The following is a 72,089-nucleotide window of genomic DNA, read 5'->3' as shown; positions in this document are numbered from 1 at the left end:
TTGTCTGCACGAACTGTCAACCATAAGTTATTTTGTAATTAAAGTAAAATGTAAAAGTTAATTAGGCAGCTGTTGATAAGCAACATATATGTAATTAAAGCTGCCGATAGCGATCTCGGTATGAATAGTGATAGCGATGACAGCGATATTGATAATGATAGCTACTGATACTGATGGTGGTAATGATAGGTAGTGACAGTGATTGTGTTAGAGATAGTGTTAGTGATGATGGCAGTGGTTATTAAACCCATATTGATAGTTGGTTATAGTGGTGATGTTGATAGTGATGATTGCCGCTATACTGTTTGTATAGCAATGGTGATGGTAGTAGGGGTGAAAGAGCAATAAAGAAAACATAAATATAAGAAGAAATAGGTTTTATAAAATAAAAGGTAATAAAAACAAACGAACTAAAGACATAATACAATAAAAATAAAAAATAACAATATAAATATTCCTATTGTTAATAAATAAAAATTAGAAATGAAAAACCGAAAGAAAAGGAGGAAATGAAAAGGCTTTCGCATCTCTGCTCTTAAGCATACGTAAGTGCAATCCTCTACTTGTTTGGTGGGCGATTCATAATGAAAGAAACCACCTTACCCCAAGAACTGCTCAAAGTACCAGTAGATTCGATTCCTGCCACCTGCTTCTAATGGGCCACTGAAAACTGTGAAAAAAAACTATGTGACAGCTATCCATGATTAACACTTCACACGCCAGACACAAATAAGCACTTACTTCGAACTCTATACCTCGCTCCGCAAGCAATATAGAGCTAAGGGCATATGGTACACTGATGGAATATTGAATTTTTGGGAGTGCTGAGTCGGGCTGGTTGGTTCATGTTGATGGGTAATAAAAAAAACAGCGCTGACGAACGGGAATAAAGAGTCGCATATGTCAAGCTCATGTGTCTCTCTCCACTTCCGCCCCGTCCGTGAGCGCTGTTTTGTTTTACCGTTCGACATGAACCAACAAGCCTGAAAGAGAGAGCAAGCCTTTATTGAGGAAATAAAGAGGGTGAGCCGGCGCAGTTTGTGGATGCCGACACCTCGATCCGCGTCCCTATTTCGGGATGCCGTAAGATCCCGCCGCCTCGCGAGCCGGGCGTGTGAGGTCAGCTTGTGCCATCGCACTCAAGAGGCAGTGCCTTCCTCTTTGAAGCTAGGTCAGGGTGTTTTAGAACGCGCAGCTACAGAAAAAAATTTAACGAAGAAGATGACACATATCCTGTATGTGGTAAATCTGAAGAAACAATAGAACACCTCATTTTAAAAAGCGATGGTATCCATCCCGATGTTGATGCAGGCACAGTCAGTCTTCCTGAGGCCTTAGGGTTTAGAGATAACAATAGTCGTGTAATCAAATCTGCGGTGGAAATTAGCAAAAAGCGACTGGAGGAGTGGTGGCTGAAAAGCAGAGAGGTGAGATAATATTTAAAGTGTAGGAAGACGTATTTTTTAAAAAAGTGGCGAATTTTATTAACAACTTACAACAGAGTTAAACAAAAATAAAAGAAAAAACTGAGCATGGTGACAACTATCACTGCCCCGTTTCAGAGGGGACGCTCCTACCTTCCGTCGATACATCCTCGAGCTCTCGAGGACCAAGAGGAGCAAGGTCTCCCAAGCCTCTTTATTAGGGGTTGGCTGTGGAGGGCAAATCGAACTGTGTTAGCACGCCCACACTATGTGGGATAGAGACAAGAGCTCGTCACCGTGTGGGCACAAAGGATTGCCTTTCGGGTAAGAGCCAGCCGCCATGGCGGGATACCAGTAGGCGATCGTGTGTAGCTGTCGCAAAATGCGTTCGTTTGCCTTCGACAGCCCCTTTGCAGGTGGAGGGATGTGCCCATGCCTGTTCTAGTAATAGGCTATTTCTCGTGCATCGGGCACTTTTCTTTCCGCCTCTTGACTCCGCTCATCTCTTGTCTCTGTCAACCTACTGGCTACAGCTATGTGTCGGGCACGTCTTTCACGTTCTTATTGAAGAATTCGTTTCTACCTCCGGATATTCTTAGTTTATTAGGAGGTCTCTTCTCTTTGGAAGGCCATGCCAAGGGAACGTGCCGCATCTTGTGCTCCGAGATGTGGAAGCAAGCGAGGTTCTACACCGAGTGCCTGAGCATTGCGTGCAGAAGAAACGTTCCTCCGGAACTATGGAAGAGAAGCTTCCATCAAGGCCTTCGCGCAGCTTCGAAACCGGCAGAATTCATGTGGCCACAGGTTCTTCCCTGGCTCCCTCGCCGAAGAGCTCCTCCTGCCTCCCCGAACATTATGTTGTCGTGCTGGGGAACACAAGTGTCCCATCGAAGGTAAATAACCTGCTCGTGCTGAACCCAAAATACTGTAAGCATCCGCGACTCGACAAACGCAACTCCTCTCTCTTCTTAGGACCGCTTCCAGAAGAGCAGGAACAGAAGAAGCTGGCAGATACCTCAAGGAAGCCGTGGAATTCTTTCCCCAAGAAAGGAAGCACGCGCCGTTTCACTGCTGCAGTATCGGCCTTCAAAGACGCAGGCGTCAAGCTCCTTCAGTCAGACAAAAAGCGTTGTTTTGTCGTCGTGGCAAAGGACCTCCACAATGACAAGGCTGAAGCTGCGATAGCAGCCAACTTTAGACAAGCGAAAACCGTGAAGCCGTTCAAAAGTGCAAGAGCAGGCAGTACAGCTTTCTGAACGCGCTGCCCTTTCAAGACTAGCCTCATCTGCCAAGGCTGCTAAGGCATCTAGCCCAAACATATTTCTTCAGTGCCAAGACACATAAAGCAACCTACCCTTCCCGTGCTATTGTGTCCGAACGAGGAACATGGCATCGCGAGGTAGCGGCGATCTTGCAGAAGTGCCTGTTGTACCTCAAGGTTGAAGATCTTTTGCTCATCAGAGAGCCTGAGACCCATCGTATGTGTCTGTCGCCTCTTCGGTCCCATCTGTCAGCGCTGCTTTGTCTTACCGTTCAACAGATTAGTGCACAGTCTCAGAATTTTTGTGTTGTCAAATTAGTACTTCCAACACGAGTTTAAAGGTCTGATCGTTGAGTTACATAGGCAAAATTCGGAAAAGGTCTGTTACCACTTTTGTTCCGAAGTTCAAATTCAGTGTTCACGCATGGCAGTTCTTGTATTGATCAAGGTTTAATGTTCATATATGTGGAATTAGTCATTCTCTCCATTCTTAGATCCCAGGGTCTCTCCCTACGGCTCCTTGTGCAGTGGCGCGGCGGCTCATTGGTGGGCCACTGCTCTTCGATGGTAAGTGCAGTCACTGGTGCCAGTTGGGTTCGGTTGCGACCCATGTTGACCTTTCCGACCTGCCTCTCATGATTAAATGAGCTGCCGCCTGCGAAGGTAGACAGGTTGCTATAGGTATGTATGTAGTACATATTTCGTACATACCTAGGCAGGCTGCCCGGCACCCGGTGACAGGAGAGGACCCTACCGCAAAACCGGTTACATCCATACAGAGAGACAAAAACACAAAAGACACAAACGCAAACAAACAATGGCCAAATGCGGTAAACGGACACTGTGAATGCTAGCACATTAATTCGACAGGACAAACAAAATTAATCTGCCTAAACATGATTCTGTGTGACCATACAACCAGTAAATCAGCACAAGAATTTGTGAGAAAGCACCTGTAATATTGTTTTACATTTAATGTGCTGTTATTGCCTATATGTTTTCTTTTATTTCTGTACTCATGAATACTCTAGACCAAAATATAGTTCGAATTATAGACCCGTGCAAAATAAATCAAAATGTTGAATTATATAATATATTGCATGCTTTGTTGCTTTCAATAAGAGTAAAAGAAATAGAATATTTAGTGAAATAAATGCGTCACAGTTCGTCGTTCTCGGACACTAACTGGTACTTGGTAAATGGCACTGATCTAACGTAAACAGCAACAAAATTAGGCCTATTCGTTCACTCGCAACATGACTTAGGGCTGCTTTGGTGTGTATGTTGTCAACAATTTAAAATTTTTTCCCAATGTGAGCCACGCGCCGGAATCTGTTCACTAGGGTGGGAGCTTGATTTTGTTATGACACTTCAAAAAAGCTCTGCATGAAATTTGCCACATTCCGCCTGCCCATTTATAGGGCAGAAGTGGGGTGTAAACGGCTGAAAATTTCATAAATACGCAAAATCAGAAGACACGCCAGTAAATTATAGCAAGGAAACTTTCGATCTCAAACCTATTTATTTTCTTTGGCTTTCAGACGTTTTTATCTTAATGTAAGACAAGCAAGCAGTGCGTTGGAGTCAGTGAGCATAATTTACGTCCAGTGATCATCGATTTTTGTTGCTGGTGACAGTTTCTCATTTAAAATATTTACTCGATTGTAGTCAAGCTTGGTCCCGATACGACTTTTTCGTCGGTGCAGCATTAACACAATCTGGCGCCCTAATTATAATGCGCTTTACGTCACCTTTGTTCAAGAAAAAAACATACTGTTTGTTTCAATTACGAGATAGTTGCCATTACTGGCATGGCTCGCATCTAAACATATTACCAAAGTTGAAAAAGCTGTAAGCGCATTTGTTAGTGCGCATAACAAAGGCTCGCTTCTATACTAAGCCTTGAGCAGTGTATTTAGTATACGGCGAGCAGGATAACGAACATAAGAATTAGAATAAGCGCCTCTAGGCCCAGCGTCAGGAAGAGAAAAGACGACGCACGTATCCTTCGGAAACTTCGGGTCAGAACATCCTAAACACTATGGCGCCTTATTTCTCGCATGCATTAGTATCTTCCCATTTAGTCAAGGGACAGGCGAGCCGACCTTTATTTAAGTTTCTTTGCCAAATTAAGTCAACTGCCACTGAACTTTCCCAGGGTTCTATGAGTGGAACACTACACCTTTGTCTTTAATGTCCACAAAGTGACGCCGTTCGTTCACTAAATTTTTTGTTACCTATTATCACAGCTTGAGTGGAAACGTAAAAGAAATTTCAAAACGCTGGCGAGATTTGAGAAAAATGGAAATTCAGCGAAATGCGACATTTTGTTTATATGGGCCCCTGATTTTAACATGCTCACACATACCGTATTATGGGCAGGTATTATGGGCACACTGGCAATACGGCACTAAACACTACTTTTTTTTCAGGAACTACCTGAGGAAAGAACTGCTCCTCACGAATAAATAAGTATCCGTCTGAGAAGGTGGGCAGGTTGCATGGTATATGAAAGAGCAGAAAGTTGGGCTTGTTGGTCTACGTGCATACTGAACAAATTTGTGCAGAAATATGTGGGCTTAACTAACAACTTTGTGCGCAAACTTTTTCAGTATGCATATCAAACAACTAGCCCAACTATCTGTCCTTTTAAATATCAAGCAACCTGCCCACCGACTGGCCAGATACCATGACAGGCTGCCCACCACCGGGTGGCAGGCGAACAGTCTGCAACAAAACCGGTTTTAGACAAGCAGACACAACGGCTAAATGAGCAGATGGCCACTATAACTGTTAAAACACTATTAGAAGCAGTGGCAATTGCAAAAACCATTGTAAAGATTTGCACACCTCCCTTCGGTTACCTTTAAACCTGAAACTAGACTCCGCGAAGAAATTTATAAGATTATTTCGCGAGATGTCATTCCCGACAATGAGGTGTTCTTTTCCATTCGCCTATGCCGACAGAAAGAAAAGCGCCCGCAACTGGAGCCTTAGAGGACGTGCAACACATGCTTGAAAGGGTTTGACGTCAGTGCATTTGCGCATAATATAAGGTTGCTTAATACAAGCACCGTTTTCAGCTGTGCAAAGTTCTCAGAACCACTGTTGATTTTCGGCGAAGGCACATTTTATTTCTGCTAGGGTATTGTTATACGCTATATGGAGAGTTTTATTCCACTCTGAGCTGGGATCTCTTCTGAAAGTGACGCTGAGCGACCGCACATGTTTGGAAACGTGTTTTTGTACAAGTTTAAATGGTCCTTTGTTTCCGATAGACAGTCTTCGTGGAAAGGACCGCTAGGCTTACTGAGTCACTACGGCTCATATCTCAGCGAACACTTTTTTATTTTCTTCGACCCAGGTAGTAATTGATCGTCCTTGAACGGAAGCGGCTTTTTTGTCTCTGCTAATGTACGAGAACAATGGCAGTGCGCTGTGCAAGAAGGTTACAAGCATATTATTACAACGTCTTAGTGGGGAAACCAAATAAATAGTTTGTATGGTGGTGCTAAGCACTTCAAAAAGGAATTTATTAGATGCTCTCTGGCCCAGTCAAGAATCTTCATAATATCCCTATGCAGCACAATGCTGGACACTGAAAGTATATTGCGCTGAACGCTCGAATCGTTCTCTGTTCACCCACAATATCTACATTCTGGCACAGCGTTTGATGAACGCCCATGCAATAGTGCTTGAAAATATAACTGTACTTTTTAAAAAACATCGGGGATTCTGCAAATTAACTGGTTTCAAATACTAAGCCCATGGAATTCAGCCCTCTTGCCGTTGAATCTAATGCATCTGTTGACGTAAAAATTAATTTCCTCCGCTAGCAGCTATGATCAGGCACGCATTGTACTTCTATTTTTATGAAGATTTTGCGGAACAGTAATTTTACATTGATAAAGAAACCATTATGCCTATGCTAATCTATCAGACAACGCGTGGCTTTGACCCATTCTGGGCTTCCCCTCATGCGTTTGAAATGTGTAATGATGATTGAAAGGGTTGGTAAAAGTTTGGCTCAGTCTTAACGCTGCAGAATGAACTGTGGTTAAAACTCTCAGTATGGTGCTTTTATAAATGCTGCGAAAATCTTTTAAAACATTCTTAGGGTGAGTTCAAGGGGTAATGCTGTTAACGACATTGGTATCTTTAGGAAACATTTCACGAAGTGGATGTTCCTCACTGCCCAGGAACAACTCAAGATCTCACATCAGGCACGAAAATAAACTGCGTAAACAGCAAGTTTTATGAGGGCCGCACCACCACTATACAGGTGGCAAAATTTTATGACAAAGTGCCTGTGATATTGTATTACATTTATTATCTAAATGTTACCGCCGATACAATTTCTTTCATATATTTAGAATAGGATACTATAGACAGAACTATAGTTCTAACTATGGAGACACGTGTGAAATAAAGCAAAAGGATTCAGACATTAAAGTGCACGTTCTTTTGGTTATAATAAAAAAATTAAAAGAACATCCGACGAAATAAAGGAAAACATCTTATAGTTTTAGGAATCGAGCTAGCACTTGGTGACAGCCTCTGATGTTATGTACAGAGGATTAAAAGGCACCTTTTCTCGTTCACTCACAACGTGAGTAAATACTTCTTTGGTGGGTATGTTTCCAGGAATTCAAAATTCTGGCATATAGCTTACGTAACATAGTTGTAGTTATAGTTTAACTACATGGAGTTTGGCTGAACCACAAGATAGTCACAATAACTACCAATGCTCGCATCTGATCATATTATCAAAGTAAATACAAACGTTGTTAGCGCATTTATTAGCGCGCATAACAAAAAGTCTCTTATATACTAGTCCCTTGTGCAGTGTGTTTAGAGTACATCTAGCATGATGAAGGGCTTAGCACTAACTAAGCGCCTCTAGGGCCAGCGTCTCCTATGGTAAAGACGAAGTGTAGATCCTGCAAAATCTTTGGCTCAGAACCTAATAAATACAATGTCGTGATTTGCGCAGCATTCGTTAGTATCTCCTATGTAGTCAAGGATCAGGCGATCTGAGCTTTATTATAAATATTTTTCCACGTTAAGTCAACTGCCACAGAGCTTTCCTCAGGCTTCTATGAGTGTGACACAATGCCTTTGCCTCTAATGTCCACAAAGTGTCGTCGTTCATACATTACATTTTTTTCTTTTACCTACTATCATAGGTAGAGCGGAAACGAAAAAAAAATTCAGAACGTTAACGAGATTTGAGCAGAATAGAAGTTCGACGGAAAGCGAAATGTTTTTATGTGCCCCTGATTTTAAAAGGCTCATACATACAGTATAATGCGCAGGTGCGACATGTAAGGTAGTCTCAGAGAAGGACGCACTAGTAATACCGGACAAATAACTTGTTTGTTTTTCAGAAACTGCCTCAGGACCAAACTGTCCCTCACAATTAAATAAGCCTCCGTCTGAGACGGAATGCAGGTTACTTGGTGTATGGAAAACCAAAAATTTGGGCTTGTTGGTTTACGTGCATACAGAAAAAATGTGAGCAGAAATATGTGGGCTAAACCGACAGCTTTGCCCGCAAATTTTTTTAGTATGCATATCAACTAACTAGCCCAACTTTCTGCTCTTGCGTATACCAAGAAACCTGCCCATCATCTGCTCGCATACCTGGGCAGGCTGCTCACCACCGTGTGGCAGGTGAATAGTCTCCCACAAAACCGGCTTTACACACTTAGACACAATTGCTAAATTCGGGTAATGGCCACTTTAGGAATTAAACCAGAATTAAAAGCAGCGGTGTTTGAAATAACCATTGTAAAGATTTGCACAACTCCCTTCGGTCACCTTTAAACCTGAAACTAGACTCCGCGATGACATTTATATGAGTTCTTCACGAGGTGTCATTTCCAACAATGAGGTGTTATTTTCCCTTCGCCTAAGCCGACAGAGAGAAAAAGACCCGCAACTGGAGCCTTAGAGGACGTGCAACACATGCTTGAAAGGGTTTGACGTCAGTGCATTTGCGAATAATATAAGGTTGCTTAATACAAGCACCGTTTTCAGCTGTGCAAAGTTCTCAGAACCACTATTGATTTTCGGCGAAGGCACATTTTATTTCTGCTAGGGCATTGTTATGCGCTATATGGAGAGTTTATTCCACTCTGAGCTGGAATCGCTTCTGAAAGTGACGCTGAGCGACCGCACATGTTTGGAAACGTGTTTTTGTACAAGTTTAAATGGTCCTTTGTCTCCGATAGACAGGCTTCTTGGAAAGGACCGCTAGGCTTACTGAGTCACTACGTCTCATATCTCAGCGAACACTTTTTTTGTATTTTCTTCGACCCAGGCAGTATTTGGTCGTGCTTGTGCGGAAGCGGCTCCTTTGTCTCTGCTAATGTACGAGAACAACGGCAGTGCGCTGTGCAAGAAGATTTCAAGCATATTATTACAACGCCTAAGTTGTGAAACCAAATAAATAGTCTGTATGGTGGTGCTAGGTACTTCAAAAAGGAATTTATTACATGCTCTCTGGGCCAGTCGGCAATCTTCATAATATACCTATGGAGCAGAATGCTGGACACTGAAAATATATTAACCACGGTGCCAACGCTGCGGGTACTTATCCAGTGTGCGGAACGTACTCAACGTTACAGACGCCAAGCCGCTGCCACCTGTCACTGTGGCAGGGTAGTAGTAGTAAGTGGTTTTATTAAAACAATAATAAAAAGGAAGGAAAAAATTTTTGCTCGCCCCGGCATCTGCCATCGATACTGAAGCACCTGAGCTGGGGCAGCGGAAATAAATGATAGCAGGCATAATGGCGAAATTAAATGAAAGAGGTGAGCGGACAGAAAGAAAGGATAGAGAGAGAGGTAGTATACACAATCTATTTAGACAATAAGAAATGTGTACAGGTTGTGCGCGTGATTAGTTCAGGGTGGGCGCTCTGCCTATTCAGTTTGCGGAACTCGCTCTACAAAACACGCCAAGCCACGTCTACTTGCCCGATACCCTGCAGTTTTCCCTCTCTAACCAGGCCTAGCAGTATTTATCCGCAGCTAATATTTTCTATAGAATATAGCAAACGAACTGTCGCTTTCTTCGCTTTTTTTCGTGGCTTTCAGAGACTATATATCTGCGGTGCTTTAATCTTTGGGTATTTTTGGTAGTGGGAGTGTTTTATCTAGTATCTATGCATCATTTTTGTCACGCATGGTGCTCACACGACCTTATTGTAGGTTCAGCGATAACACAATCTGGCTGCCGACATACAATGCACTACACACAACGTTGGTTCGAGAACAACGTATAGTTTGGATAGCTTCAGCGACGAGACAGTAACCCTTACAGCCAAGACTCCTTAACGACTTTCCTAAAACCGTATTTCGCACCCTGCCATACTGATTACATCGAGAAAGCGCCTTAACCGTACTGTTACTGATACTGTTATGTCTTTTCCGATCCACTTTGTAAACGCGCTGGAACTTGTCTTGGTCGAAATTCACACGTGCTGTAGGAAATGATATTGGGAGTTTGCTACCGTTGGCCGTCTACTTCCCCCGCCTTTGTCTACGAACTTCATGATGTCATTCTTATGGTTACAGTATGCTATCCGAGAAGTCCCTTTATTTTAGTGAGCGATTTTAATTTCCCCAACATAATGTTGTCAAATGACAGTTCTTATTGTGATCCTTTTTTAAGTGAATGCGACTTGTTCTTGAATTTGTGCAGTGATTTTCATTTATTACAGCCTGTAATGCAGGCCATACTATGTGAACTTGGGGTGCCAATTCCTGGCAATTTATGCATGCCAGGTTATTCTTTCCGTTCGTACCAAATGATAACCTGTGGAGGCTTCGAACGGATCGAGTCAAGATCCTTCTGATCATCGTGATCTGCGCTTTTCGAAGGTCCGCATGCGGAGGCAGATGAATCCATCTTTTATCCTGATAAACTTCGTTTTGTCATTTACGTGGTCAGAGCTTCACCCAGGGGCTACGAATCTATGGGGCTGATCTCACGGTTCCTGAGAGGTCAGGCTGCACGATCTGCCTCCTCGTTCCCTGAATTCCCTGAATTAGCTTGGACTTATACCAATCCTATTAAATGTGGAGTGCAACCCCGCAAAATACGGGCGGCCGTCTTGCCTACCGCGCCCTTACAAAAATACGTAATGGCCCGACTCCAAGCGGAGAATCTGCCAAGGCATCCTCTTAGGCTTCTTCAACTGAGGCTGTTTTAAGCAGGGCCATATTATTTATTCTTCCTTTGCCGCTCACTGCATAGACTGTGAATTTCTGGTAGGTTTACTTTGATCCACCTACGTATATTGAGCTAGAGTCCAGAGAGGCGGTAGGCGCCGCGGCGGACGTGACTGCTAAGCGTTCAGCCATGGCGTCGATGAAGAAAATCGAGGCATCCGCCACGCACGATTTTGCGCATGCGCCGCGCATCCCGTTGGAGGTCAAATCCAAAACCCAGATCATCTTCAAGCTCTGCATGGGATGATTAGAGGTTTTCGCTGTAAGACAATTTTCGTTCTAATATTGCGACTCAGCCTTCCGTCGTGCACACTTGCGCGTAGTGTTATGCATTTTGTGCCTTCATAGAGCATACGCTTTTAAGTCAGATTCAGGGCTCAGATCGCCACAGGTATTAGAACCGAGTGTCCGAATTTTTACTCGGAGCTTTGTAGATTCAGTTTGTGGAATGATGAGCGTAGGGAAGCGTGTCTCCGGTTCAATTCTCTGTGCGAAACTGGCGTAGAGGTCGAACGCTTACATTGGCACTCCTAAGATTTTGTCTTCACAGCACGTGAGGCCTTAAAAGCTCAATAATTTTTTGTATTGTTTTTTGGGGCCTATGGTTAGGAAAAGAAAGGGAGATAATTTGCAAATTTGGGCAGCACTGGGTTATATCTCTCTTAAGTCTCGAGCGGCCGCTCCATCCGACAGTCATTGTTGGAGACACAAAGCCAGAGCCCCGTTCGCGCTCTCTGGAAAAAAGAATTGAAAGAAAACTCTAAACAACGCTAAAATTTGTCACCAACTTATATGTACGTAGCATTGACACGGGTGTTATAGCGGAAGCTTGCAATGTGTTTTCTATAGCCAGAAACTTCCATCACAAAAATTCTTATGCATTTGATATCGCCACATTGCCACATTTCTATACCGTGGGACTCTGAGATACCCGTAGTTTTTTTTAATTTCTTCTTATATTGGCTGTTCTATGTCTGAATCAACAATTGCGCGCATTTGCAAGCTGTCTTGGCGCACAGGCTTTCTGAAACTCAGAATCCATTTCGTAGCGTGTCTTAGTCTTCGGGCTGAAGAAAGATTCAAGCTTGAAGTTTTGGAAAGCGAAAACAAGTGGGCGTAGTGGCACTTTTGCGAAACCCACTTCTATACTGAAGAAATAGCAGCGTCAAAATATAAGAGTTCATGCGTCGATCGTCAAGCGTCTGGTTGAGCCTTGTCGCCACATGAGTCATGACAAAACACTTTCTTCTCACTTCATACAACGGCATCTTTTGTGTGTAGTGCACAGTGCTCGTAAAAAAAACCAACAAAATACGCATATTAACAAGACATCGTCGGAGATCTGCGCAGCCATGTTATACTTCTAGTCTGCCATTCGTAAGAAGTAGCGCTCCCAGATTAAAGAGAGTAGATTGCCACATCAGATATGAAATAGGAGTGGCAATTCGCTGTACGCAAGAAAGAAGTTGTTTTAAAACCAAGGTAAAAGGTTTCAATAAGAAATCCGTTTCGTAGTTTTGAGAACTGCAAAAAATGCATTCAGCGGAGGATGTAAGCCCCAGTGTCCGACGTCTGTAGCATACAATGCCATGTACGTATAGCACATTTGTACAGCCGATCGCGTTCCTCGTTTCGTGTGCGGCCAAAGTATGGAAACCCTGGAAACCCTGCTACAATGTTTATGTAAATCCATCGAGTAGGTTGCGCAATTGCTGAAAATGTGTACTTCTCTAGAAAGAGTTTGCTCTAAAATAATATGCTTCTTACGCACTACCTTGCTATCGCTGTAACTGAAATGAGCCTCACCATGCGAATCCTTGAATTGCGGGTAATAATTGATGGTAATAATTCAGGGAAATAATAGTTCTGTTCTCTCAGAGATAAAGTACTTTACAAAGCGGAGATTATGCCTCCGGCGCATTTCACTGAAAATGCGTAGAAGAAAGCTCCATCCTTCTCTCGAAGGCTATAGGGCACAGTATTTTTCAGAAAAAAACACACATTTGTATTGAGGGTAATAATTGAGGGTAATAATAATTCCGTTCTCTCAGAGATATAATACTTTGCGTAGCGGAGATTATGCCTAAGGCGAGTTTCACTGAAAATGCGTAGAAGCACCATCCTTCTCACAAAGACTATAGGGCGCGGCATTTATGAGAAAAAAACACATAGGACTTGCACAATACGCATACATCTGGGGCCGTATTCCGAGTCTGTGTCAAAATAAAAAGCGTCATATTCTGTCGCAGCAGCAACACCGGATTGATCGAAACACCAGCAGCGGATGTCGGTTGCGTTGCGACTTTGATCGGCGGCGGGGTTTCAATGCGTTGCGGTTGTCGCAGCCGAACGTCCACCGTCAATATTGCGCTTTGCCGAGAAATTGAATGCGACTAACGCGACAGAAGAAAATATCAGCACAACTTTAGTTTCGCATCACGTTCCACTGTAAAGAGGTGAAATCAAAGCTCCTTTATTTTCGCAATGGACTTCAATAGATAATGACCATAGCTCAGGTCCCCTTTACTACACCGCCAAGGCTAGAGGTGTAATTAAAGAATATAATACTGTATTCAAGTACGCATGGCTTTGCAGTGTCATAAGGCGGCCGCTGCAGCCATCGGTCATCTGTGGTAAATAAAAGCTTGTTCGCATAATGCGGTGTTTTACGTTTATCTTTAGGGTAAAATAGAACGGAAAGGAACATTTGCATCATGCACTCTCTCGCTGCACAACGTGATCTCCTTGCCGTGCTGAACCAAGACGCCGTGACCAATTGCCGTCTACAACATCGCTGAACGTAAGTAAGCGCTGTTATCGGGCGGTTTTGAAGACTATAATTTACGTTTTTTCATTCCTTTTACACAGGCACTGCAAGAACAGCGAGATGCGGCTGATGAGTTTTGAAGTATTATGCGTCAAATAAATAAAATGGATGAGCTGAAAAAACCTTGCTGTGTTTCTATTCGCAGACTTCGCAGACGAAGTTTTCGTAGGTTTGCCATGAAACGAAGCGCAGGAACGCCCACACAAATGCCTGAAGACTTACTTGCAAGCTAATTGGCGGGCTGAATGCACAGCCACACAACCGCTGCTACCAAGAACCGTAAGGGGCGTCGAGAAACCAGCTGTTGCATTTGAGACATCTCTAGTAGTAGCGCATCGCTGGCGACTGACCATCCGTTCACGAGACAGGTTTCATGCTGCCTCAGATACACACGATCATGGTGCAGGGAGCTTCAAAAGGTAACAGAGAGTTCTATAATAGGAAACGCTCGTTTGCGCGCAGTAAATTGAAGCAATTTGCAGGACTTTATGCTTTATGCTACATCATTCAGTGTATGCAGACGAGATAACTCCGCTGATAGTGGTGATCCGATTTGAATGAAGAGAAAAATTTCGAGAACAATGTGGCCTTCGCGATCGGTTCCGGCAGCGCCCCGGAGGCCACAACAAACCGGTACTCGTTAGTGCTAGGAGTGACGAAATCGTCCAATGAAATAAAAAAGAACAGGCCAAATTTACCATCCATCTAATCTGGTATAGGCAAGAAAAGACGAAACGAAAGCCCCTTACCCAGCTTATAGCTAGCTCACGTGTCCAAAAACGCAGTAGCTTCGACGAGTTCACTTCGATGCGAGAAGCTCCGCTTCCAAGCGCGCCGCCATGTTGGCTGCCCTTGAGCATCTGCCAGGTGTTTGACATTCACGACGTCAGTTCCTTCGACCCTTTTTGCTGCATCCGAACCACCACACCCGCTTCCGGCAATTCAACCAATCAGGTTTGGCCGGTGCGGCAAATTCTGACGCTTTTGATTACGACACAAACTCGGAATACGACTCCTGCTTTTTACGTATGCCTAGCTTCCTCTTCGCCGCATTTACGCTGCCTCCGATTTTTAGGGCATGCTCGATTTTCTCCATGTTAAACTTCGTTATGTCTGCTACCTTGAGCTTATTTGTTAACTTCGATAGCTCTGCTAGTTCTATTTTGCCTCTAGGGCTGGACGCCGTCATGCTTTGCCGTTTTTTAATCAGATTATTTGTCTCATGAGAGAGCTTGCCGGTATTCTGGCGAATCATCCCACCACTTACTTCTCCGACCAACTCCGTAATATTTACAGTGAGATTATCATTCACTGCTTGAGCACTAAAATCGTCTTCGTCGCTTAAAGCCGAATATCTATCCTGCAGCAAAATCGTGAATTCGTCGTCTCTCCGTCTTGCCGCTGACTCGCTAATGGGCTTCCGGTTCACTACTTTCTTCCGTTCCCTCTTCAAATTCATCGCCTTACAATTCTGTGGTTGCTACACCGCACATTTACCGGCTACCTCCACATCCTCCAGAATGCAGGGTGAACGAATAGTATGAAGACTATTTCATTTTTAGACTCACCTTTGGGGCTGTTTCAGGTCCACTTTCTGTCGTTTCGTTTGCGAAAGAAGGCATTTATGTTCCGTAAATTATTTCCACCTGCGAACTCTACTAATATCTCTCCCCTACTTTTCTTAGAGCCTATCCCATAGTCGCCTACCACCTTGTCGCCAGCTTGCTTCTTGCCCACCCTCGCATTGAAGTCGCCCATTAGTAGACTCTACAGTGATTTTACTTTCTTCATTGCCGATTCCACGTCACCATAGAAGCATTCAATGATCTGGTGATCATGGCTGCATGTAGGCGCGTAGGCCTGCATCACCTTCAGCTTTTATTTCCTATTTAGCGTAATTACAATAGCTGCCACCCTCTAGTAATAATATAGAGCCTCTCTATATTGCCAACTATATCCTAATTGATGACAAATCCCACACCTAATTGTCGTCTATCCGCTAATCCGATATAGCACAGTATGTGCCCGCCCTTTAGTACAATAAACGCCTCACCTGTCCTCGTAGCTTCACTGTGTCCTATGTCTTCCCATTTAATGTTCGCTAGTTGCTCGAGCGGCACTGCTAGGTTATCCTCACTGGATAAGTTTCTAGCGTTAAACGTTGCCTGGTTCAGATTTTAATGGCGTCCTGTGAGGAGCCAGTGATTCTTAACATCCTCCGCTACGTCGCAGATCTGTCCGCCGCCTTGATCAGTTGCTCCGCAGCCACTGGTGAGTGATGGGCGATGGTTAGGTGGTTTTCTGATAGAAAGTTGTGGCCAAGTACTATACCAGGGTGGCCAAATCCTGATCTGGTGAGGGAGTGCGCTGTCGGTTCTGGTCACCGAGATTACGCCGCACCCCAGCCCTGGAAATGCCACTCCATCGACACGCGGAGTTTTTTTTTCAAACCCGGTGTAGAATTGCCTGGCTCCAGGATTCGAACCCCGGTCATCTTGCACGTGAGGCAGATGCTCGACCACTTCGCCATCGCTGCATCCCCAATGCCTCTATGCTCTATGTAGGCCGCCTCTATATAGAAGAAAATGAACCAACAATTGAAATTAGAAGAACCGCTCTTACTTGAGCATAATATACTTAAAGTGACGCCTCTTATGTACACATCTACTTTTCAGAAGTGCCGAAGCGGCCTCCTAGAATATTTTCGAAAATGTAACCCTAAGTTGCCATGGCAAGGGTCTTGCAAGTTGAAAATATGTGCGAGAATCTCGACCTACTGGAAACATTACCTTCCAAGACAAGGTCCGCTACATCCATGGTACAGCCTTCCTGGAACCTGAGATTTAACTCATACACAGTTCTGCAGAAAACAAACTCTACATCATTTCATAAAAGAAGTTCTTGAGCTCAAGGAACAGTACAGGAACTGTACAGTAGCTTCACGAACTGTTATGCCGACGATTTAAAGCCAGACGTTTAGGTTGGAAGCGAATTGGTACGAGCGGATTGGGAAGAAACAGTAAGCCTTCCAAAGTGTGCTTCTGTCCTCACTGTATAATCTTACGGAGTGGGTGTGGCCGTAGACCAAATAAGCGAGAGCCTGACATTCAGTATTACATACACAAAATGGTTAATCCTACTTAGACCTCTTCGCTTTAGAAATGCAATTACTATTACTCCGCTATTTGGTGACATCACACAACGTGTAACAATGGCCGCACGTCAAGTAGAAAACATGAAACTGTGCCGGGTTGTGTGTCTGGTCCGAATAAACAGAGCGAGAGAGCAGAATTTTGCGATGCCCAAGCTCATATCGAGTAGCAGAATAATAAAATATTCCCTTTAAAGGAACTGAAGACTGATCAAAGCGAGTCATGAGATTATTACGGAACTTAAAAGATCACGGCTCAAACTGTAAGAATTGACGCTCCCATTTCAAAGAAACTACCACTTAAAATTTTGATTCGGCATTGAAAACTGCATTAAAAGCTATCTTAATTGGCGAAACTCGCTAGTATAAGTGACTCCACCAGATGACCAAGTCTTGGTGAAATATCACTTAGTTGTTTTGTGTGCAACGTGTTTTCTTCTTTAGGGTTGTTCATATTCCTTATTATACTTTACAATCCCTAGAATGCGCACTACGATGGATGAAATATGGAGCACCCTTCGCATCGTCCGCCATGCGCCATTAGCTTTTCTAACTCTATGGCACCACAGTGTCTTGACTAACAAGGGCAAAAAAAAAGCGCTAAATTTAACTCAAAGCACACAAAACGGCGGACAGGCTCTTTCCGTCTTTCTGTGTGGTTTGTATTAAATTTAGCTCTGCTTTTACGCTTGTTAGACAATGCTACATTAACCAGCACAGCAAGAGGTACTGTTAAAAAGCATTTTGAATTTCTTGGAGAGATCTGCAACTACAGCCTTCTAAAACTTTGGTCAAGAAGCCGTAAATTACTATTCCGCAATAGCTGTGGGTGTGGAGACTGCTATGGGCGGTACTCTATATCCTACAATTATCTTATTACTGTCTCGAGGGTAAAATTTGCATTAAGTTTAGCCACAGCTAGGAATTTCGTCAAAGTAAAATCGCCATCGCGTCCGCTCAAAACTGTTTCCAGCATCGGCATTCATAAAGACGGCCGCATGCACTTATTTTAAAATTCTTGGTAAAAATTTCAAACAGCGTTTTCTGGAAAAACCATTGCGGAATACAATACCTTGGACAGAACGCTTCCCGTTGTGCCCAAAAAAACCGCGGCCTGAAAAATCAGTGTGCTGGCCTTGCTGTCCAGTTGCTAGTCACCGCTTGTCCATATTTCTTGTCCGTCGTCGCGGCGCGGTTATTAGTTCCTCAATTATGAACCAGCTCGCCAACTTTTCGGTTCTCCTGGACTTAAGGATTTAATTTATTTAGTACAGCATAAAACAGGAAAAAACAATTGCAGCCTGCTTCAAACCAGAAAGTCAATGGAACAGTAAAGCTGGTAAAGCTTGTTTTAAGTCAATGGAACTTTTGCACACACTTGAACGTTTCAGGAAATGGATTTTCTGACTTTTTTGCATAGGTACACACACTTCAAACATACCTTCGTAATAAAAACAAGACAAGCCGTATTGTGAATCATGACGAGGTGGGCTAACAGTAATCCATGTTTTAATTTCGTGGTGCGAGAAACGGAACACTAAGAAAAAAAATTTTGCTGCGTTTTACAATGAACATATAACATTTCATCCAGCATTGCTCTTAGCGAAAATGGTCCTCTTGGTTTGTCATGTATTTTTAGGTTTTCAAAAGATGCAAACGTGATAAAGTATCAATAGAAATCTAAAAGTAAAGTAAATCAACAAAAAAAATTTTCAGCACATCTTTCGCGCTTGATAGCCTGAGTTATGTAGCGATTAACATCGCGGCACAGCATCTCTCACGCCAGCGAGCGCGAGCTTTGAACACTGCGCTCTGGCGAGCGCGACATCGAATGCCAGAGAGGTCTCGAGGTCGGCAAGCAGCTCGGACGCTTCGACCTTCAGCTGGCTAGGCCTCGCTTCATCGCTTCCTGTCGTCCAGCGAAATAAATGAGGCCGCTTCCGCGCCCACAAAGTGTCATGCTCGGAGGTGGCATTAGAAAAACCACTAATTAATGGCGAAGTGTGTGGGTGGCATATACGTTGGAAAACTCGTTGTAGATGTGTAGTCCGACGTGAGAGGCCACGGTGAAATGGGCGTCTGGGAGGACTGGGGACGCAGTCGAAGTGCCTTGGCTTGCAACAGACTGTGCGATGGCGGCCTCTGGAGGCGCGCTTGGCTCTAAGAAGCGCGGGTGAGTTGGCTCATATCAAGCGCAGGAGTGGTCGTGACAGGTAGCGGCACTGCGGAGGAAGTGCCTGAAAGGGGGGGGGGGGGGGCACAGGATCACAGCTGGCAAGGTGCGGCAAGAGGTCAGGGCAACAGGTGGGGAAAAGTCGATAGTTGCCGGAAATCCGACGACGTTGGACGAAGAAGTCGGCCCTTGGACAACTCGGGGCAGTTGCAGAAAGTTCAGCTTTGTGAGCTGATAAGGGTCGACGGGGGCTTTGGAGGGCGGTGCACCACAGTAACGGAGGACCACCTCTCGCAGCTGGTCGTACGGGCGATCACCGTGTATTGCACTGCAAAGCCGGTCCAGGCAGTCATGTGGCAGCGTTGCTTTTAAGAGAGTGTAGCGTTTGCCCTTGACGAACACGTTGTTTATGAAGAAACGAGCCTCGACTTTCGCAAGATGCGCGGGCATCGTAATGGGGAGGTGTCGGGCTGAGGTCAGTACCGGAAAACCTTGAGGCGGCGAGCGCAGGAGCTGTTCCGAGCAATGCGGCTCTGATGGCATGACTTCAGGGAACGGATGTGAGGGGAACACCAGCGTGACGCCGTAAAAGCGGAGTGCGGCACCTTTGAGAGCGTGGTAGTTGAGTTCCGCTGCTGGCGGAAGGGCTAGACGAGGGAATCCTCCCGGCGGTAAGGCCTCACGGATAAGGAGGGCCTGTGCTGCCGGTGATGCGACGCCGTCAAGGTTGAAAGTCGCTTCCGCTTGGTAGAACCAGACGGCTGGATGGGCTTCGTAGAACGGCGGAAGACCTACCATTGACTGGCTAGTTCATCATTCGCTGCCAAAGCTATGGTGTGGCGTACGTGCGGGAATCTAGGAGCGGCGAAAGGCTGGAATTTGGGAACGGTCGCCTGGGCCACTTGGGAGGATTCGGTGGCTGTCCGTGGCCACAAGAAATGTGGGCGCGGAGGCAGCCATATTTATTTCGCTGGGCGACGGGAACCGATGCAGCGAGGCCTAGCCAGCTGAGGAACGAAGCATCTGAGCTGCTTGCTGACCTCGAGAGCTCACGCCCGCCAGAGCCCAGCGTTCATAGCTCGCGCTCGCTGGCGCGAGAGGCGCGATGCCGCTGTAATGATCGCTACAGTTACTTGAGTGCCATAAAACTCAACACAACACAATTTCATGTCGAGCCATTTTGGACAAAAGTTTTGCAAATTGCAAAATTTTAAGATACTTTTACGATGATATTGAAGGTAATGGTCCATTCTTCTGATATGTCGCAAAATCTTTCTTTTAAACTGTTTCCATCGGTCGCATCGAACAATTAAGCGACGCCCGTTGTGAACAAAAAATCTGGATTGATCGATAAGGTGGCTACGTCACACGTGAAGCAGTGATCTTGAAAACTGATGAAAACTTTAGAAAACTGGTTATTAGAAGGCGGGCATCACAAAATTCCCATAGAAAACCAGGGGAACGTTTTTGACGATAGCAGAAACGTTAATATAAAAAGAAAATTCACGACTTCGATTGTGTTATCTCTACATATTTTATTGTTATAGGGAAATCATACATTACATAAAAATATTGTGTTCATAAATGGTTTACCGCTTAAAAGTGCTTTTGTCCAGAATTGGTCGGTATGGTAACAATTAAATACGCTCAACTTTATCTTTCGATCGTTGCCACACTTTCGATACGAGCTGATAACACTTCACATACGATCTCAATCATTGGCTACCTCGCTATTAGTGCCATATTAAACCACTAAATTTCTCTCATAACTGTAACGCCTCCTCTTTAACACCATATGCCAGCCTTTACTCACGCACGAGTCGCGACGTGACACCGAGCTGCTAAACCTTATAGACTATCCTGCATGCCTATGGCTCACGAGGAAGTTTTAGCCGCACAATTTCCAGAGATATCAAACAGTTCCACGTCTCTAGGTTCATTTGCGTAGCATTGTGGTGCTCGGCAAGCTGCGCAGCACATTACAAGTGTGCATGATGAAACAAGAATTGCAATGTGCTTAAGGGAACGGCACAGCATAGCCACCGGGACGCCGCATGGTGTGGAAGGAAACAAAACGCAAGCTCAGTGAACGGGCATAGCACTTGTTGACGAAGCACGCAAAATATTGCGTCGTCTTGGCAATAAAACGCTCAACTCTACGTACAATAACTGGAAGGAACCTGTGATACGGTGTAGCTAAGAGCAAGGCTGGCTTGAAATTCCATGCAACAGCCTGGTAGCTATAAGATGTTAGTGCGAAATTGGTTCGCGCCCCCGTTTTACTAGGTACTCGTTAAAAAATTGACATTGACAAAGCGTTACACCATGATGTCTTTTTCGCTAACTTAAACGATTGCTATTACGCTGTGCAACGTGTAACGGGCGTGAACTGAGTGTTACTTCGCTTCCATCCTCTTTTTGTGCTCAGATGGAATCATCCGAGATGAAGCGTCGGGCTCGAGACAGTGAACGTGGCGCTAAGGTACCGTAACGCAGGCTAGTATACCCAAACCAGTGTCGTATCGTTAAGCAGAAAAACCGGTTTGGAAGCCGGCAACTCGCCGATTCCACTAATTTATTGCTTTGCCCGACTATGATGAAACGCGAAGAAGGCAACTGAAATGGCACGAGAAGAACGACAGATTTGTGTAGGGGAAAAAAATAAGCAAAACAGATTTATTGTTCGACGGAGCAAAAATCGCTTCACAGAATTTTGAAGCGATTCCCCCTTATGTAATGCCCCATTTGGGCCTTTAAGGGAAAATAAATGATGATGATGATGATGATGATGATGATGATGATGATGATGATGATGATGATGATGATGAATTGTTCCACAGGCTTGAATTCTTCGCATAGGTCTCTATAGTTTTCTTCTGTTGTTTTTCCGTCGTAAGTTTCTGGTTGCGCTTCGCTTGAAGCTGACAGTGGATTCCACGTACGTGAAGGGTTAAGGGTGCAGCCGAGAGTTTCCTGCTCTGCATGAAGCCGACATTATCGTTGATATTTCCGATAGACTTGATAGGCTTCTTGGGATTTTTGTCCAACGTGGTTGCATATCAACACCCTTCTGGGGAAAAGTGTAACTCCGCACCTAACATGGATGTATAATGAATGTTGCAGGATATCCCGCCACGTAATATAAAGAAAGTTTTCGAGGTTAAATGCAGTATGCTTGGGACACACTAAAACCGGTCTGGGCCGACGTCTGAAAACAGGTAAAAAATATCAGCTGTTAAAGTTGTTGCCATATTTATAATATTCACACAGGAGTGCCTTTTGAAATTAGAGACATGTTTTGACAGGTAGTAAGCGCCATATCTGTTTTTAAAATTTAAAAGACACGGTAACCTTTGGCGCTGTGATCCTAATATTTTGGCCATTTTTCGCGCATTTAAAAAATAGTGCGCCTACTCTGCGCATACAGCGCTCCATAAAATCGCGCCCGGCCGCGGAGCACGTTACACGTGACCTTCACCTCAGTGCCTCGGTAGGAGAATTAAGAAAAATCGTGCGGCGTGGGTAGCGCGGGGAAAACAGAGAAGTCCACGTGGCATTACAGGAGCGATGTGGCACGATTTGCGGGACGTCGCTCTCCGTGCCGAGTCAGCGCGAGATTTTAAAGCTACAACGTTAAGGACCTCGTATCGCAGAAAAGCTGGTGTCGGCGTTGTAACACGGGAACTTCAAAAAATAAAATATTGTGGGGATACAGGAAATCGGACCGTTTTCTTTCAGATGGCGAGTTGAGCTTGCGCAGAACGCGCTACGAAGCCTCCTATTTTTCTCAATTGCATGAAAATTGTGCCGAAAAGAAATCTAAGCATGCTTACACCCCAAAAAACTAGGCCACAATACCCATCCAGGACCCCACCTTCCAAAACATCGAAAGTCAGGGAGACACATACATGCATTCAGACAGGGGAGCGACCTTGTATATACTTCCCGCAGCATATACTACCCGCACTAGTGCACATTGCTCACGAAACAAAGATTTCGGCGTCCGTGGGGTTTCGGCGTGGCGGCCATTTATGCGGCTTTTCGAGAGACTGAATAGTCCCAGCAACACAAAAAGGCCATATGGCAAAACGCAGTTTTTCTCCACTGGCTAGAAACGGACACTGTAGGGTGTGATGTCAATGAACTTCTTAATTGTTCATTGTAGTATGTCCCAGAAGATCATACCATCAGTGCACAGAATAAAACAATGGTCAATTGTCTCTGGTGTATATCACAGGCGGCAATTCATTGCCCATGGCGCAAGCATCTCCTTAGCATGAAGCCATGCCTTCACAGGCAGCGTGGATGTGTACACTTTAAAGCAGAACGTTTATGCACCAGAAGAAATGCACATTCGCCTAACACGTTTTTAAACACTGCTGTCAAGAAACTCGAGGAAAGGTTGCCGATACAACGGTACAGGAAACACCATGTATGTTCCTGAGTCATTTGTCTTCTGGAGAGGCTACGCTAGTAGTCTAAAGAAAAGTGCACAGTTAGGAACTTGAAAGTGTCAGCAACTTCCTTAAAAGGAATCTCCATAAAGGCCCTCACACGCACTGACACGCCTATTAAGCGCAGGTAATAAAAAAGGGTGTATTGCCGATTTAAAAAAAACGCGAAAGAACACGATGCACGAATAAGTAAACAAGGCCTATTACAAGACAGTAGAGAAAGACGCATGGTTTTCATTGGGAAAACCATACGAATGTTCCAGATATATTGTATATCTGCGGCACTTTGTTCTTTGCACAGTGGAGCACCTGCAGCACATAGGGAAGTTTTGGTAATAAAAAATGTTGCAGACTTGAGCTTGAGCAAACACTGACAAGTCCCTACCCATCCAAGCCTGGGTTTGTCGCAACATGGAGATTATGTGTGAATCCCAGCAGGCTCCACTGCTCCGAATTTCGCGAAGAGGAACCCCTAGGTACTGATGGGTCCCGCAGTTCAGCTCATGCCACCAAAATGACTTGGCGTTGTGCCCCAATGACCCAACCAAAAGCCTTTGAATTTTTCTAAATTAAGAGCCGCAATTAATACCTCAAGAAACCATTTAGCCAAATGTAATGCCCTAAGCACATTCTTGTTTGCCTAGGCTAAAATCATAAATTCACATTGTGCCAGGGAGAAGGCACGCATAGTTGCGTTGTTAATATTGCTTAGGCAAACGGGCTCAAGTATTAGGGCAAACAACAAAGGCAATAATGGAGAGCCTTGGCGAAAAACAATTTCAAAGGAATAGGTTTGGTTAGCTCTTCGTTAAAAATTATCCTTGTATAGAACTCCATATAGCACAGTCTGATGCCCCTAAGCAAAACATCTCCAACATTTGTATGGTCTAAGACCGCAAAAAAAATCGTGACGAAGTTTAATTAATACCTTTGCAAGGTCAGTCTGAATTAGAGCTATTTTCCTGGTCTCATCTCATCCTGTCTCCAATACTGAACGTGCGATGTGAATATTGATTTGGATGCTGCAGCCTCTGATACCACCGACCTGATGCGTGCCTATTAAGTCAGCGACAACAAGGTGCAGACGATTCAAAAGAGAGAGAGAGAGAGAAAGAAAGACGGAAAGGCAGGGAGGCTAACTAGGCAGCGCCCGGTGTTGCTAATGGGTTGCAAGCCCCAAGGGTAGCGTTGGCCTGGCGGCCTGGGGCAAAGCTGGAAACATCCGAAGGTCCCGGCAAAGGATGAGTCGACTGGCAACAGAACAACTTGTTTATTCTGGCATCGCAAAAGAGCAGCCGGTCAGGGCGACCACGTTACTCGCAGGAAGAAATCGAAGTCCCTCTTTGGCGTCCGGGGCAGCTCTCTTTATATACCCTCGGAGTCGAGGGCAAGAAGGAGCGGCTTGGGATGAGTCGCACAAGACGGCGACGCATGAACATGTTCAGGCGTGACGGGCGCGTCCGCCAGGCCGGCGCCGGTCAGACCTCCTCGCCTCCCAGTTGGGGAGCTCCTCTCCCCGGCTGCCGCGCTTTGACAAGCGTGGGCAAAACATGCACACACACACACACACACGCACGCACGACGACACGTGGCACTGAAACCTGCCTGGACGCGCTTGGCGGGAGGCGTTGCGGCCGCGATGAACGAAGCCGCGGCGTCCGTTGCATCCGCGCCGGCTATACCGCGCGTCGAAGGCGAGACGTAACAGACCGCCCCGCCGGGAGAAGGAGATCCCGATGGTCAGGGGACTGCATCCGCTGTCCAGAGGGATGTCGCTCGATGATGCTCGTAATCGAAACCGATCGTCCCTCGACGTTGCTTGAGCGCAGCGCACAGAGAAGGCCTCGTTCTCGGGTTCAGGATCACATAGGACACTGCAAAGTCACTTCGGGAGAGTTGCCATTTTTGTGCTCGTTCCCAGCAAGCGTTAGAACTACGCCGAAACGCAACCGCTCAGTCAGCAAGCACGAGACAACCCTCACTAAGCTCTGCCAGGCTCTTTCCCCTTTTATACTACTGCCTAGTTCCTTACAGTAGTCAAGCAGCACTCAGAACGCGTCCACAAATTGGAAAATTGCACTAGAAAGCACATAATCACTTTGAAACACTAAACAAAAGCAATATGTTAAAAATCCTGCCTCAGGAAGAAAACATCAGTAACCAACAACTTTGAGGCGGATTCCTACGTTAGGGGCTTCGACTTAAGCCATCGGCGTTACCGTTGAGACTCCCCTTTTTGTAACGCACCTCAAAGGAATATTGTTGCAAAGCGAGGCTCCAGCGCAGGAGGCGGCCATTTTTGGGAGATATGGTCTGCAGCCATTGGAGAGGGCAGTGATCCGTCTCAATGATAAACCTCGAGCCTGCTAGGTAGCATGACAATTTCTGAACGGCCCACACGAGACACGCACACTCTTTCTCGGTGGCGCTGTACGCCTGCTCACGACAGGTCAGCTTACGACTAGCATACAGGACGGGGTGTTCCACTTCTCCATTGTCCCTTTGGCACAGTACAACGCCCATGCCTCGCTCACTAGCATCGCACTGAACAACGAACCCTTTGGTATAGTCTGGCGATCGTAGCACAGGCTGGCTTGTTAGGGCGCTCTTTAGGGCGCTAAAAGCTCTCTCCTTTGTCTCGCTCCAGACGACTGTTTGGGGCTCTGTTTTTCTTAGAGCATCCGTCAGGGGAGCCGCGATATCGGAGTACCTGGGGATGTACCTCTGATAGTAACCGGCGACACCCAAGAACGACCGAATATCGGTCTTCGTGCGCGGTTGCGGGAAGTCTCGCACAGCGGCCACCTTTATTTCAGAGGGGCGGCGACGACCCTGTCCAATCACGTGACCGAGGTAGACAACCTCGGCCTGTGCTAATTGGCACTTGGGAGCCTTGACTGTCAAGCCCGCTTCGCGCAGGCGGGTTAGCACTGCCCGCAAGTGTGCCATATGCTCAGACCAGGATGCGGAGAATATCGCTACGTCGTCTAAATACGGTAAAGCAAATTCTTCCTGTCCCCGCAACACTTTGTCCATGAGGCTTGAAAAGCAGTATGGCGCGTTCTTCAAACCAAAACTCAAAACTTTAGGACGGAATGTTCCCATTGGTGAAATGAACGCCGCATACCTACTAGCCTCCTCTGTAAGTGGAACCTGCCAATAACCCCTGACAAGATCTAGGGTGGAAATAAACTGAGCGCTACTAACTTTCTCAAGGCGCTCCTCGATGTTAGGGATCGGATAAATTTGATCCTTAGTGATAGAATTAAGCCTGCGGTAGTCGACGCAAGGACGAGGTTCCTTGCCCGGTACCTCAACTAAAGCCAAAGGGGAGGTATAATCACTCTCACCCGCCTCAATAACACCGAGCTGTAGCATTTTCTTTACCTCAGCCTCCATAATATCGCGCTGGCGGGGTGACACCCGGTACGCCTTGGATCGTACTGGCTCTGGGGAGGTAAGTTCTATATTATGAGTAAGGACAGAAGTCCTACCAGGCCTCTCAGAGAACTGACGTTGAAACTCTTGTAAGAGTTGGTGTAGTTCGGTTTTCTGCTCAGGCGACAGCGGTGCTTTACTGAGTAAGTCACTAATGACCTGATCAGTGTCTTCCCTGTTCGTCACTGAGCTTAGTCCCGGAAGCTCGACCGGAAGCTCTTCTAACTTTCCCTTGTCGGGCATTTCCTCTCCAGTACCTGGTGCCTTCAACGCTACAGGCTCAATTTTATTCAGTTCGGACGTGCTCTGAATATCAGCTTGCTGCGCCTCCGACCCTTTCTCATTGTTCGACAACGTCGGCCCCGCAACTACCGCCTTTGCAGCGAGCTCCCGAACTCTCGGTCTGGTTAAGGCCTGAACGCTAGCCTCACCAAACAAAAGCCCCTTCTCGCGCAGGAGGTGATCGGACCTGTTCGAAAATAGGTACGGGTACTGGGGGGGCAGCCTAGATGACACTACGGCCTCAGTCTCAAGTGCTCCGAAAGGTCCTTCAATAAGCACTTTTGCTACGGGCAGACACACGCTATGAGCTTCCACGGCTTGCTTGATCCATGCGCACTCGCCCGTGAACATATCGGGTTCTACGTAAGAGGGGTGAACTACATCCATTGTAGCTGCGGAATCACGAAGCACTCGGCACTCTTTCCCGTTCACGAGGAAGTCTCGCATGTAAGGCTCGAGAAGCTTCATGTTCTCGTCAGTGCTACATAATGACAAACACACGACTTCTCTTTTTGTTTCTGGACACTGCGCCGAAAAGTGACCCGGCTTCTGGCACGTATAACACACGCGCGCTTGCCTCGCCTCGAACCGCTTTCTGCGTTCGGCTTCGGCTGCCGCCGTCTCCTTACGTTCGGTCGGACTGCTTTCACTCGCATCCGCACTACGCGTGTCCCCCCTTGCTCTCATGGGTGTGAACTTCGGCCTGTCAGACTTGGAGCCAAATTCACCCTTTTGACCGTCCTTAGCTCCGCGAGCCCGACGCGTCACAAACTCCTCGGCTAGCTCGGCGGCTTTAGCCACTGTACTAACGTCTGGCCTATCCAAGACCCAATACCGCACGTTCTCAGGTAACCGACTATAAAACTGTTCCAGCCCGAAACACTGCAGAATTTTCTCGTGGTCACCAAACGCTTTCTCTTCTTTGAGCCACTCCTGCATGTTTGACATAAGCCTATAGGCAAACTCTGTATATGACTCATTTCTGCCTTTTTCATTTTCCCGAAACTTCCGACGGAACGCCTCCGCTGACAGCCTGTACTTTTTTAGCAGACTCGATTTCACTTGGTCGAAATCCTCTGCCTCCTCTCTCTTCAAGCGAGCGACTACGTCGGCCGCCTCGGCGGGTAACAAAGTGAGCAAGCGCTGTGGCCACGTTTCCCGAGAGAACCCCTGCTTCTCGCACGTTCGCTCAAAGTTAACCAGGAACAAACCAATGTCCTCTCCAAGCTTAAACGGCCGCATCAGGTCAGTCATTTTGAACGACACCCGTTCTCCTGCACCGTGTGCCTGACTTCCATTACGAGCGCGTTCCATCTCTACCTCGAGACGCTTCATTTCCAAAGCGCGCTCATCTTTCTCTTTATCTTTTTGATCTTTACGTTCGCGCTCGTCTTTCTCTTTTTGCTCTTTACGCTCGCGCTCCTCTTTTTGCTCTTTACGTTCGCGCTCGTCTTTCTCTTTTTGCTCCCTCTCCTCAATGGTCTCAAGGCATTCCGACAGCTCGTCATCCTCAGCCTCCAACTCAAGAATAGCCCTTAGCAGTTCTGGTTTTCTGAGTTTGTCTGAGACATCCAGACCCAACTCTCTTGCAAGCTCCAGCAATTTCGGTTTGCGCAACGACTTCAAATCCATGGCTGCTCCGAATGCTGCTTTCTCTACTGCCTACTATTGTCTTGCCGCAAACTAACCCGGCAGCAACGACAACACAATTACCAGCTCTGTTTCTGACACTAACAAAAGCCTGGCAAAACTCAGAAGAAGAAAGTCCCGCACTCACCAAACCTCGCAGCCAAGAATTCAGCGCAGTCGTTCCGCTGCAGGCAACCAGTCATCACACAGGGCTCGTTGCACTGCTCCCGGATGGTCGTTGTGCTGCTCAGCATACAGTTGACCGCATATCTTCGCTGCTGGCCTCCGTTGTCGGGATCTCACCGCTGGCAACCAGTTGTTGCATTTGGGTTGCAAGCCCCAAGGGTAGCGTTGGCCTGGCGGCCTGGGGCAAAGCTGGAAACATCCGAAGGTCCCGGCAAAGGATGAGTCGACTGGCAACAGAACAACTTGTTTATTCTGGCATCGCAAAAGAGCAGCCGGTCAGGGCGACCACGTTACTCGCAGGAAGAAATCGAAGTCCCTCTTTGGCGTCCGGGGCAGCTCTCTTTATATACCCTCGGAGTCGAGGGCAAGAAGGAGCGGCTTGGGATGAGTCGCACAAGTCGGCGACGCATGAACATGTTCAGGCGTGACGGGCGCGTCCGCCAGGCCGGCGCCGGTCAGACCTCCTCGCCTCCCAGTTGGGGAGCTCCTCTCCCCGGCTGCCGCGCTTTGACAAGCGTGGGCAAAACATGCACACACACACACACGCACGCACGACGACACGTGGCACTGAAACCTGCCTGGACGCGCTTGGCGGGAGGCGTTGCGGCCGCGATGAACGAAGCCGCGGCGTCCGTTGCATCCGCGCCGGCTATACCGCGCGTCGAAGGCGAGACGTAACACCGGTGTACTACCCTCCACGTGGGAAGGGGAACGGAGGGAGAGATAGAAAAGGAAGAGAACCTTCGCAAAAATTCTATAATGTACATTGTAGAGGGAAACTGGACGATATCCCTCGACTTTTTTCATCCGATTTTTATCTGTGCTTTTTGGAATAATATAGTATGTCCAGAATAGGAAGTGGGAGGCAAAAAACCACCATCATAAGAAGCCTGTAAAACCACAATCAAAACAGGCGCTAGGAAATTAGGAAATGTTTTCTAGAACTCTCTAGTGACACCATCTGGCCCAGGAGATTTCTGCACCGTCAGGTCACAAATGGCAGATTTTATTCCTTTCAAAGTGATAGACCCCTCCGCTACATCATGCTGCCCAACGTCATGTCGAGAAAAGGCTCTGAGTAAGCGACTGTAATTTGATCTCACATTTATGCCCGCACAACCCTCAAACAGCTTCCGATAAACATCAAAGAAAGCACCAATAATACGCTACGAGGGCTCGTTGTTTCGAACTGAATAAAAAGTGGCCTATAGTGAATGCGTTTGGTCTTCGACTTCATGATGTGTGTTAGTGTGCTGATGTACTCTTAAAGACGAAGTTTAAGCGTCCTCTAAATTTTAGATTACCGCTAGAAATCGCCAAAAATTATTTAGCCACACTGCCGCCGGTAATCGTGCTGTAGACATTTAAAGAAAACGATAACAAATAAGGCTATCACTATTTCTCAGCTGAAAATCTCCAATTACTACCAGCTGCCAATCAGTCAGGAATTACGTCAATGAGCTTCTACTTAGTATGGCCTACTTTACCTCTTTTCTTTGGTCCTGCTACACTCGTATTACTTACCGAAACATCCACCTGTTTACCTCAAAGAGCCTTTTTATTTAAACATAATTGTGTGCTTTCCTGCCAAACGTAGTACACGCTACTTGTGTCCACCGGCATCCCCACAGACTCTGCGCATGCCAATTGAACCCAACGGATCGCTAGTTATCTTGGAATTAAATTCATGTTGCCCAGTATTTAAGACGCGCTTTCCTTACAAATAGGGCACACGGATTCACATACCATATCATGATGTGCCTAGATTTCTGGAGACAACAATTTTTTTTGACCGGAGCGACAGGAGTTTGAGCTCTTTAGCACTGCCAGCCAGCTTTTTCAACAGACTGAATGATATGTACATAGATTGCTTTCTACGTCAGCTTAATTATTTAAACAAATGAATTATCGTCGCAACAACGTAACTCATTAAGCTGAAGCACAATTCCTGTCGCACAGTAGGCGAAGTCACGATTTTTCATCCAACATATCTAGTCCTGGCATAAGGCCTCTGAAATATTGCTCTCAAATATAATAATGGCGTTTTAAGCAGATAAAATTCAAGCCATTTTGCACTGTAGTAACTCCAGAAACAGTACAACTGTCACAACCTGTATACTGATAGCCTTTTTTGCGGAGGCATGAGTCGCACAATTGGACAGGAGGTGTTCATCTATATTATATTAGAGAACAAGAGATGGCACAACATCGTGGCGCACGTGCCAACGCTTACAATACCTATTTGCAAAGAGAAGCAGGAGAAACTCATTTAACTTATCGAGAGAATATAGCGCAGAGTACGAAAGGACACAAGAAAAACTTATGTATGGCGGTGAACCAGCCATCTCAAGAGGTGCAACTTCACACTGCCAACCAAGAAAGCTTTGCTGTTAACGTTTGCGTGCCACACGCAAAAGTCTGGCGGTTTCTTAGGCACGCAACCAATGTCAAGAGGCTAGAATGTCCATCTGCGAGATACAGATCCCAAGGAGGTTTATCCTATTTAGGTGTGGAGCCAGATTAGACTCTACCAACTACGTGAAATATACGTCATGTTACGTCTCGCCTACGACGCGCGGTATAGCCGGCGCGGATGCAACGGACGCCGCGGCTTCGTTCATCGCGGCCGCAACGCCTCCCGCCAAGCGCGTCCAGGCAGGTTTCAGTGCCACGTGTCGTCGTGCGTGCGTGTGTGTGTGTGTGTGCATGTTGGTGCCCACGCTTGTCAAAGCGCGGCAGCCGGGGAGAGGAGCTCCCCAACTGGGAGGCGAGGAGGTCTGACCGGCGCCGGCCCGGCGGACGCGCCCGTCACGTCTGGACATGTCCGCGCGTCGCCGTCTAGTGCGACTCATCTTGAGGCGTTCCTTCTTGCCCTCGACTCCGTGGGTATAAAAGCAGCTGCTCCGGACGCTCTGAAACCCTACCTATCCTTCTCTCTATCTGCACGCCGGCAGTGGTTGTGGTGTTTTAACACCAGTCACAGGCCCGTGCATTTTCCTTTCCTCTTCCCTTTACATCCACTTACTACTACTACTACTACGCCAAGGAGAGACTTCGATTTCCTTCCTTCGAGTAACGTGGTCGCCCTGATCGGCTGCTCTTTTGCGATGCCAGAATAAACAAGTTGTTCTGTTGCCAGTCGACTCATCCTTTGCCGGGACCTTCGGATGTTTCCAGCTTTGCCCCAGGCCGCCAGGCCAACGCTACCCTTGGGGCTTGCAACCCTTTTGCAACAACTGGTTGCCAGCGGTGAGATCCCGACAACGGAGCCCAGCAGCGAAGATATGCGGTCAACTGTATGCTGAGCAGCACAACGACCATCCGGGAGCAGTGCAACGAGCCCTGTATGATGACTGGTTGCCTGCAGCGGAACGACTGCGCTGAATTCGTGGCTGCGAGGTTTGGTGAGTGCGGGACTTTCTTCTTCTGAGTTTTGCCAGGCTTTTGTTAGTGTCAGAAACAGAGCTGGTAATTGTGTTGTCGTTGCTGCCGGGTTAGTTTGCGGCAAGACAATAGTAGGCAGTAGAGAAAGCAGCATTCGGAGCAGCCATGGATTTGAAGTCGTTGCGCAAACCGAAATTGCTGGAGCTTGCAAGAGAGTTGGGTCTGGATGTCTCAGACAAACTCAGAAAACCAGAACTGCTAAGGGCTATTCCTGAGTTGGAGGCTGAGGATGACGAGCTGTCGGAATGCCTTGAGACCATTGAGGAGAGGGAGCAAAAAGAGAAAGACGAGCGCGAACGTAAAGAACAAAAAGAGAAAGACGAGCGCGAACGTAAACAACAAAAAGAGAAAGAGGAGCGCGAACGTAAAGAGCAAAAAGAGAAAGAAGAGCGCGACCACGCTTTAGAAATGAAGCGTCTCGAGGTAGAGATGGAACGCGCTCGTAATGGAAGTCAGGCACACGGTGCAGGAGAACGGGTATCGTTCAAAATGACTGACCTGATGCGGCCGTTTAAGCTTGGAGAGGACATTGGTTTGTTCCTGGTTAACTTTGAGCGAACGTGCGAGAAGCAGGGGTTCTCTCGGGAAACGTGGCCACAGCGCTTGCTCACTTTGTTACCCGGCGAGGCGGCCGACGTAGTCGCTCGCTTGAAGAGAGAGGAGGCAGAGGATTTCGACCAAGTGAAATCGAGTCTGCTAAAAAAGTACAGGCTGTCAGCGGAGGCGTTCCGTCGGAAGTTTCGGGAAAATGAAAAAGGCAGAAATGAGTCATATACAGAGTTTGCCTACAGGCTTATGTCAAACATGCAGGAGTGGCTCAAAGAAGAGAAAGCGTTTGGTGACCACGAGAAAATTCTGCAGTGTTTCGGGATGGAACAGTTTTATAGTCGGTTACCTGAGAACGTGCGGTACTGGGTCTTGGATAGGCCAGACGTTAGTACAGTGGCTAAAGCCGCCGAGCTAGCCGAGGAGTTTGTGACGCGTCGGGCTCGCGGAGCTAAGGACGGTCAAAAGGGTGAATTTTTCTCCAAGTCTGAGAGGCCGAAGTTCACACCTATGAGAGCAAGGAGGGACACACGTAGTGCGGATGCGAGTGAAAGTAGTCCGACCGAACGTAAGGAGACGGCGGCAGCCGAAGCCGAACGCAGAAAGCGGTTCGAGGCGAGGCAAGCGCGCGTGTGTTATACATGCCAGAAGCCGGGTCACTTTTCGGCGCAGTGTCCAGAAACAAAAACAAAAGTCGTGTTTTTGTCATTATGCAGCACTGACGAGAACATGAAGCTTCTCGAGCCTTACATGCGAGACTTCCTCGTGAACGGGAAAGAGTGCCGAGTGCTTCGTGATTCCGCAGCTACAATGGATGTAGTTCACCCCTCTTACGTAGAACCCGATATGTTCACGGGCGAGTGCGCATGGATCAAGCAAGCAGTGGAAGCTCACAGCGTGTGTCTGCCCGTAGCAAAAGTGCTCATTGAAGGACCTTTCGGAGCAATTGAGACGGAAGCCGCAGTGTCATCTATGCTGCCCCCCCAGTATCCGTACCTATTTTCGAACCGGTCCGATCAACTCCTGCGCGAGAAGGGTCTTTTGTTTGGTGAGGCTAGCGTTCAGGCCTTAACCAGATCGAGAGTTCGGGAGCTCGCTGCAAAGGCGGTAGTTGTGGGGCCGACGTTGTCGAGCAATGAGAAAGGGTCGGAGGCGCAGCAAGCTGATATTCAGAGCACGTCCGAACTGAATAAAATTGAGCCTGTAGCGCTGAAGGCACCAAGTACTGAAGAGGAAACGCCCGACACGGGAAAGATAGAAGAGCTATCTGCAGATTTGCTCATCGCGCCTACGTCCGATGGACTTAATAGGTTGCTAAAAGTCAGCCGGTCGGCTTTGATAGCCGAGCAAAAAAAGGATGGCAGCCTAGAAAACATGCGCTGCAATGTCAAGGAAGGTATCGCCAAGAAAAATGTTCGTTTTGTGGAAAGAGGTGGGGTCTTGTACCGGAAGTATCTAGACCGCAGGGGAGTCGAATTCGATCAGCTGATCGTGCCTCAGTGCTACCGTCAGGATCTGTTGCGCTTGTCGCATGGCGGTTCGTGGTCCGGACACCTAGGAGTTAAGAAGACTAAGGACCGTCTCTTGCAAGAGTACTATTGGCCAGGGTGTTTTCGTGACATAGAACACTTTGTGAGGACATGTGACACCTGTCAGCGGGTTGGCAAACCAGGGGACAAATCGAGGGCGCCGTTGAAGTTGGTACCTATCATTACGGAGCCTTTTAGACGGCTCGTTATTGATACAGTGGGACCTCTGCCGGTAACAGCCACGGGGTACAGACACATTTTGACTGTGATCTGCCCAGCGACAAAGTTCCCTGAAGCAGTGCCGCTTAAAGAACTCAGCTCAGTTGAGATAGTCAATGCACTACTGTCCATATTTGCTCGAGTTGGTTTTCCTGCGGAAATCCAGTCAGATCAGGGCACAGTGTTTACCAGCGCTTTGACGACAGCCTTTCTCGAGAGGTGTGGGGTAAAGCTGTTACACAGCTCAGTGTACCACCCACAGTCGAATTCCGTTGAGAAGCTCCACTCCGTCATGAAGCGCGTGTTAAGAGCATTGTGTTTTGAGCAACAAAGTGATTGGGAGCTGTGTCTGCCTGGGGTGATGTTTGCATTAAGGACCGCGCCGCATGCGGCTACGGGGTTTTCGCCAGCTGAGCTGGTGTACGGTCGCTCGCTACGGTCTCCGCTTCGCATGCTTCGAGACTCGTGGGAAGGCAGGGGCGACGACCCAGTCGTGGTCGAGTACGTGCTTAGTCTCCTCGAACGCTTAAGAAGGGCACAGGAGTTGTCAGGTGAAGCAATGGCAAAGGCCCAGCAGAGGGCCAAGGTTTATTATGATCGGACAGCCAGGGCCCGTCGTTTTGAGGTGGGCGATGAGGTGATGATATTGCGCACATCGCTAAAAAACAAACTCGACGTGCAGTGGGAGGGCCCAGCACGGATTGTTCAAAAACTGTCGGACGTTAACTACGTGGTGAGTCTGCCAGGAAAACGAAAAGCACAGCAAGTTTACCACTGTAATCTGCTCAAACCCTATAGACAACGGGAAGCAGTGGTGTGTATGATGGTAAACGTTCCCGAAGAGCTTCCGGTCGAGCTTCCGGGACTAGGCTCAGTGACGAACAGGGAAGACACTGATCAGGTCATTAGTGACTTAATCATTAAAGCACCGCTGTCAGCTGAGCAGAAAACCGAACTACACCAACTCTTACAAGAGTTTCAAGGTCAGTTCTCTGAGAGGCCTTGTAGGACTTCTGTCCTTACTTATGATATAGAACTTACCTCCCCAGAGCCAGTACGATCCAAGGCGTACCGGGTGTCACCCCGCCAGCGCGATATTGTGGAGGCTGAGGTAAAGAAAATGCTACAGCTCGGTGTTATTGAGGCGGGGGAGAGTGATTATACCTCCCCTTTGATTTTAGTTGAGGTACCGGGCAAGGAACCTCGTCCTTGCGTCGACTACCGCAGGCTTAATTCCATTACTAAGGATCAAATTTATCCGATCCCTAACATCGAGGAGCGCCTTGAGAAAGTTAGTAGCGCTCAGTTTATTTCCACCCTAGATCTTGTCAGGGGTTATTGGCAGGTTCCACTTACAGAAGAGGCTAGTAGGTATGCGGCGTTCATTTCACCAATGGGAACATTCCGTCCTAAAGTTTTGAGTTTTGGTTTGAAGAACGCGCCATACTGCTTTTCAAGCCTCATGGACAAAGTGTTGCGGGGACAGGAAGAATTCGCTTTACCGTATTTAGACGACGTAGCGATATTCTCCGCATCCTGGTCTGAGCATATGGCACACTTGCGGGCAGTGCTAACCCGCCTGCGCGAAGCGGGCTTGACAGTTAATGCTCCCAAGTGCCAATTAGCACAGGCCGAGGTTGTCTACCTCGGTCACGTGATTGGACAGGGTCGTCGCCGCCCCTCTGAAATAAAGGTGGCCGCTGTGCGAGACTTCCCGCAACCGCGCACGAAGACCGATATTCGGTCGTTCTTAGGTGTCGCCGGCTACTATCAGAGGTACATCCCCAGGTACTCCGATATCGCGGCTCCCCTGACGGATGCTCTAAGAAAAACAGAGCCCCAAACAGTCGTCTGGAGCGAGACAAAGGAAAGAGCTTTTAGCGCCTTAAAGAGCGCCCTAACAAGCCAGCCTGTGCTACGATCGCCAGACTACACAAAAGGGTTCGTTGTTCAGTGCGATGCTAGTGAGCGAGGCATGGGCGTTGTACTGTGCCAAAGGGACAATGGAGAAGTGGAACACCCCGTCCTGTATGCTAGTCGTAAGCTGACCTGTCGTGAGCAGGCGTACAGCGCCACCGAGAAAGAGTGTGCGTGTCTCGTGTGGGCCGTTCAGAAATTGTCATGCTACCTAGCCGGCTCGAGGTTTATCATTGAGACGGATCACTGCCCTCTCCAATGGCTGCAGACCATCTCTCCCAAAAATGGCCGCCTCCTGCGCTGGAGCCTCGCTTTGCAACAATATTCTTTTGAGGTGCGTTACAAAAAGGGGAGTCTCAACGGTAACGCAGATGGCTTAAGTCGAAGCCCCTAACGTGGGAATCCGCCTCAAAGTTGTTTGTTAGTGATGTTTTCTTCCTGAGGCAGGATTTTTAACAAATTGCTTTTGTTTAGTGTTTCAAAGTGATTATGTGCTTTCTAGTGCAATTTTCCAATTTGTGGACGCGTTCTGAGTGCTGCTTGACTACTGTAAGGAACTAGGCAGTAGTATAAAAGGGGAAAGAGCCTGGCAGAGCTTAGTGAGGGTTGTCTCGTGCTTGCTGACTGAGCGGTTGCGTTTCGGCGTAGTTCTAACGTTTTCTGGGAACGAGCACAAAAATGGCAACTCTCCCGAAGTCACTTTGCAGTGTCCTGTGTGATCCTGAACATGAGAACGAGGCCTTCTCTGTGCGCTGCGCTCAAGCAACGTCGAGGGACGATCGGTTTCGATTACGAGCATCATAGAGCGACATCCCTCTGGACAGCGGATGCAGTCCCCTGACCATCGGGATCTCCTTCTCCCGGCGGGGCGGTCTGTTACGTCTCGCCTACGACGCGCGGTATAGCCGGCGCGGATGCAACGGACGCCGCGGCTTCGTTCATCGCGGCCGGAACGCCTCCCGCCAAGCGCGTCCAGGCAGGTTTCAGTGCCACGTGTCGTCGTGCTTGCGTGTGTGTGTGTGTGTGCATGTTGGTGCCCACGCTTGTCAAAGCGCGGCAGCCGGGGAGAGGAGCTCCCCAACTGGGAGGCGAGGAAGTCTGACCGGCGCCGGCCCGGCGGACGCGCCCGTCACGTCTGGACATGTCCGCGCGTCGCCGTCTAGTGCGACTCATCCCGAGGCGTTCCTTCTTGCCCTCGACTCCGTGGGTATAAAAGCAGCTGCTCCGGACGCCGAGGAGAGACTTCGATTTCCTTCCTTCGAGTAACGTGGTCGCCCTGACCGGCTGCTCTTTTGCGATGCCAGAATAAACAAGTTGTTCTGTTGCCAGTCGACTCATCCTTTGCCGGGACCTTCGGATGTTTCCAGCTTTGCCCCAGGCCGCCAGGCCAACGCTACCCTTGGGGCTTGCAACCCATTTGCAACAGTCAGCACTTTGGCCCGGGTAATATACTGCTGGAAATTCGGAAAATCTTCAAAGAGGTACTTTCTGATAGAGTGCCGCCTGGAGTAGCAGCACAGGCTGCCTACAAAATAGAGATGGCAGCATTGCCATGTCCGCGACATGTGTGGCCAGAACTGGTGCATAATGTACGACAGCAGCCTTGGCAGTTAAACGGGCGGTGGTATTCGAACTGTTATTGTGGGCAAGAACTGTAAGTTCTTTGGCTCTTTATTTTCAATTATCGCATGCGGATGCCGTTTTTACGCGTTCTATTTGATATGGAGGAAGCCACCGAGCACCTAGTGCACAGTTTGTCACCCGCGGAATTTGCAACAGTGTTCGAGATTGGTGCCACTTTTTAGGCCTCTTATTTTAAATGTTTGTTCTAGCACCTAATATAAAGAGTCCATGAACGAAGGCATCAAATTGTCGAGTGCCCCTGCTACTGTCACTAAAACCAACTTCCTTAGTGCTCGTCAGTCAATATCAGACCAGAGAGCACTTCGACGCCGTAACCTGCTGTTGTATTTCTGGCTGTTTGACGCCATTACTGAATGATATTTTACTTCGTGCTTCTGCCAGCATTCATAATCTGGAAGACATTGATTGCAAGGTGGTGGTCACTTATTTTCGACATATTGAAGTCGGCAATAGGCGCTGTTCCTCCTCGTGTAATACTTGCATGTTGTTCTGTGGATGTAAGACAAGTAGGTATTGCTCTATTGTAGCTTTTTAAGCGCTGATTAGCGAAAAGCCTGTTACACCGGCGAACACCCGTTTGATTTCTTCATAGTGACCTTTAGTTTTGAGTCCCGAGAAATACATCAGAAATGCCTTTATGTTCTTAGAATTCCTGAGGCATGAAATATATTTGATAACGATTTTGGTCACTGCTAGTTGGTTCACTGCTTAGAAATATTGACCCAGCGCTATGGGACTAGGAGACAAAGAAAACACCTACCACAGGACGGGCGCTATACAAGGCCCGTCCTGTGGTATGTGTTTTCTTTGTGTCGTCTCCTAGCGCTTTGCCATCATTTCTTAGAAAATGTATGTTTCATGTCAGGACTCATTTCCAATCTTTACAGCATTTAGCAATCCTATATATCTACTTACTTTGAAACGTAAAGTGTTTCAGAGGTGTCTTGTTAGGAATGTGGCTATTGAAATCAGTTTAGTGAGTGTTACTTGTTTATTCGTCATAAAACGCCCAGCAACGGACAGGATGACAGAGGTTTCAACCGCTGATGTCGTATAACGTGCTCTCCAGGCTGCTACGGTCATCATAGTTTGCAAATTTTAAGCTTATTGGCCAACACCGTCTTTCTCGCCGTCAGCTTCGTTTGCCTTCAAAGTTTGTTTACACTTGGTTTGTGAATTGTGCTTTCTCCTATCTGCGATTTCTAGGGGCTATTTCCTATATGCTTCATTTATATACGCGCCGCCCTACTCGATTCGCTCTATTGATTTAGGTTAAAATGCCGGTGCCTTCGACTCGTGTCTTCCGGCTTACGGTATCATTTTGGCAACCTTATAGGTGAAGAGTTTCACAGCCCATGACTTTCTGTTCATTTTCAATGGCATAATTATCGCAAAGAAGAAGTTGTTTTTTTTACATGTGGGTACTAAAAAGTTTTCATTTCGCTCAAAATAAAAGAGCAGTAAAAGCGAAGCTTCCCGTCTTCGTTTTTGTCTTAGTAACAAAGCAGCCCTGATGTCGTGGCTATGACTTGTGCACGGCCTTCCCTTGCGCCTCGGAACAACTTCGTCGTCATTAAACCCGTGTTAAGTAAACACCCGGAAAAAATGCTCTAAGAAGCAGTTGAATCGGCGCAGAGCCTTTCACATCCACCTAAACGTCTGTGGGAGCAAAGAAATGCTGAAGCCGCTTTTCTTAGAGGGAAGGATGCCGTTGTTCGAGACGCAATAGCAAAACTCATCGTAAAAGGCGGTAGGGCCCTCAGGTGCGAAATCACCGAGCAGATTCACCCGCAAAACGTAGTTCTATTTATAATTTCGCGCCACTGTGCCAAGCTATCGCTGATCTCCTGCATTACAACGTAATTATTATCAGCATTTTTTCTATTTCATGTCAGCATTGTTCAATAGGCTTTGATCTTTATTTGCAGGAAGCCCTTTAATTAGCTGGAACCTGTAGCGGACACCGATAGACCATGGCGATTGAACCTTGTAGTATCTCACACATTTGTCAGTCCGTGTGCAGTGTAGTCCACCTGGCTCTCTTTATCAGGTTTTGCCACATAGTACGCAAAAATATGCCTTTGAAGACATTTTACGCGTGCGCTCACAGAAAGTTAATTGTAAATAGTTCGATGAGTAACCGAAGAGCTGAATTTTGAAAGAATCTTGACGGCTAGTTCGCAAGCTGCGCAAAGCGACTCCAAAATTATTACTTTGCTGCAAGGGTTGAATAAGCGCCTTCTACGGCATAACTGATTAAACTTTTCAAAAAATGAGGAGCTCACGCATGCTTTCAACCTGAGATTGCATGCACATAGAAATGCCCTTTATATTTAAGCGGTAGCCTTACAACTATCCCCCCAAAATTTATTCACGAAGCTTTGCTCGAAATATTTTCTGGTCCAAGGTTTCGTCGGCACGTAAGACTATTTTATTCCTGCGAAGTACTCACAATTAAAAAGATGGTTACCAAATTCGAGCATCCTACATTGCTTAAAAACGAATACCGTTTTTTTTCTTCAGTGTATGATGAAATGAAATTATTAATTGGGGAAAATGAACGCAGAAATGCTTTATTTTTTTTTATCAGGGCGCTCATGTGGGCTAGTTGTTTCATTTTCGAGGAAGATTTGAATCTGCGCAAAAAACGCTAACAGGAGCTTAATAAACGAACACTGCGCCCGCGTTGTGTTCGCTTCTTTATTTCTCGTCCTGATATTTCTGACTTCCATTTATCTATTGTTCTTTGTATACTAGCCACAATGTGGAAAACGCTTTTTGATAACGAGGACAATGCCAAAAGTGCTACAGCCGCCAATGTGAAAACATCGAGACCCTTTAAGAACAACACTGTTATTTCTAGGTTTGCTAACTGAAACCCAACACGAGAATAAATCAGCTCCAAGCTTGAGCGCTTGTTCTGCAGCTTGTCGGGTTCAAGGTTTGAAAGTGTAAAGAACAGAATAGCGCGAACCGTTTTTATTTGCCTGTTCCTTTTATACACGAGAGCTACTGCGAGAACTTCTACAATGTCTGTATTGTTACCAGCTGACTATTGTTCGCGGAGACCTCGCCGAAACAAAAATATTGGTTTAGAACTTGAACATCGAAGAAAGCAACAATAATAGGTGATTGTTCGAATGCTGACTATGAGCAAAACTCGTTTTTTTAGTGCTGTCGCAGTGTAATATTTGACTTATGGACCAGAGGACAATCTGCCAGTGTGATTTATTGGGACAGTGCGTGACGTCAAGGCCGTACATTGTACTTGAGAGCTTTGCAGAGAACTAAAGAGTATCTGAATGTTGAATACTGAGAATTGTATATTGGTGTACAGCGTTTTCTCTATTTGTTCTGAAGAGTCGTAAGAGACTTTGCGCCTAGGACGTCTGCATACAAATACCAGGTTTGTCTTTTTATTTTATGCACTGTAGATATATATAACGCAGTGTAAAGAAGCGAAATTTCACTGCGAGTGTCTAACATGAATATCTACCAAGTTTTAGGCTTCTTCTTTCTTCTGCCAGTGTGCATGGCCGTGCATCACAGCAGCAGCTTGAAAGACCCAGGTAAATATAATGCAACCATTTTATGGCTTCCATTGCCGTTTTTTTATGTGTAGACCAGCAAGAAATAGTTGCATATTCCGCAGTGGGTGATTTTAAGTCGAAGTGCCGATTGCACTGGGAACAGAAATGAGAATCAGTGTCAGGAAATAAGCAAACGCAGTTTCCGACGCTATTTTCTTTAATTTCTCAACTCAAAGATACCTAAACAGGTAAAGAATTAGTAAGTTTTATTGATGTTTCGCAGCCCACTACAAAAGCAAGAAGTTTAACTAATCACAGATTTAAACATATAGTTTGCAAGTACATGGTGAAATATCCTTTCGAAAGTCGAATATAACATGCCGAAATAATGTTTTTATTTTCCTTCGTTTGAACAATGAGTGCTGCAAAGTGCCGCGATAGAAGCACCGGTTGCATTTACTTTCATAATTCGTTTTATCACACAATCTCTCAACAAAGGAAGCCTCACAAAATCAGTAAGATTAAGGGCACGTATGAGGAAACGTGTATTCACGAGAGACTAAACCCTCTCGCGTGTTGTCGTCAGGCTCCTTACTGTTTTAAGCATATTTTTGATCTGCTTGCCTGATCTGCTGGCCTCAGAACACCACTAAGCAAAATAGTCGTGTTCGGCATGGCTTGTCATTACTCTCACGTCGACACCTCTTGGCGCCCGTGTTCGTGTATCTTTACAAGATTGTGTCACGGTTTCTTTCAATAGACACAGTCCTTCCAATTAGGAAGCAACTTTCTGGGCGATTTGATGACTGTATTCCGCAACTACAGTGCGACGAGGGGGATATAGAAGCAGATGAGATCACTGATCTCCCCCAGGGTGCTGGAAGCCGCAACGGGCGCCTGCAAGTGAAGCCACCGGAAGTTGGGTGGCATGTCCCGGAAGTCAGCCTTTGGCAGTGCAGGAAATCGTACCTCAGCACGGTTTTTATGTTTTAGTTTTTGTTTTCCACTTAGCATTTTGTCTCTTCGACGTTCTCGTCTTTTTTCATAAGAATGCCTGCCTGTTGCGCCGTCAACTGCATGACGACAGCAGCGAAGTCCTCGGTAAAGAAGTTCCAAAAGTAAGGGTCCATTGGATTGCCACGGAACCACACTAGCAGACGAAACAATGCCTCTACACACAGTACGTACGGAGCCTCGTCTGCACAGCTCTGTGCCATCCCGTTGCGCTAGCATCGCCAACTCTGCTCTTTGTTGTGGTGGACGTTGTCGCTCTCTAAGCCCAAGTTATACCATCAATATGGGATAAATTTAATGAAGAATAGGTTGAAGCCTTCATTAGGCAGCCGAATTTGCAGTGACCGTTTTGCCGTAATATGTTTAGACCGAACCGGAGTGAGAGCGAGGCCACAATCTGGTGTAGTGACGTCGATTTTCTGCTACTTCCCATTAGCGCGTCCAAAAGGTAAATGGTGCTGCTTTTTCGACGCAGCTTATAAAGTATTCTTTAGTACTGTCGCAAATTATGCCTGAATGGGCTTTTGTTCGTGATACTTAGTGCATTTGACTTTTAACAGCGCTTGCCACATGCGCTGCTGCATTCGTCTTTCTCGTCACTCGTTTCTCTCGTGCTGTGTATATGAAACGTGGCTGTGCTATTGAGTTAGATTAAAAGCACGCCTGGAAGGTAATTGACACACTAAAGCGATAAACATCACCTGCCAACAATGAGAAGAGACATCGTCCGCCACCAACTCGAAACTAAAACAGCGGCAGCTGTATAACGTGTGGCTCTTCAAGTGTTAGGATTTCCGCGCCATTGCCCTTTCTTTGCTACACGAAAGTTGTTTTTAAAATGACCGAGACTCATCGTCCTTCCACTACTTCTCCTAATTACGTTCAGAAGACGAGAACGAGATCAGAAAATGGAGTTAATGCACGCACCCCTTTGCCGCGGCATGGTGATACCTGCGTAAATGTTTTCTTCGGTTCCTCTGAAATTACAGTGTTCCCCGAAGAATGCACACATTTCCCGCGTTGAGCTTGCTCATTGCTTTGATATTACAGTAGACGTTAGGATTAAACAACGCGAAAACATGAGAAAGGAAGGGCAGAAGACGCGACTTTTTGCAGTGAAATACACAGCAGACAACGAACTTCCGGGACAAGCCACCGAACTTCCGATGGCTTCACTTGCGCCCACTTCGGAAAGCGGCAATGCGGCATACAGCCACCTAGTAGAGGTGAACGCATATAGTGAAGCTAGTAGAAGGGTATTAGATTGCCGAGGTGGGGGCCTGCAATTGTTTCTCTTATTTCACTTTCTCAAAGTAATAGACAATTTTGGACAAAATAAAGATGCTGCATTAATATTGACTGATGCCCTTTTTGGTGTCTGGTCATAAGCATAAGCGTTCTTGGTCGCCGTTACTTTAGTTTGCCACAATGATTAGTATGCATACTCTCTAGCAATACAGAACAATAATAGTTCTTTTTTCAAAACTGGACCGCTATAAACAATCGCTTCTGGCAAAACCTGTTTGTCATGAGAAGAAAATTACATCTTCAAACAGACGCTCTCAAAAAAGCAGGTGGTTAATAATTGTTTCAGCACCATTTGCTTTGTCACAAACTTTTCTAAAGACCCTTCCACTGAATAAGAGCGGCAATTATTCGCACTGTAGAATAACTATGTTTCTCTTCATTTACGAGATGGTGAGACATTGAATCGGGCCAAACTTTTTCGCTCACGTACGGTGTATAAAGAACTTCACTCATATTAGTAAAAAAATTATTTTCAAAAAATTTTTCTCATCGGGTTTGACATTTTCTTCAAACAATGTATGTATCAGTTTATCGCCCGCTGATCTTGAATAATAATTTTTCCTTATTGCGCAAGGACAAAATACTAATAAGCATGAGAAGAATAATGTTACACCAGCCGGCTGTGAAATTCGGGGTTTCGAAAAATAATTACCACTTAACCTATGCCACGTCACTTTTAGAATGCTGAATAATATAATCCAAATTATGTACATGGACCAAATTTTAAGCACTTCACAATAAACCACAGAAAAATCATCATTAATGACAGGCAGGCAATTGGAACCTTGGGACGATCTGTTTCTCCAAATGAGTCGAAACTTAGACAATTTTGATTCTAAAGAAAAGGCAATCCACGTATCTTCGTAATGCCTAAAAAAACCAGCGCGCAAATGGTATTAGTAACAATAAGTGAGCTACATCTAGCTGATCTATGGATAAAAAGGACCCAAACCCACTCATGAGAGCTTTCAATGCCTGCTTGAGCCACACCGCTTAGACTTATTCAAGCTTGGTTTCATTCATGCTTTCTCGAGAGCTACTTTTTGCACAGATCAGGAAAAGATCTGAGCAAAAACTGTGATCATATCCAAGAGATCATTAGCTCTCTTGCCAAAGTAGCAACAATGAAAATTTGCCACGAAAAATTTTTGAATTGTTTAATTCGCTACTAGCATTCCAAGTTGATAGCTACAGCCCAATTAACATAAACAATCATTAACCTTAACCAAAGTCCGCCGAGCACTGTTTAGAATTCACCGCTCTACTGCGCCGGGGCCGGATGGCATAACGTACAAGGCACTACTCAATCTGGATGAAGTCTTGCTTCAGGAACTCGCGGAGCTCTTTAATAAGCACTGGCATGCTGGGACGCTCCAGTCAGCCTGAACCCATGCCAGCATGACATTTATACCCAAACCAAGCGAACCCCTCACCCTTCAAAATTTGCGACCCATCTCCTTAACGAGTTGTGTCGGCAAGCTCTTCGAGCACGTTATTCTCAATTGCCTGCATCCGTTCCTAGAATCAACAGGCTTCCTCTCCAACGTTCAATTTGGCTTCGGTCCAAACATCTCGGCGCAAGACGTACTTCTCGCCCTGAAAGAGACTCTCATTTACACTAAGCGGCGCACAGCCGCTACGCGAGCTATACTGGCCCTGGATATTCATATGGTTTTCGACATAATAAGCCATGACCATATCCTGACTACATTAGCCACCACCGGCTGTGGCACCCGCATATAACAATATTTTGAGGCCTTGCTTCAGGGACGCACGGCAAAACTCTATCTTGGGGATGTCGCCTTCAAGCCTTTCCCCCTACCTAACCGGGGAACCCCTCAAGGGGCGGTCCTATCACCTTTACTTTTTAACATTGCCTTAGCGCCACTGGAAAATGCCATTGCTGCTATCCCAGGGCTCAACGTAGCCATATACGCAGATGGTATAACCTTCTGGACAACGGGAGGATCCATTGGAACAGCCCAGAATATCCTGCAATCTGCCATAGAAAAGACCACCACCCAATTAGCAAACACAGGCCTCCGTTGCGCTCCAAATAAATCAGAACTCTTGGAGCTGAAACCCCTACCCAGTTACCCCCCCCCCCCCCCCACCCCCAGTGAACTGCACATGTACGAGAATTCAGCGCCCATTGTGACTCAGGTGAAATATTCTCGGCCTTCTCATTAACAAAACACTCGATGCTACCGCCACCCTTCAGCTCTTGCATAGACAGACCAAACAGGTGGCTGCACTAATCAAGCGTGTGGCAGCACGAAATCATGGCTATCTGAACGCCAGACCCTCAATATGACAAATGCATCAATCATCAGCCGCATTACATACCACATCCCATACGACATACTCAGCACCAAACACAACAGGCAGACATCCTAATACGCACGGCTGTTACCTCCGCCCTACGTCTTCCACGGACGAGTAGTACGAAACGCCTCTTGGCCACTGGTACCCACAATACCGTGATCGAATTAATAGGGGCTCAACGCACCAGCCAATTAGTCCGCCTGAGTCGCACGGAAACAGGATAATGCCTACTGCGACAGCTCCGTCTCAGTCCACCTATTCCCGCTTCAAGAAATCCTAAACCTTACATGGTTTCTCTGCGCACGCAGGATCAACATTATATAAGAAGCCCCTACCACGAAATATGATCGCTAGACTCTATCAGGGTAGGCGGCAGGCTCGAGCGAGATATTACACCAAAACATACAGCAACCGCTCCGATATCATTTATGTCGACGTGGCAAAAAATTCTAAAGTACGATTCTTCACGGCAGTCGCAGCCTATGAAGACGGCACTGTGGGGGCCGTCGCCACTATAAAAACAAAGTCGCCTGCAGAGGCGGAATGAGCCGCCATCGCTCTTGCGCTGGCCAACTCTACTATCGACAAAAATATAACCGAAGTTTGCGCAGATTCCCAGGCCGCATACCGCCCCTTCCTAAAGGGCGTGGCGACGCCGGCCACACACCGTATTCTTGCCACAGCACCTCTCTCGACCGAACGGTTACTCTGTGTTGGATCCCTGGGCATGCATCGATCCCCGGTAATGAGCTCGTTCATGCGCTGGCCCGAGAGCTCTCCTCCCGGACCCCGGACGATCAGGAACCCAACCCCGAGCAAGAGGCGCCACCGGCACTTTACACATATCATCAAATCACCGCATTATACAAATTCAGCCGCGTGACATTACCACCACTCCACAATACCTTGTCGCCCTTATCCAGCCCCACATGGCGACAATTACCGACGGGCTGCTTTATTTCACCCTACCGTCTCTCATGCTTTCACCCCACCTTTCCTCCTCATTGTAACACGTGTGGCGCGCCCACATCCACACTTTTCCACTACCTTTGGGAATGTCCTTCCCCACAGGCAGTACCACCCATCCCCAGTCCCACTCATTCTTCCTGGGAGGCTGCTTTACGAACCGCTCAGCCCGCCGGCCAGAAATGGCTAGGCGATCGGGCCTTATGTGAGGCACAAGCCCGTGGACTCCTGGACCGGTAGGAGACCACCCTCGAAGATTTTTTTCTTTCCTTTTTTTCTAATAACAGTTGTTGCTATCCTTCAATCCATCTATACACAAACAGGAAACTAGAGGACTAGCGGTTGTGCTGTTGTATTGTGTCCTGTTCGCATTGATCATTAGGCCTGTAAATATAAAATTATGAAGGCAAAGTAAATTTATTGGAATGTAGAACCAATTTATTCTCCACTAACATATTTCCACTACCAAATCGGGATAACAAAGAATGAAGGTTCTCATAGTAGGCCTTGTGAAAGATCCATGTTATTCAGATATAGTGGGCGTGTGTCTTATGCACATCATCGCCCTGATTGCGCATATTTATGCAATTTTTACTCTCATTTTACTGCATAGCGTTTTCAGCTCTTTGATGAGAAAGCATTGTATAGTTCATCAGCCACTAAACCCGGCGTTGTTGATTGTAAACGTGGTCAAGAGAAATCTCAGATAATGTCACCTTGGTAGAAAGGAAAGCTACGAAGATTCCTTACGAATTTCGATGTAATACGAAAGCACGGTTTGTGCTACTTCACTTTAGTACCTTAAGTACCCTCGTTAGAGGGTGTTATATAACGGTGGGGCATGTAGAAATGAAAAACAGAATAACTGCCGATAACACTCCAGCAAGTTGTACAAAGAAAAGATTTTCATTGTGCAAGTACTACATGTGAAATTCATTCAAGGAACACAGATGCGCAGGTACAGCAGCAATCTTTCGGGGAAGGCCGTTCCAGTCACTGGCAGTCTCACTGAGGAATGATGATAAGAATGTAGTTGTGCGGGCGCAAGGTCGTTGTACTTGATGCTGATGGCTGGTGCGAAGGGAGATGCGTCGTGGGGGCGTGCTGTTGTAGGGTTCCTGACGTAGTTCAGGATTAAAGAGGTTATGAAACAAACAAACTAGCAAATTTATGATGATGAGGAAAGCTAGGTAGCTTCCACTGCGATTTTAAAGATGATATGCTGATATAAAAAAATACGAGGAATGGATGGATCTAGTTGCTCGGTTTTGAACTGCTTCACTTGAGCTACAGAAAACAGAGGGAAAAGCGGACGACAATGAGCGGGCAGTAGCGCGGAATGGAGCAGATCCAATTTCATGAAGACGGCGCTCTACAGGGAACAGCGTGAGAGTGTGGCGCAGTTTAACACGTGGCGGGTTCGGCTTCCTAGACTATGAACATGAACGAGGTGTACGAACAGACCAACTTTAAACCGGACTGGCACTCTTTTGGTGATGCACACATTCATGCCTCCCATTTAGTTCTCTGTTGGTATGTCTTTTGAAGATGTCTTCATAAATAGATGTCTTTTAAATGCTTCTTTAATAGATCATGTTACAGTACACAATTTTGTATAATAAGTACCACGCTTTAATTAAAGAATTGAGGTGATAGCCTAGTCATTTCGCGCAGCGGGCATTCAAGTGTATCTGTTCGCGCCGCCGTGGGTTCCACCACCCGTGGATTTTGATGTGATGTCTTTTTCATTGATTTCTGTGTTACCAAGGTGCACAGAAATACACTAGACAACTTTTGCTAGGCTCTGAACCTCCAGATTAGTGTTTTACACTGAAATAATTTTTTTTCTTAAAGTCGGCGGAACTAAACCGAAGTGTTATGAGACGAGCACGCGACACACAGGCCACTAGGCTGCGTGGTTTTCGCCGAAAAAAGGTGAATGTTGTTTATGGGTTGAATTACAACAGTATGCTAATGAGTATGTTTTTTTAAAGAATGCCTAGCAAGAATAGGCAGCGATTATACCGCGAGCTCAGATTTTACTCTTTCATAGTTTCCTTTGGGGTCACGAGTAGCGAGTTCCACTCAGATCGAACAATCAACTAGAAGAAAATTAAAAGCTGTAATATAATTATATACATGGAGACTACACTTTCTTTTATTCGAATGATATTTTAGCGTCTTCGGTACTTCCTGTGTCATTTCATTACTCCTTTCTGCTCGGTGACTAACACGTACTTTACCCTACATACTGAAAACCTCTATCAACCTACTGTGCCAACTGCAACGTGTAAACAAGAACATTTATAAGAACGACATATAATATAGCTGGGCACACTTCAGTGCAAAATGCGTACGTTAAATTATATCTGGACGGATATATGCCGTTTGGGTGCGCTAGATCAAGACTTTATTCAACTGACATCAACCGTGAGCTATTATCGTAACATAAGGACACTAATCTGGGAGATAGATTTTCGAGAAATATTCTTAATTGTTATACTGATCGCCAAGCGGTATTTTTCTCTCTTTCTTGTAAACATTCACCACAAGAAGTGATAGAAAGATCATATGCGGTGCAACGTGATGAATGGCATGTTCTTTTCTTTTCTTTTTCAGCCGTGTGCACTGCCCCACGCCCTGCCAGCTATTGCTATGGTGGAGCCTTTGAGGTCTTTTATTTTGAACCCTTGAGTAACTCATGTTTAAAAGAATTAGGTTGTACTCTGCACGGCAATAACTTTGAAAGCAGAGAAGAATGTGAAAGACTCTGCTTAAGAGGTAAGTGGTAATTTGTGCTCAAATATATTTTTTGTTGATAAGCTATTTTAAATCCACGATTTGGCATGTCTTTTGACACCGTTATCCAAAGAGGTTTACTGCACATATACAATTGTTGTTGAGATTTTGTGTCTAAGTGTCTGAGCCGAAGATCAAAGTTTTTCCCCGAAATAATGCCTGGTCAACGAGTTAGAAAGGGTTTGCATTATAGTGGCGGTGTGCAACAGTATCCATGACATAGCGCAGTGTGGCACTACTGCCACTAGGTGTGTGCATTTCCCAACTATCCGTGTTAATCTGCCAATTTTCTTCTCAGTCTATATGGCGGAGTCTCGCATATTAGCAGGTGTATAATAATTGATAATGTTTGTGACCGAACGCTTGGGTTCCAATGCAATTACTCTTATTGCTTAGAAGTTATTTAGAAACGGGGGAAGAAAACAAATCTACAACGGTTTCTTTTCACCTTAGCGCGCGCATTAAAAATAGATATCGATGATTTCTGCGAAGTATCGCGACAGTCGCATTGGCTGGAACTGTTGGCAGGAATTTAGTAACGCATGTTATCGAGCTAGTCGGCCTTTCATGCCACTTTTTAAATAAGGCGCAACATGAACAACAACGAAGGGTGTGTGCAGACAAGATAGTTCATTGTACGGCGCTGCATATGTGATTGGAAGCCGCATTCACACATGATTATAACAGTATCGATGTAATAACGAATAACGAACGAAAGCGCTCTTTTGTGCATGCTTGCAGAGTAACGACATGAAATATCTGGTAAGTGGTGTTGCTTGAGTTGCCCGAAGGCAAGGACACCGTTAGTGTTGTATATAGGAAGTTTGCACCTACAAGTGAAACACTCGTCGAATTTTCTCACAAAAATGCACACCGCAGACTATATCAACGCAGATTGTTTTCATCTAAATTTTACATCTATAATCAAGCACATATTATAAACTTCAGGTGTCGGTGATCGCAAAAGTGGTGACGAAAAATTCCATATGACGTGTCCATGTCATAAAATGAATATAAAGCTTTTTCCGAAGGTGGGGGATCAAACCCAGGACTTTCCGATTGTGTGGCTAGCCGCCAGCCCAAAGGCCAAAATATGCGTTGATATTTATGGAACAGAGGTGAACATATTATGTGCGTTTCCTTACCACTGTGCGATAACGAAAGGTCCGTATTAAAAAAAACAGAAAGCATCTAAAAATTAATAGAACTACAATTGAAACAAAAATAAAAATAACACAATTTGTTCGCATTTAAAGAACATAATTATCCTTACGAGCACTTCGTAATTTTTTTGCGGGTTATGCCACTCCGAAACGATTTTTTATTAATATAACGCCTGCTGTACCTTCGGGGTAAAATACATTATAAAGGAAGGAGGGAAGGTGCGCATGGTTTTAGAAAAGAAAAAGCAAATGCAATAAAGGCTTGGTTTATGGGGTTCAATATCTCAAAGCGACTCAGGCTACGCGGACACCGTAGTGAAGGGCTCTGGAAATTTCGACCAACTGGGATTCTTTAACGTACACTGCCATTGCACAGTAAAAGGGCGTCAAGAATTTTGCGCCGGTCAAAATCGACCGCCACGGCCGGGGTCGAACTTGCGTCCTAAAGGCTCATATTATTCATTCAAGAAATACATCACGGTAGGTAGGCTGAAAAATTGCACACAAAATAATACACAAAAGCGAAAGGAGCAGCAATTATATAAAAAAATGTAAAACAGTTGCCAGAAAAGGCCGCTTACGCCAGCAAAGAAAGCGAATGGAAGTTATGTCTTTAAAGACAGCAGAAAAAGCTATTTAAGGCCCGTTTAAAGAGAACAGGGTCTGTATTGTGCCTTACAGAGGCCGGCAAGTGATGGTACTCAGTTTTAGTTTTGAGGCGGAGTTAATTGGTGAAGGTTACAGTTTTAGATGCGATATGTGAAATTTGTGTTGTCGAGTGTAGAAAGCCTGGCGAGCAGCGAAATAATAGGGCTGGATGACTACAGATTATCAGTAAGAACTCATTGTGACTATAGATTTTGTGGGAAAGACATATGTACTCTCTTCTCCCGGGTATCGAGTGGTTGAATATTTAGAGGTCCTTCTGTATGGGTGACATTGACAGTTCGGTCATAGCAAATATAACCTGGAGGCAACACAGGCCGTTCGGTCATAATTAGCTAATATAAAATTGAGCGATTGGCAGTTCTGCTCCTAGTTCTTGAATTATTGTGTGATGGTGATTCCATATTCCCGACGCGTATTCTAACTGAGGTAGAACAAAAGTTCTGTAAATTGGCATTTTCACTGTTGAGAGTGTGAGATAATAAAAAACGTTTCGGGAATTCAAGAGTTTTAATTCTTTTGGATGTAGTAAATTTTATGCGTGGTCTACAGGATATTCTCTTAGTTATCTTAATACTGAGGTAGAGATATGATGCTGTAGGCGCCAAAAGAAGGTTGTTTAGTTGGTGTATAGGACAGCGCTATAACGGGGAATGATCATAGATTAACACTTATTCGTATGGCTGAGTCCTATCTTCCATGCACAACACTAGTTAACCACGTCATTCAGGTCGGAATGAAAGAGTGAAGCTTCTGTGTTGTTAGAATGGCTGGTTATTTTCCGTTATATTACGCAGTCATCAGCAAAAAAAAAGCCAGTTTGGGAAGAAAGTACATTGGGTAAGATGATTATTACGCGCTACACTTTACGGGGTGAACACTGAACAAAGGAATGACACTGGGAGGAGAGAGTGTGAAGTGGCAACTGTTTGCTAGGTAACGAAGGTTTTCTATTTTTACACAGAGGAAGGCACGTGCCACGTAGTTAGAAGCGAAGATACAAGAACATAGTAAATCAACAAAACCTACAGCGGTAGAAATGTTCAAACACCATTAAAATTAAAATTACTGGAAAAAATAAATCAGCACGTGGTCACGAAATGCTAGCGATATGTACATCTTGCGCGGGAGGAAAGATCCAACGTTGAGAAAAATTCAACGTGACAGATTCAGCAGCTCGACCTCCTTTTCAGACAGTGATAATGAAGCATGAAACACTTATAGATTGCAGCAGTTAAAATCGTGAAGGCTTCGATTATCTCTCCTTCTGTTCTCTTAGTTGAATGCGCTATACCTGAAGTCTTTTCGAATGAGGCCTACAATCATTGAAACTTTGAAAGTGTGTCGCGAACTCCCCTGAGTAATTATTTAGTGCGCATCTTCGGTCGTGCTCTCCCAGCCGCCGTAGTCTGCTGCATACCACTGATCTGCGACTACAGTGCACTGATGCACGACTACAGTGAGGACTAATGAATCGTTAGGGTAAGTTGGCTACACGCTGCTATAGTCCCAAAGATAGCATGCCTCTGTTATTTTAATGAACTGCACATCTCCAACCAAAAATTTTAACTTTAGCCAACGTTTCGAAGACGACTCGGCTCCCTCATCAGGGGTGACTGAGGGCAGTAGCTAGCGTCTTTTAAATATGGAAGGGAGGGCGGTGGGTCAAAGGAACGACAGCTGTGACGCGAAAGGCGCGGGGGAGGGGAGTAGGTTTAGTCTGTTAGTCACGCTGGCGCACTGCAGGGGGTTGGTGAATGGCGACTTTTTTTCGTTGACTTGAAGAGCGAAGTCCCTGGGCATATACTCGGGGCAGGTTTCCTTTAGTGGGGTTGATATTGTTCGGGGTGGTTTGGGTATGCCAGGATTCCGGAAAGAGCCTTTTGTGGTAATTTGTTTCGGTTCGGAGGATGCGGGTTTCATCGAAGTTGATTCTATGGTCGGAGTCCTCGGAATGTTCGGCTACTGGATTGCGCTCTCTTGCAAATTTGCGGACGTTGTTTTTATGTTGCCGAATTTTTTCTTTGAAATTTTTGGTTCCACCGATGTAGCTTGCGTCGCAGTCGGCTCATGGGATTTTGTAGACTATGCTTTGGGCTCTTTCTCTCGGCGGCCGGTCTTTGGGAACAGGTAGGCAAAGCGCAACAGTGTTTGTGGGCTTGTGCGCAACCTGGAGACCCGACTTTTCAGGATTCTGGCGATGGTTTCGCTGACCCCTGCGACATAAGGTAAAGTGACGTATTTTGGTGATGGCGTTGGTCTTTTTGCATTGGTTTCTTGACGAATGTTGTGTTTTTGACGTGGAATAGTTTTTTGAATATAGTCTTTTGGGTAGCCATTCATGATGACTTCTTTGCATACCGAGCGTTGTTCTTTTTTTTTTGTCAAGTACCGTGCTGCTGTGTGTCTCAACTCTTTTGAACAGCGTCTTCACCCCTAATGCTTTATTGACGGTCGTGTGGTTCGAAGAGAAGTGGAGATACCAGCCTGAGTGAGTTGGTTTGCGGTATACGGAGAATTGAAGGGTATTGTGGTTTTGGGACACGAGGACGTCCATAAACGGCAGGGAGTTTTCTTGATCCACCTCTAGCGTTCACTGAATGAAAGGTTTTATGGAGTTTAAATGACGAAGGAAATTTCGAGTTTAAAATCTTTTGATGACGGCAAAGCAGTCGTCGACATACCTGAGGAAAATCTTTGATTTCGGGTGGAATGAGTTGAGATCCCGTTGTTCGATGTGTTCCATTGTTAAATTGGCCATGACCACAGAGATGGATGCTCCCATTGGTGTTCCTTTCAATTGTCGGTAAAATTCGCCGTTTGACGAGAAGTACGTGTTTGATAGGCACAACTCCAGGAGGCGGCATACATCATTTACACTCAGCGGAGTTTGTGCGCTGAGTGTGTCGTCGCGTTGTAGGGCGTCTCGGGTAGCGGTCACCGCAAGCTTCACTGGGATGTTTGTGAAAAGGGACACCACGTCGAATGAGACAAGGCATTCATCGGCCTCAAGGGTGGCTTGGGACACCAGTTCGATGAAGTGACTGGAATGACGGATATGGGTCGCTGATTTTCCTGCGACTTGGTATATGAGTTTGTGAAGGTATTCTGACAACGAGCGAAGAGGGAAACACCGGAAGTCGACAACCGGGCGCAATGGGATCCCCGGTTTGTGGTCTTTGGGCAGGCTTTAGAATGCTGGAGCCAATCCGTTGGTGCTCAATAACTAAAGAAGAGGTTTCGAAAGGTGAGGGGTTTTTGGAATACTTCTTACAATGTTTTCTTTGGCCTTGCTTCGGTAGTGGTTGTGGGGTCCTTCTTCAATTGTTCATATTCTTGATTGCTGAGTAAGGCGGATATTTTCTCTTCGTAGTCCCGTCTGTCCAGAACTACGGCTGTGTTGCCCTTATCCGCTGGGAGGATCACTACATTGGTGCCTGTCTTGAGGTCTTGCAGGGCTTGCCTTCATCCGGAATTAGGTTTGATTCTTTTCTGTGTGCTTGCACTCAATTAAATGCGCCTATTGTTTTGAGTCTGAACTCTTTTCGTACACCAGGTTCCAGTTGCCGGATACCTACTTCAAGCACAGATACGTTTGCTGGAAGAGGGTTCTGTTCACCTGGAGGTTGAATTTGTGTCCCGTGGCTAGGATTGACGTTTCGGCGGTTGTGAGCTTCCTGGAGGAGAAGTTGGCGACCTGGTTAGAATGGTGCGTTACGGATTGTTCGGGCCGGCGTTGATGTTTCGACACCTTCTCTGTCTGCTTGGTCCGGTGTTTGTCAGCTTCTGATAATGCGGTTTCTTTGGCAAATGCCTCGATAGACGTCACTAGGTTGGGCATTTTGTGTTCGAGTTGTCGGCTGGTGAAGAAGGCGTCGATTTCTTTCATCCTAATCACGCTACGGCAGTCATGTATCCGTGCCGTCACTAGGTGCTGTTCTGCTTTGTTGATGATTTTTTAGAAAACTTCAGTTACAACAGAATCTACAAATGCAACCGAAAGATGATGAGAACTACCGGAACCGATAAATGTAATAGAAATGTTTCTTTTTCACTGTCCCAGAGAGAGGGCGATCTGTAGAAGCTATTACGCTGGTACTCTTCAATGCGGTATCTATCTTATCGCACAAGATGTGCATATTTTATTTTGTAGTACTTTTAATCCCTTGTAAACTATTCGCCCTTTGTTGGTTTTTTCACATTTTCTTTATCTTGACTTCTAACCACGTGGCGCGACTCTTTTTCTGTAAAATAACGTCGAAAACCTTTGGTAGAAAGTAAACAGTTGTGAGTGCGCTCCTTTCTCTCAGTGTTTTTTGTTTTTTGTATGCTCCTCTCGTAAAGTGCAGGGCGTCATAAGCATTGTGCACAGTCATCTAGGTCCTGTCGTCACTCTCCTTAGACTGAGTAAATCGTTTATGCATATTTAGAACCAAAGAGGGCCGGAACTGAACTTTGTGGTGCTTTCGATTTGACGGATACTAGTGAAGAGTTAGTGCCGTTACCAGTGACAAATTCTGCAAGGCTAGAAAAGAAAGCATGAATCTAGGCTAATACAGTTGCGTCAGTGTTTGGAGAACGTTGCTTACCCAGCAAAAGACAGTGAATAAGTTTGTCAAATGCTTTAGTGGCGCAGAGAGAGATGCAATCAATTACAAATCCTGAACCCAGAAGCATGTGCAAATTCTGGGTAAATGAGAAAGAAATTTATTGTCGCAATACAATGATTTGTAAAATATATGTTGGAATAAAAAAAGCTTCTCATGCTCAGAGGGGAAACTGCTCGTGCACTGAATGCAAGCTGAAACTAGAATTAACCATATAACACTTTGGAAATCTTACAGAGCTTGCGCCATGAAAACAACACAATCTTCAAATGTATAATTTTGCATTTAGTGCCTTATAAACCTCTATTCAAGGCAAAAACGGGTTTAGTACATCGCCTTCGCTTTCCTTAACCGAATAATTATTCGAAAATACAATTTTAGGAAACGCTTTATTCAGTTTTGATTCAATGCTATAGCCTCGCATTTCTGTTAAAGGCAGGTTAAGGCCAGAAATTTTATCTAATACTACTTCAAATCTGAGGTGACTTTTTTGTGGCAACTTGACTGCAGCATTTAAATGAAACAAACATGCACTTACCGATTTTGAAAAAAGCGAATATATATCGGGTCTCAAAAACAAATAGTAAGAATCATACGCCAAAGTTTTTTTTTTACTTTACATAGCTCCGCCTCCCCAATCTTGCTTTCCAGAGCTGGGTGTCCAATTTAGTCGTTAATATATTCTATTATCTAGAATAATTGAACCAGGTATCGCTGATAGTGGCATGTCAAGTACAAATGAATCACGTCTAATAAAGCTTATTCGTCTTCTTTTGGATGTAATGTATCCCTTGCGAAGCTGCAGAAAGAAAGGAAACAACTTACATTATTTTCGGCAAAAACATGTTTGCAAAACAGTAGCTAATACAGTACGTCGGAAGTATTTAGAAACCTATACTTAGCTAATACCCTGCGCAAGCATGACGAGCGTGTTTCGCAGCCCACAGATTTCAACACGAACGCTGCTGTAATTCTTTGAAAGCACCCTGTTGCCGTTCGAAGCGAGAAAAAATTTGCCCCTCCTCTAGTGGCACAAAAGAGCAGCTCCTTTTCTATCCCTTTGATCCGGTAAGCTAGGAAAGCCGTTTCATCTAGTTATTCAGCTTTTCGAAAATCCTCTAATTGGGGCTCCTTTGAATTCCTTCGGTGCGACTCAGTCGATTTCTGGTGAAGCGATTGCAATCCAAATCTAAACATAATAAACAGTTTCTTGCCAGGTCGCGTTTCTATGTGATACAAAGTAGAAAGGTAGAAGTTTGCCGAGGTCTCCAATGTAAAGAATGCTTAAAGGGGACTCCTTTCTTTATGCAGAGTTCCGTAGATGTGATGGGCCACAATATAGACTTTGAGTTTAAAAATTTGCTGCATTACTCTAAACCTTTCATTTAAAGTCTTTCACTGGCCGCATTTCATGTGTCCTGACAATGTACAGCACGCTTTCATAGAGAACAGCAATGGGCTTCTCCTGCCTGCTAACTGCAGGTGTTCGCCGCCATACTCATGAGATACCTTTCCTGTATTTGAGTTCCACCGACTTTCATTAGGTTGGAAATTCGGACAAAGATCATGATCAAGAGTGGTTACTTGTGGCTTGAGAAACGCCGGCGACTAAGACTCTTGCATACAAAGTGGATGAAGCAGCGAAATGAAAGACCGGGTGACAAAGAGGAGCTCTCGTAACGAGCGTCAGCAGGCCGCCTCAAGAGCTTTGTCTTCTATGATGGTGCTAGTAAATGTTTATTGAATCTCTAAAAGGAGGTCTTTGGGCCCAGGCCCTATGGTCCAGGTACTCACAAATCTAGGTGGACCTCCTACTCCGGAGCCCCAATGGCGTCTAGCGCCGCTCGCGCTCGCTCGCTCGTGCAGGTCATGGCAGCTGAGCAGCGCCGCCTCCCAGGCCTCCCTGTAAGGGTGGGAGATGAAGGATTGGGAAGGGCGGAGATTGGAAGGGCAGGCCCAGCCCATATGGAAAACGTCCGAGAACGGCGCTCCGCACAGCCTGCAGCCACCATCAAATTCTGAATTGAAGTGTTTCAATACGGCCGGGCACAGCATGCTATCTGTAAAAAATTTCATAAGAAGACGTTTGTCTGCTCTCCTGAGACCCTTAAAATGTTCGGGAAAGTGACGATGACTCCCCTTATACTATGTAGTGATGTTTTGAATGTAATTACAAATTGGGCAGGCTTCATGATCATCTTCATTCCAGCTGCCCCGGCAGAAAGAGGGAGGCATCCTGGCGACACAAGCGGAATTGACGGCAGGGGGGTTGTAATATATTTTGAAGCAGCTGCTTCACTGCTAGAAGTAACGGGCTGAGATCGCCGTGTACATTCCCATGACCGTCAAGGCTTAGCCAAGGTCAAGCGTTTAGTTTATAAGTTTGGAGAACCAGTGAATGGTCAATGGTCTCGCTAATTGGCAAGCCAATGCAAGGTCGAGGTCAAGGACCGCAGTAAAAGAGGTTTCAAGTCGATATCAAGATCAAGTCAAGGTCATCACAGTCGTCAGGACTCGTCAAGGTCAAGTCAATGTCAGCCAAAATCCGGTCACATGATCGACTCTTGGCTTGCCGACGAGCCGAAACGCGGCGTTTACATGGTAAGGCGAGACGTGGTGCCCTTCTTAACCGAGCACACAGGAGGAGCGCCGGCGCGCCTAGGAACGAAGTCGATATGCGGTGCTCATGTTCTAGGCCGTGGCGTCACGGCCTCCTAAACCGAGTGCAAACGGGAGGAGCGCCGGCGCGCCTTGGCACGAAGTCCACATGGGGTGTTCATGTGCTAGGCCATGACACATGCCTTGAGGCGAGCATAAAAAATTAACGGTGGATTAGCCTTGGTTCAACCCAGGGAGAAGCGGTAGCGTCACGTTGGTTTAGCCTGGCAAAGACCAATGAAATGATCAAAGCATAGCATAACAAGACTTTGCCAAGCTAAAGCATCGTGAAGGTACCGCTTCTGCCTTGGTTTAACCAAAGCTAAACCACCATTAATTTTTTTTTCAGACGCCTGACATAAACGACGTGGCGGCCATGGTGGCGATTGTCTCAATGTGTCACCAGTGCGATGATATAGTTTACAAGTGACGTACGTTTCAAGATACGGTAGCGTTCGATGCGCTTGTCCGAAGAATTGGATGCAGCAGGAACATAGAATCAGACCAGTGATCGACGGACTTCTTGCTTGCGGAGGCGTTGATGCTGTGTGATGAAGAAACGAGCCAGCTGGCGGCACTGCTTGACATTATTGGTAACTTCAGAAAAAAAGGCGTATTCCGAGCTGTTGGAGTTGTTGGCGAAAATGGCGTCCGGAAGATAGGAATGCTCGCGTCTAATTAAAAGAAAGAACACAGAAAAGCCGATATTTGCTTGAGATGTAGTGCTGTATGCTTAAGAGACGAACATAAGGACATGATTCCAATAAGAGCTCCCGAAACAAATGTACATGGCACGTATGTCCCTAATAAAATCTGTTGAATCGTTAGCTGATGCCGTTAGATTGTGGTAAGCAGTAGTGGTGCAGTGAATTCTGTTGAACACATTCTATTGCTCGTGAACACCTTCAGACAAGAAAGCACGTCCGTGATCGCTGAGCATTTTCCGAGGAGCGTCGCGACGAAGGACGAAGTGATGTTGAATGAAGAATGCGACATCGCAGGGTGGACAGCGGTTACAGCATGCCGAGTGAGATGATCCATGGCGACAATGATCCATCGATTCCCGGCATTCGTGAATGGAAGTGGTCCATATATGTTGATGCCCGCACTGTAGAAAGGGCGAGGCGGTCACGGTACTGACTGTAACGAGCCGGTCGAGGGGCGATCTGTCGACTTGCGGTCAAAGATAATGACAACCAAATTTGTACATGCCGCGCCAATAGTACCTCTGGTGGTGTTCATCGCATGTTTTCAGTGAGCCCGCTTCAGCGCAGCAAGGGTCGACAAAGTGATGTGTATAACACTAAGACTGGAGACAATGTGGATTCACCAGAAGCCACTTTAGGCCGTGAGGACGATAGTTGCAGAGGTACAGGAGAGCGTCTATGGCCATAAAATAATAAATTTGACGACTAGGGGCGCGAACGAAGGAAGTCTAGAGGGCGCACGGAGGACGTCAATCATAGATGATATGCATGAATCCCGGCACTCTTTAAACGACATGCCCATGGTATTAAGCACAGCGAATATGGAGTCAAATATTGGCGGATAGGGCGCTGGAGATGGCAGTGGGGAGCGTGACAAGGCATCAGTGTCAGAGTGTCTAGGGCCAGACCGGTAAACGATGTTATGTCGAATTCTTGAAGAAGGGCCCAATGACCGAGGAGTCGAAGGAGGCAAAATGAGCGGCCATATACTGTTTGCTAAATTTCCTTAATAACAACACTACGTCGACACACTCCTCATCTGTCACGGTGTACGTTAACTCAGCTATGGGGAGCACACGGCTGTCGTGCGCAAGTACGTATTCAGAAAATACGAGCTCGGTGCAAGGACAGCACCGAGGCCGATTCCGCTTGCGTCGGTCTGCACCTCAGCAGGGGCACAGGAGACGGAGTGTCCAGATAAGCGAAGATGTTAGAAGACGGCGGAGCGTAGCAAAAGCACCATCGATGCCTATTCGCACGTAGACAGGCCGACGGCACTATTCAGATGTGTCGTTAAATGCCTCGACGATGGATGCAAAATTGCGGGCAAGGCGGCGGAAACATGAGCAGAGGCTCACAAATTGGCGCAGATGTTTTGTTGGAGTAGTTTTCTCCAAGTCCGCCATAGCACAGAGTTCGCAAGGATTTGGCAGGACACCGTCTTTGGAAATGATATGGCCGAGTATCGTGAGCTTCCGTGCCAACTGAAAATTCTTGAGATTAAGTTTAAGGCTTTCATACCTGAGACAGCCAGCCCGATATCTCGTGGAAGCGCTTGAGGTGCGTCGAAAAATTGGGTGAAAACACATCATCAAACTAGCAGAGACAAATGTTCTACTCGAGACCATGCAAGATGTTCATTATTAGCTCAAACATGGGGGGAGCTTTGCAGAGGCGGAGTGACATCACTGTTAATGCATAGATTCTGTTAGGGGTGAAGAAATTAGTTTTAGGCCGTCGGATCCAGCAAGCAGAACTTGCCAATAGCCGGAATACAGATCCAGGGAGGGGAAGCACCTGCTGCCTTGAAACCAGTCAGGAGCTTCATCCATAAGGCGAAGCGGGTGGGCGTACTTCCGCGTTGTTTTGTGAAGCCGACGACTGTCCACGCACAATCGTAACCGGCCATATTTTCACGAAAACGAAAGCGGAAGAACAAGAACTAGAAGCTGATTGAATAATGCAGTGTGGTAGCATGTCGTCAACTTGCTAAGTGATGATGGGGCGGTTGCGGAGAAGAGCATGGGTGCCGGTGTCGATGTTCTGCACGACAATAGTTGCACGGCCTAAGGAAGTTGTCTGATGGCCAAATGATGAGCGAAACTTGTTGAGCGTGGCAAGGAGTTGCGCAGCTGAGACACGTGGAGGTCGTTGTCATCGGAGTGGTGCAAAATATCCCGAGGACATCGGGTGGTCTGGAGTAGCGATACGTGGAGTGAGGACAGCGACGTAGGCACCATGGGACATCACAACATCGTCAAAACATCCTTTCGGCGGTTTTAAAATGGCCGAGGCACGTGCCGCAGAGCAAGTAGAATGCACAAGATGAAGTAATCGAGACGAGAATTGCGGAAGCACCGTATTGAGTGCTGATGACGGCGGTGTGTAGAGGAACGTACCGACGAGAGGCCAAAACAGAGAAAAGAGAGAGATAAAAGAAAGAAAAGAAGGCGACAAGAGAACTTTGACGTCAGAAACAGAGGTGGCGCAGACACGGATGAGCACCCCACAGAAGGTGAGGATGTCAGTGTTCTCGGCGACGAGCTTCGCATCAAGAGGAAACGTAGAGTACAAGAAGGGCACATGGCAGAGCGTAGAGAAAACGGCGAGAGCATGGGCGCAGTCAATGGCGGCACTGTAGCGGTGTAAAAATTCCACCCAACGATGACATAATAGAAACTTCCATGAAACACTATATGTTCAATAGTGCATAAAAAGTCCAACAGAGTATAAAAAGTCTGCGTTGAAGACGCGCTTTTCAAGCTGCAGGAGAATCAACGGGCTCGGTGCTAGCAGTAAGAAAGAATACTCTATATACAAGACGGAGTGTTACCTTTTCGAAGCGAGCAGTAGAAGTTCTCGTTAATGACAGAAATTGTGGCACCAGTGTCAGCGACCACAAGTGCGCGGTCGTCGTCAACAAACACGCCGAGGGGGTTTAGTGCAGAAAGACGAGGACTTAAGTTGGACAAAGAGTGCGCCGTTCGTGCACCAGGAACTGCGGCTGCTAGTTTTCTGAATATGCGGGGACGCTGTGGCGCCACGTACAAAAGGGCTGGCGGCCGAGCGCGCCGTCAGGAGTAGCTTCTTTGGAGGTGGTCAAGAAGGTGAGCAAAAGGTGCGGCTCGGATGGAAGTAATCCGGCAGAGGGGGCACAGGCGCAGCCAGTGTACGGCGACAAAGGCGCGCGGCGTGGCCTGCAAGTCAGGCAGGCTTAGCTAGTCGGCCGGTTACCAGCTGTAAAACGAGAGATATTTGTGCTCCAATCCACTATGTTGCGACAGGTTTGTTTATTTATTAATTCAAATATCGTAAAGGCCCTGCGAAGAGGGTATTACATATGGAGGACATACTGATAACACTTTGCTCGACATCAAAGGTGGAGAAAAGAGAAAAACAAAAATACAGACACTATAGTGTCTGTATATTTTTGGAGTACAGTAAAAACAACAACAATGAAACAAGTGTGCCAAAAGCGCAAAATGTAAAACGGCTGAGATTATGAATACAACCACAACGCAGAAAGAAAAAACTGAAAAAAATATGGAAAATAAAATTTGAATGAAGGTAGTGGCTTTCGGGGGAGCACGAAACAAGGATTATTAACTCTATAAAAGTACAGTGGAGCACTGAGATGTCGCATTCTTCCATTTCATTTATTTTTTCCTTAAAGGCCCGAAGGCATTACATAAGGCGGAGCTAAATCAAGATCAAAACAGAGAAAGAATAAATAAATAAAAGAGAACAATAAGAAAAAACAGTACGTAACAGTTCAATGATCTTGTGATGTGGATACAAAGCAATGCGGAATGCCCGGGATCGAACCAGGAAAAAAAACTATATATGCATCACGCAATCAATACAAGAAAAAAATACAGTGAAAAAGCATGACTTAAAAATAAAGTAACAATAAACAGATATATGGCAGAGACTTTTTGCTCGCATGAGAAATGGTCGTTAAGTTTCAACCGAAATGATTGGCGGTTAGTGCATGATAAGATGGGATTTGGTAGCCCATTTCATTATGCTATCGCGTCCGGAAAAATTGAAGACTTTAGTGCTAAGGTGCGAAAGTTGATGCGTGCAATGCTATTGTCGTGGCTTAGGCGGCTAGACGTCCTGTACAAGGGTTGTAGCTTTTCGTGTCTCGTGCGTGGGTGACAATAGAAATGATGAAGAAGGCAGAGGTGAGATATGATGCGGCGTGACTAGAGTGATGGAATGGCAAGGGACTGTTTCAGCGCGGTGATACTGATTTTGCTTGAATGGCAAGATGTTTTAATTCGGATACTGCAATTCAGTATAACTTCAAGGTCAGCAGCGAGATACGCTTGTGATGGGTGTCAAATGGATGACGTGTATTCTAGTTCTGGGCGAATTAATGTTATATGCGTTAGTTTTTTTATGTCAGGGGATGCGGCCTTCAAGCTACGGCGCAGGTATCCGAGTGTGCGTGAGGCTTCAGCGCAGATATTTTGAACGTGAGTTACCCATGCTAGTGATGGTGTTAGATGTAGGCCAGGATATCTGTAAGATAATGCGGGGTCAATGAAAAATCACCGAATGCTGTATTGATGCTGATTCACGGTGCGTTTTTTGGTAAACGACATGGATTTACATTTTTTAATGTTTAAAGAGAGGAGGGATTTTTTGCACCAAGAGGAGAGTGTGTCAAGGTCGGACTGAAGCAAACATGAATCATTAGTAGCCCTAATCACTCTGTATATGACGCAATCGCCGACAGAAAGCCGTAATTACGATTTCATATTGCAAGAGAGGTCATTAATGTAAATTAAAAAGAGTAGTGGTGACAGGCTGGCGCCATGAGGAACTCCCGATGCTACATTAGAAAGAGGAGACCGGCTATCATTTCTTGAAGTGAACTGCTTGCACCCTGAAAGAAAATTTTCGACTCAATGGAATAGGTAGACGGGAATTCCAAGTGACGAATGTTTTTGAAGTAAATGATTGTGGAGAACTCGATCAAATGCTTTAGAGCAATCGAGGAATATGGCATCTATTTGAGGGTTGTCGTCCACGGATTCGAGCAAATCGTGTATCAAGTCAGCAAGATGGGTTTAATATAAAAGGTGTTTTCTAAAACCATGCTGATGCGGATAAAAAAGTCGTTAGGTTCAAGGCGTGTCATTAGGTTCGTGGATATAATGTGTTAGAGAAATCGGACGGCATTTAGAGGCTAATTTGCGGTCACCGGATTTAAAGACGGATTATTTATGCAATTTTCAGGTCATCTGGAACTTCCTTCGATAGTAACTGGGTAAAGATTAATTGTAGTATCGGAGCCGAGGTCCTTGATGTGTTTTTAGCAGTTTAATATTGATATGGTCTCCGCCTGCTGACGAAGACAATTTTGGAGAAGCAAAAAGGTTACTGATACCGTTGGTATCAACCTGGATCATGGGCATTGTAACTGATGTGGATTTTGGATATGTTATGGCAGGAGAGTTGCTTACAGAAGAAAAGGAGGCGAAATAGCGGTTCAAAGCGCTGGCACAGTGATCTTGTTCGACTGGTTCTCCATAAGTTCCCCTAAGAGCTATTTTTTCAGGTGATACCTAGGGAATAGGAAGCGTCAGAATTTGTTGAGGTTCGACTGTGGAATTCTAAGTAGATCAATAGAACAGAATTTATTTTTTGCAGCACGTAAGCTTTCAATATATGTTTTTGTACATTGATAATACCGGTCTCTTGTAGTAGGGCAGTTCGATTAATTTTCTTATCGATAGAGGTGCTTTTTCCTGTTTAGAAGACGTTACAGGCTTACGGTTAACTACTCGTTGTCATGATCGGACCTAATATTTATTTCTGAATTGTATATGTTTCTGAAGATTATCATTGTTGTTTTGTATATTTCCCAGCTATCATTAACTCTTCTTGATAGATAAGCCTCGCAAAAATGCTCATAAAACCGTGTAAGTTCCGCGTTGATAGCATCGAAGTTCGCTTTATTGTAATTGAAGATTATCTTTCCTGCGTTTGATCTAACTTTCAGCAGTAGTGATATAGAAATGTGTAGGAGAGCATGGTCACTGAGTCCAGGAAGAGCCGTTACGCCTTTATTATCTTCATGACTGCATGTCAGCAAGAGATGGGTGTTATTTCCTCTCGTCGGAAGAGTTATGGCTTGATGGAGGCTGAAATCAAGGGTTAGATCGATGAATTGCTAGAGCTCACTGGGCTGTGATTAACCAGGTACGCTATGCAGAGGCCAGTTAACCTGAGTGAAATTAAAATCGAAAAATAGCAAAATAGTTGAGTTGGGGAAGTTATCCATAATGTATTCTAAAATATAGTAGAGTGAGTTGCTGAAAGATGGCCCATAAAGAAGTCGTCGGTAACCAATGTCAATTACAGCTTGCACAGTTTAGGTATGAGCACAAACCTATGGTAATTTCAGTACGTCGTCGTGGAACACTGAGGACGGTGACAAAGTATTTCTTACAGCTCTTAGAACGCCACCCCCTCTACGGCTGCTGCGATCACGACGCTACATGAGGAAGTTAAGATTAGCGGGAAGCACTTCGTTATGGAGGGTATCTTCAGTTAACCAGGTGTCACAATGATAATGTGCGCGTCAATGTCGTCGATGAAGATAAGAAGCTGGTCACGTTTTGGAGTTACGCTTCTTATGTTGGTGAATGCGGTATGAATGTCGAGGTAAGATCGAGGACGTCTCTTGTGAGCATGATGCGTTTCGTGTCATTCGCTACCGCCGGCGTTCGGGACATATGCCGCACATTACGTCACCGTGTCAGTATTGTGGTTGTTCATAAACACTTTTTTCCAACGTGCATTTTCTCTAGTCGTAGTTTGAAGGCACATTTTTGGGGGCGGCAGAACTGCAGATGTTTTGGGAGGAGCAAGACGAATTTCAGGGGCAAAATCTTCTCTGATTGCGTAGACCGTGTCTTTAAGTTTGCGCCCACATGACTGAATGTATTGTTTTGTCTTAAAATGGGCTAATTTAAGAATGATCGGATGTTGTTTATCCGTAAAGCATTTTTCTAGTCGATGTGCACTTTCTATACTACCTGTGTATAGTTGCACACCGAGCTCAGTAGAGCAAAGGGCATTTTATGAAATTTGTCTTGGTGGACCTCGGTAGCAATATCTGGTGGTAGATTATTCCAGCTATTATAGGTTCTAGGTATGAATAATTGCACGTAAAGAGATGACTGACACGCTGGGCGATTGACTTTGTAAAGGTTTTCATGGCGAGGAAAATGAGGCAATTAAATCAAGGCAATGAGCGCCCAGGCCGTCTCGCCTAAAGCGCCCGTGCTCCGCTCCGAACGACAAACGAAAGCCAAAAATGTTTCCTTCGAGGCGGCACGGCGTCCGGGCCACGCGGCTCGGACGGGGGAGGGAAAACTTCACAAAACACGAGCAAAAGAAACGCTAACAAGGAGATGCGCATGACGACCTTGCAGTCTTCATTTGAAAGATTGAGCTTTTTAATAAATGCGTGCGACATTTATTTTAGCAGGTTTTTCGCTGATGAAGCGTATGGATAAAGATTTTTTAACAAACATCGATATTTGTTAAAATGTTGAGCATTTGAAACTATATCTATTCCTCATTTCCAAACAGAAATGTTTTTTCGCTTTGGAGGAGAGATCCAAAGCGAGACAGTCCTCAAGAATACTGGCTGTGCTGGGAAACCTGTAATTACCAGACAAATCTCTGGCAGCATTGTTTTCAACGCGTTCGCGCATATATAAAAATTAAGGAGATGGATAAGTTCCACAAGTTAGGAGCTAACAAATCGCCACATTCAGTATACAGTGTTCTGTTTTGCGCTTCCAAAAGCTCACCAGCAGTGCTCTTGCATCGCGAGGTACGCAATAGAGCGAGATGATTAAGAAATTAAGGAGACTGCCTCTGTCGCAAACGACCACTGCATTTAGCATAGTGCGAAAGTAATAAGGCGCAAACTTATCCGAACTACTTGATACGAATTAAAAAAGGTAAGCCAGGACTGCGGTGCATCAATAATCGAAAGCAAAAAAATTGTAGACGATGCTTACGCGGCTACATGTAGTAAGTCACCGAAAGCTCGGAGAGGGAACTAAGTATGCTGCGCAGATTCAAGAGCACAAGGGGTTGAAGGCGGCCAGTCCAACAGCCACGCATTATGGCAGATACGTAACTGGGGTTGCCGTATATGAATGCAATGTATTAAAATGTGCCTCATCTTTTATGCAGTGTATTTCCTGCACTCACTTTTTCGAATTAAACTTAATGCCCACCCTGTTAATTGGACAGTCGTGGCTGCCCACTTTTCAACAGTATTTAGGTTAATGCCAGTAGCACGCAAATGCAGTCATCTTTCTGACCTCAACGGGTGAAAAGATCTTAATGAGTGCAAGTAATACCAGAAATTTCAAAATGATTATTGCATATTGCAGTATATTGTACATGAAAATAAAAAAAAGACCTTCATTGAGAGATTGCGTTTTTGTAACAGTTTTATTAAATCGAATGATATAAAGCAATACTGTTTATTTGCTTGGTAAGCGTGCTCTTTTCCTGCGTAAACTTATTTATGCTCACTTGACTTAACATCATTTCAGGAACCACGCAACCACAGCCACGCCCGATGGCCTTATTTTATCCTTGGGTTTGGCTCTAAGGTTTATCATCAGCCAGTGCAGCGACAAAGGGAGCACTCTTGATTTGAAGGCAAGTTTTCATCACTGATTTTATTGTTCTGTGTAAACCTTTATGGCAATACTGTTGCGCAGAGGCATTAATTGCACCCGCAGCGTTAAACGTCTACATTAAGTGTTTCTTCTAAAAACAGACATGAAATTCGCTGAGGAGATAGAGTAAGCAGTAACAAAAGCACATTGGTATCACTTTCCTTTTTTACATATTCTTCAGGCAATGATTATTATATACCACACTAAAAAACTAAAACTCTGTGTGCGCATTCCTTGTCCCCTATCGCACATAAATAACGTGATGGGCTCAAACCACAACCACAACAAACATTCCACAAACGCCGCACACCCCCACGCTCAAGAAACCAGAGCTTTATTTCTCAAAAGCACATCTTTATGCCGAATTATTTATTTTCCTCACTATCCTAACCTGATTCAGCAAAGAAAAATTTACGGCAGTGTCAGTTACTAAAGCATTCCAGTGAGTACGTGAGAAAATAATTGACAGCATCACAAAAAACTTCCTATGCGCGCTGTGCAAATTGGCGTAAATCTCTATTTCAGATTTTGATACTCTAGCCACCCAAAATGGCCTCACAATATTATCCACCAGAAATCTCAAATGCCGATGGTATATCAAACTACCGAAAACAATCCTAGATGCTTGGAGAAGAATGTTCGATTGTGCGCTGCACTGCAAGTGGATGTAAACGGCTGTTAAAAACTTGAGCATAAGCTGGGTTTCAGCAGCAGCCTTAGATTTCTTGCGGTGTTCCCTCTGTTAAAAATACGTTCTATATGTGGTTTTTCTACAACTCACGTTACCATCCGAGATACCCCACCCATTCAGACTAAATGGTAACAGTCACAACATTTCACGTTATTAAATGCTAAACGGTGTTGCTTCAACGGTCTGCAGAACAAAGAAAAACAACGAAAAAATCAGTTTTATACTCGTTTATTCCGCAGAGTGTTTTTTTTGTGTGCATATCATACTAGGACAGTACGGCGATACAAATGAAATAATATAAACTTACATATCAGCCATTCATTATATTTTATGATAACTGTGATATTTCATGCCCCGCTGTGAAAAGACGCTAAAAGATGGCCGCATGGTTTTGTGAAGTACCTCCATGATTACAACGAAAGAAAGTTCTTATGAAGTTTGCTTCCATTTTTTTTTTCAGAATTTCACCTTGAAGAATAAAACCCACCGGGCAATGGTTATTGATGAATCAGTGGTTATACTTTTGGTGCACGTCTTCTGTGGAAATCCTCAAAAATAAAAAAGGCGAACATTATAAAAATTCCACTGACGCAGATATCTTTTAAATCGAGTCAAAATGCACCAATCTGGGTCGAGAACAGCGGGCTCTGCCATGGTTGCATTTTAAATGTAAAGGAGAGAAACTTACCACTTCATTTTAGCCATATATTGCTGCTCAAAATTTGCCTGACAAAAAATTTTAGTAACATTATTTAGAAAGTCTTTAGACAAGTGTTAATAGAATACATTGACGTTGAATTAAAATCTTTGGAATATCTCTATACGTTGTAGCAACAATCAATGAACCGTCTTCCGACCATTGGCTACCGTTATCCAAAAGATTCAAGTACGTAGAAAGTCTTTAAACTCCCTATCATCCCCGTATCAAGTTTCTATACACTTTCTATCAACCACATGCGAAAAATGTCTACCAGCAACCCACCGACAGTTTAGTGACAATTGACCACCGTTATCCAAAAGACTCGAGCACGAGGAAAGTCTTCATGATTCCTACCGTCAATTTATCAATGTTTTGAAACGTGTGTGTTAACTGCACAGTAGGACTTTTGTATCAATATTGTGTTTCGCTTCAAAATCATTTTGTGAGCAATCTATCGCAGACTGTTTAAATAATAATAGAAGCAAAATGCAAATTATTACATTACTTTATGGCACACAAGCAGTAACGCACATATGCGCTGCAAGAAATGCATGACGCATCAAGATATTTTACAAATAACAATAGAGAAACAAAATATTGCCTTCCACAAAGAGGTCCCAGACTCCTAAGTTCCCTTTTGCTAACAATAATGGACACACAAAAGTTCCCTAGCGATTTTGCATGCCTTATGCGAAGCCCTCACACACCTTTAAGTGTAAATGTCATTGTTTGAAGGCATTAGAGATGTAAACGGCATTTTCTTATGAATATGAAATCTCACCATATGTATATGTATACATCAAAGGTGATTTCTTGGCAGCTGATTGATCAATATCAGAAAAAGTAACTAGAAGTTGAAAAACATAATAGGATTTAATTCACGACGTTTTGCTTAGAGGACCAGCCTTTTCTGAGCGTACTACAGAATTCAAAACAAATGTAGCGCACTTCGAATGCTGTAGTACACTTGAAAGAGCCTGGTCCTTCAGTCGAAATATCTTGAATTAAATGCTGTTAGGTTGTTTTAATGTAAAAACATATATACCACGCGTTTCAGTGAAGACTAAGAAATTCTGAAAAGACAAGCTTTTGTAGGTAAATATATCATTTTCAGCACAGTATACCAGAGTTGGTGGGCAAAACAAAACTGTGAATCGCCTTAAGAAGTAACCTGGGTAGCTAATGTTTAATGTGGTGATTCCACGAAAGATCAAACTGCCCAAATATCTAAAATTTTTATATTCTTGTTTATCTGATATATTGTGCACACATTATTCAGCAGGCCAACAAGGAATTTCATTTCGTGAAAATGCTAATATTTCGCAAAGGAAATTGTAAACGACGTCTCGGCAGAGGCAGCTTTTTCTTTCAGAGTTCAATTTCGCCAATTTTCAAAAATGTAAGAATAAAAATATGAAAGCCACAATGAATATATATATATATATATATATATATATATATATATATATATATATATATATATATATATATATATATATATATATATATATATATATCAGGCCTATTTCCACCATTGTGAAGAAGTTGTCCCTTACTAGAAAAAAGTTTCGAATGAGACACAAGTCGCAAGGGAGGCCATTGTCAAGTTTCTTTTTTTCTCTGAAAATATAAAACACAACATCACCTTCACACTTTCATACTAGATAAGCACTGGGGTGCTAAAAGAGGCTACTGACTTTCATTGCTAAGGAATAAGGGGAAGTACACATAGTGCCCTATATTTGGTATTTTTTAAATATAGTAGTATGTAAAAAAAATACCCCATCCCTCCCATTTGTCTTGAAACTCCTGAAGCAAGTCTCTAGTATAATGCGAAAAAGAATACGAAAGAACATGTGGCATTATTTTGT

General features: G+C 45.4%; 1 protein-coding gene and 1 long non-coding RNA gene across 2 annotated transcripts; both read left to right on the top strand.

Annotated features, from left to right (window-relative positions):
* Positions 1-13,610: 13,610 nt before the first annotated feature.
* On the top strand, positions 13,611-13,871 carry LOC144105247 (uncharacterized). The gene is made up of 2 exons (XR_013308734.1): positions 13,611-13,722; positions 13,791-13,871. It is a non-coding gene; the product is annotated as an uncharacterized LOC144105247 (long non-coding RNA).
* Positions 13,872-41,791: 27,920 nt separating this feature from the next.
* Positions 41,792-70,339, top strand: LOC144104943 (kunitz-type serine protease inhibitor nigrescinin-2-like). Its single transcript, XM_077638173.1, has 4 exons — positions 41,792-41,930; positions 50,124-50,285; positions 68,699-68,807; positions 69,979-70,339. The coding sequence occupies exons 1-3, from the start codon at positions 41,846-41,848 to the stop codon at positions 68,755-68,757; spliced, it is 306 nt and encodes a 101-aa protein (XP_077494299.1). The 5' UTR covers positions 41,792-41,845; the 3' UTR covers positions 68,758-68,807; positions 69,979-70,339.
* Positions 70,340-72,089: the final 1,750 nt, after the last annotated feature.

This window comes from Amblyomma americanum, chromosome 9 (assembly GCF_052857255.1).
Source record: "Amblyomma americanum isolate KBUSLIRL-KWMA chromosome 9, ASM5285725v1, whole genome shotgun sequence".
NCBI classification, from domain to species: Eukaryota; Metazoa; Arthropoda; class Arachnida; order Ixodida; family Ixodidae; genus Amblyomma; species Amblyomma americanum.
Note: the sequence above shows the minus strand (reverse complement) of the source record. Positions and strands in the feature narration are given on the sequence as shown.

Coding starts and splice junctions, on each gene's coding strand:
- LOC144104943 (XM_077638173.1), top strand. CDS start 41,846: ATGAATATCTACCAAGTTTTAGGCTTCTTCTTTCTTCTGCCAGTGTGC. Junction 41,931..50,123: donor CAGCAGCTTGAAAGACCCAG/GTAAATATAATG, acceptor TTTCTTTTTCAG/CCGTGTGCACTGCCCCACGC. Junction 50,286..68,698: donor TGAAAGACTCTGCTTAAGAG/GTAAGTGGTAAT, acceptor ACATCATTTCAG/GAACCACGCAACCACAGCCA.